Source organism: Phalacrocorax aristotelis, unplaced genomic scaffold (genome assembly GCF_949628215.1).
Source record: "Phalacrocorax aristotelis unplaced genomic scaffold, bGulAri2.1 scaffold_174, whole genome shotgun sequence".
NCBI classification, from domain to species: Eukaryota; Metazoa; Chordata; class Aves; order Suliformes; family Phalacrocoracidae; genus Phalacrocorax; species Phalacrocorax aristotelis.
The window spans coordinates 225-72313 of record NW_027441283.1 but is presented as its reverse complement, the minus strand read 5'-3'; the positions used below and the strand labels follow the sequence as shown (position 1 = coordinate 72313).

General features: G+C 53.1%; 1 long non-coding RNA gene across 1 annotated transcript; it reads left to right on the top strand.

Annotated features, from left to right (window-relative positions):
- Positions 1-52048: 52048 nt before the first annotated feature.
- LOC142051240 (uncharacterized) lies at positions 52049-60927 on the top strand. The gene is made up of 2 exons (XR_012658369.1): positions 52049-52633; positions 57607-60927. It is a non-coding gene; the product is annotated as an uncharacterized LOC142051240 (long non-coding RNA).
- The last annotated feature ends 11162 nt before the right edge of the window (positions 60928-72089 follow it).

Here is a 72089-nt window from a genome sequence, read left to right as displayed (position 1 = left end):
ACACCACTTAGTCCCCTCGCTCAGGCCCTCAAAACGCACGACTCGATCTGTTTCAGGGCCCCGGCGTCAGCCACAGGAGCCTGCTCTCAAGGCCCAGGAACAGAAGAGCTGTGCTCTCCACGCTCAGGGACCAAACCAGCTGAACCTGGCTGCGTCCCGGCCCCCTCCGCAGTCCCCACGGGCAACGCTCAGGGCCGCGGAGAGCGCAGCCACCCCGCAGCCCTGCACCCCCACGGCCCACGCGGGCACTGTCGGGGAGGCCTTGGGAACTGAACTGCGCGGGCCCGGCCCCGCACCCCGGCGGGGCAGCCCAGCACCGGCCCGGCAGCGCTTTCTTCCTGCTCTCGCAGGCCTCGTTTCCCCGGCAGCGCCGGGCCCGCACCCCAACCCCACAGGGGGCCGGGCCCGGCCCGCCTCCAGCAAACCGCGGCGGCAGCAGCCGGGGTCCCTGCCTGCCTCGCGGGCAAGGGGGGACCCGCCCGGCACCGCAGGAGCCCCCGCCGGGGTCGCCGCCGCCGCCGCCCGACCCCGACGAGGAGCAGTCGAGAGCCGGGTGGGGCTGCCCCTACTCCCCGGGGACGGGCACGGGCTCGGCCCCAAAACCCAACCACCGACCCACGACAGCGCTCGGCCCGGGGCCGCTGCTGCCCGCACCCCGCCGCCCCCCCGGGGGCTCCGCGGACCGGGAGACCCCACAGCCCAAACCCGCCGACCCACAGCGCGCCCGGCCATGCGGCTCCTCACCTGCTCTGGCGCGGCTCCGGCTGCCCCACGGCCCGGCACGGAGCCGAACCCGGCCACCGGACCATCCGCCAACCCCCCCAACCCCCGGACGCTCCGGGACGGTTCTCGTCCCTTTTCGCTCTGACGCCTCGAGCCGAGCCGGCCCCGCTCCTCCGAGCTACCGGCGGTGCCCGCTCTGCTGCTCGGGGCCGGGCCCTGTTCTCGCCCGGACGCGAGAAGCCGCTCCGGGGTCTTCTCGGTGCGTCCAGCCCCGTGCCGTGCCGGAGCGGGGAGAGCCGGGTACGAGCGCGGAGCCCTGGGGCAGGGGTTGCCCCAGTGCCGCCGACGGTGTGTGGGGGGGTGTCGTCGTCCCCCGCCCCACGCGGGGGGCGCACACACGGTACACCCGCGGGCAGGGGCATCCCCGGGGAGCCGTGCGGCCGGGCTGCGCCGTAGGAGGGGAAGGTGATGTTGGTTTCCCATTTTCCCCGCAAACTGATCCTCCCCCCCGGCCCCCCTTTCCCGCGCGTTACAGCCCGCGAAAAAGCTTTTAACAACCCGATCGACAACACTCCCTTTATCCCTCTTCCAGCAGCAGCAGCAGCAGCAGCGAGAGATTAAGGCAACTGCAGCAGAGGGGAGGAAGGCAAGGAGAGCCTTTTCAAGCAAGGGCAGGACAAAATGCACGGCGTGGACAGGCACAGGAGAGGCTGCATTATCTGGAAAGCACAACGCCTGCCCAAGGGCAGAAAATAAGGAACGAATTGTTTCCAAGGAGCTGCAGCAGACGAATCACCTTTTTCTTTATTGCACTCCTGCCCTTTGTTATCCAAAGCGATAGGCTTCACCACCGGGCAGAAAATAGCTGCCTAGATTTACACGGACAACCAGAAACAATCAAGCCACCCAGCAAGAAGTTCGCAGCAGAGGTATAACCCATCAGCAGCTAAAACATTTGTTACGCAGGCACAACTAGGCACTAAACAAAGGCTTTCCAACTCTGGAGGTCTAGAACAGGTAGACATTAGCACAGAAGCACAAGGGGCTCCGTCACACTGCACAAATCTCCCCGTGCCTACACACGCACACGTTCAGAAGTTAGTTATCAGAAAACGCCCGACTCAGCCATTTGCCACAGTCACGAGACTCACGACATGACACACGAGGTGGGCTCAGAGTTTTAAGGCAAGAAATACCTCCCCCACCCCCCACCAGAGATCTTTCAGGCTCCAGACCTGCCATCTCCCCGCACCAAACGTAACCGGCCAAAGGATTTCAGGTGACCCAAAACACAGTACACAAAAAATAACCGGGGAGAGCCCTACATTGTGGAAAAGCGAACGATGCCCGACCGGGGCTTCTCTGCGGGGCCCGGCCCCCGCCCCGCCCCCGGCCCGACCCGCACGGAGATACCCCCCGGCCCGCGCCAGGCCTCACCTCACACGGAGACCCACCCGCTGCCCGAACTCACCCACCAGCGCTCTCCGGCCCCCGGACACGGCCGCGCTGCTCTCTCAGGCGGCTGCCGCAGGCGAGGCTCGGGCACCGCCAGGCCTCCAGGCGTCCCGAGGGGCTGCCGGCCACCGCAGGGGATGGCTGCCGGCGGCCGGACCGCCGCGGCGCTCCCCGCCCAGCTCCGAGCAGGCTCCGCCGGCCGCGGGCTTCCCACGCCGGGCCGCAGAGGGGCCCCGGCACCGCACAGGGACGCCTCGCGACCCGGCCGCCACACGCACCGGCCCTTCGGCCTCCACACGCACCGCTCCCGCCCCCGCTCCGACGCGCCGCGCACGCGCCACCGGAAGCCCGAGCCCCGCGGGGCGGCCCTTAAAGGGCGGCCGGAAGGAACGGCCCCCACCGGCCCCGCCACCGCGCCGGACCGCCCCCGCGCCCAGCCGGTGAGCGCCAGCGCCCCCTGCTGGCCGGGCCGCGCTCAGCTCGCGAGGGCGCCGAGGGCCGGGCGGGGCGGGGCGGGACGCGCCGGCTCGGGGCCAGCGCCTTCTCGGGGCGAGCGGGAAACCCCTGCGGGCCCCGGTCACGGCCGGGCACAGCCGCGCGCCCTCCGAGAGCTGCTGAACGGGGCTGCCGCTCGTGACACATACCGAGCCGTCTGCGACGGGAGCGGGCAGAGGAGGAAGGGGCCGGCGGCCGCGGCGCCCTGGCCCCAGGCGGGGGGGGGGGGCTGGGGCCCGGGGGGCCGCCCCCCTCCTCACAGTTCCCTCACAGTTCCCTCACAGTTCCCTCACAGTTCCCTCACAGTTCCCTCCCTGTTCCTTCCCAGTACATAACAGTTACCTCCCAGTACATCCCAGTACATCCCAGTAGATCCTGGTACATCCCAAATCCCTGCCAGTTCCACCCGGTACAACCCAGTACAAGCCTGTACATCCTAGTTCCTCCACGGTACATCCCAGGGCATCCCCGCACATTGTAGTGCCTCCCAGTACATCCCAGGTCCCTCCCAGTACTGGGAGGGACCTGGGATGTACTGGGAGGGACCTGGGATGTACTGGGAGGGAACTGGGATGTACTGGGATGTAATGGGACGGAACTGGGATGTATTGGGAGGCACTGGGAAAGAAGTGGTAGCGAACCGGGAGGGAATTGGGATGTACGGGGATGAACTGGTAGGAAACTGGGATGTACTGGCATGGAACGGGGATGTATTGGGATGTACAGGAACGGAACTGGAATGTACTGCGATGTACTGGGATGTACTGGGAGCAAATTGGAATTTACTGGGATGTACTGGGAGGAAACTGGGATATACTGGGTGGAAACTGGAATATACTGGGAGGCACTGGGAGGGAAGTGGGTGTCAACTGGGACATTCCAGTTTCCTCCCAGTACATCCCAGTTCCCTACCAGTGCAGCCCAGTACATCCCATTTCCCGCCCAGTCCGTCCCAGTTCCCTCCCAGTCCGTCCCAGTTCCCTCCCAGTACATCCCAGTTCCCTCACAGTTCACACACAGTTCACTCCCACTTCCATTCCAGTACATCCCAGTACATGCCAGTTGCCTCCCAGTTTCCTCTAAGTACATCCCAGTACTTCAAAGTTCCATCCCAGTACATCCCAGTTCCCTCCCACTCCGTCCCAGTACATCCCAGTTCCCTCCCAGTACATCCTACTACATACCAGTTCCCTCCCAGTTCACTCCCAGTACACAACAGTTACCTCCCAGTACGTCCCAGTTCCCTCCCAGTACGTCCCAGTACATCCCAGTTCCGTCCCAGTTCCCTACCAGTGCGTCCTAGTTCCCTCCCAGTACGTCCCAGTTCCCTCTTAGTCCATTCCAGTTCCCTCCAGTATATCCCAGTACATCCCAGTTCCCTCCAGTACATCTCAGTTCCCTCACAGTTCACACACAGTTCACTCCCAGTTCCATTCCAGTACATCCCAGTACATGCCAGTTCCCTCCCAGTACATCCCAGTTCCCTCACAGTTCACACACAGTTCACTCCCAGTTCCATTCCAGTACATCCCAGTACATGCCAGTTCCCTCCCAGTACATCACACTACATCCCAGTTCCCTCCCAGTTCCTGCTAAGTACACCCCAGTACTTCACAGTTCCCTCCCAGCACATCCCAGTACGTCCCAGTTCCCCTCAGTACATAACACTTCCCTCCCAGTACATAACAGTACATCCCAGTGTCCTCACAGTACGTCCCAGTTCCCTCCCAGTACATCCCAGTTCCCTCCCAGTCCGTCCCAATCCCCTCCCAGTACATCCCAGTTCCCTCCCAGTATGTCCCAGTACATCCCAGTTCCCTCCCAGTAAATCCCAGTTCCCTCCCAGTTCCCTCCCACTACATCCCAGTTCCCTCCCAGTACATACCAGTTCCCTCCCAGTACATCCCAGTACATCCTGGTACATCCCAGTTCCCACCCAGTACATCCTACTACATACCAGTTCACTCCCAGTACATCCCAGTTCCCTACCAGTACATCCCAGTTCCCTCCCAGTTCACTCCCAGTACACAACAGTTACCTCCCAGTACATCCCAGTACATCCCAGTAGATCCTGGTACATCCCAAATCCCTGCCAGTTCCACCCGGTACAACCCAGTACAAGCCTGTACATCCTAGTTCCTCCACAGTACATCCCAGGGCATCCCCGCACATTGTAGTGCCTCCCAGTACATCCCAGGTCCCTCCCAGTACTGGGAGGGAGCTGGGATGTACTGGGAGGGAACTGGGATGTACTGGGATGTAATGGGACGGAACTGGGATGTATTGGGAGGCACTGGGAAAGAAGTGGTAGTGAACCGGGAGGGAATTGGGATGTACGGGGATGAACTGGTAGGTAACTGGGATGTACTGTCATGGAACGGGGATGTATTGGGATGTACAGGAACGGAACTGGAATGTACTGGGATGTACTGGGAGCGAACTGGGATTTACTGGGATGTACTGGGAGGAAACTGGGATATACTGGGAGGAAACTGGGATATACTGGGAGGCACTGGGAGGGAAGTGGGTGTCAACTGGGACATTCCAGTTTCCTCCCAGTACATCCCAGTTCCCTACCAGTGCATCCCAGTCCGTCCCAGTTCCCTCCCAGTCCGACCCAGTTCCCTCCCAGTCCGTCCCAGTTCCCTCCCAGTCCGTCCCAGTACATCCTACTACATACCAGTTCCCTGCCAGTTCACTACCGGTACACAACAGTTACCTCCCAGTACGTCCCAGTTCCCTCCCAGTACGTCCCAGTACATCCCAGTTCCGTCCCAGTTCCCTACCAGTGCGTCCTAGTTCCCTCCCAGTACGTCCCAGTTCCCTCTTAGTCCATTCCAGTTCCCGCCAGTATATCCCACTACATCCCAGTTCCCTCCAGTACATCTCAGTTCTCTCCCATTTCCCTCCCAGTACATCCCACTTCCCTCACAGTTCACACACAGTTCACTCCCAGTTCACACACAGTTCACTCCCAGTTCCATTCCAGTACATCCCAGTACATGCCAGTTCCCTCCCAGTACATCACACTACATCCCAGTTCCCTCCCAGTTGCTGCTAAGTACATCCCAGGACTTCACAGTTCCCTCCCAGCACATCCCAGTACGTCCCAGTTCCCCTCAGTACATAACACTTCCCTCCCAGTACATACCAGTACATCCCAGTGTCCTCACAGTACGTCCCAGTTCCCTCCCAGTACATAACAGTTCCCTCCCAGTCCGTCCCAATCCCCTCCCAGTACGTCCCAGTTCCCTGCCAGTATGTCCCAGTACATCCCAGTTCCCTCCCAGCACATCCCAGTTCCCTCCCAGTAAATCCCAGTTCCCTCCCAGTTCCCTCCCACTACATCCCAGTTCCCTCCCAGTACATACCAGTTCCCTCCCAGTACATCCCAGTTCCATCCCAGTACATCCCAGTTCCCACCCAGTACATCCTACTACATACCAGTTCCCTCCCAGTTCACTCCCAGTACATCCCAGTACTTCACAGTTCCCTCCCAGTACATCCCAGTACGTCCCAGTTCCCCTCAGTACATAACACTTCCCTCCCAGTACATAACAGTACATCCCAGTGTCCTCACAGTACGTCCCAGTTCCCTCCCAGTACATCCCAGTTCCCTACCAGTACATCCCAGTTCCCTACCAGTTCCTTCCCAGTACATAACAGTTACCTCCCAGTACATCCCAGTACATCCCAGTAGATCCTGGTACATCCCAAATCCCTGCCAGTTCCACCCGGTACAACCCAGTACAAGCCTGTACATCCTAGTGCCTCCACAGTACATCCCAGGGCATCCCCGCACATTGTAGTGCCTCCCAGTACATCCCAGGTCCCTCCCAGTTCACTCCCAGTACACAAGAGTTACCTCCCAGTACATCCCAGTACATCCTAGTAGATCCTGGTACATCCCAAATCCCTGCCAGTTCCACCCGGTACAACCCAGTACAAGCCTGTACATCCTAGTTCCTCCACGGTACATCCCAGGACATCCCCGCACATTGTAGTGCCTCCCAGTACATCCCAGTTCCCTCCCAGTACTGGGAGGGACCTGGGATGTACTGGGAGGGAACTGGGACGTACTGGGAGGGAACTGGGATGTACTGGGAGGGAACTGAGATGTACTGGGATGTAATGGGACGGAACTGGGATGTATTGGGAGGCACTGGGAAAGAACTGGTAGTGAACCGGGAGGGAATTGGGATGTACGGGGATGAACTGGTAGGAAACTGGGATGTACTGGCATGGAACGGGGATGTATTGGGATGTACAGGAACGGAACTGGAATGTACAGCGATGTATTGGCATGTACTGGCAGCGAGCTGGGATTTACTGGGATGTACTGGGAGGAAACTGGGATATACTGGGAGGCACTGGGAGGGAAGTGGGTGTCAACTGGGACATTCCAGTTTCCTCCCAGTACATCCCAGTTCCCTACCAGTGCAGCCCAGTACATCCCAGATCCCTCCCAGTACATCCCAGATCCCTCCCAGTCTGTCCCAGTACATCCCAGTACATCCCAGTTCCCTCACAGTACATCCCAGTTCCCTCACAGTTCACACACAGTTCACTCCCAGTTCCATTCCAGTACATCCCAGTACATGCCACTTTCCTCCAAGTAAATCCCAGTTCCCTCCCACTACATCCAAGTTCCCTCCCACTTCCCTCTAAGTACATCCCAGTACTTCACAGTTCACTCCCAGTACATCCCAGTTCCCCCTCGGTACATAACAGTTCCCTCCCAGTACACCCCAGTACATCCCAGTTCCCTCCCAGTATGTCCCACTACATCCCAGTTCCCTCCCAGTCCATCCCAGTTCCCTCCCAGTAAATCCCAATTCCCAACACTTTCCACCCAGTACATCCCAGTTCCCTCCCAGTACATACCAGTTCCCTCCCAGTACATCCTGGTACATCCCAGTTCCCACCCAGTACATCCTACTACATACCAGTTCCCTCCCAGTTCACTCCCAGCACATCCCCGTACTTCACAGTTCCATCCCAGTACATCCCAGTACGTCCCAGTTCCCCTCAGTACATAACACTTCCCTCCCAGTACATACCAGTACATCCCAGTGTCCTCACAGTACGTCCCAGTTCCCTCCCAGTACATCCCAGTTCCTTACCAGTACATCCCAGTTCCCTACCAGTTCCTTCCCAGTACACAACAGTTACCTCCCAGTACATCCCAGTACATCCCAGTACATCCTGGTACATCCCAAATCCCTGCCAGTTCCACCCAGTACAACCCAGTACAAGCCTGTACATCCTAGTTCCTCCACGGTACATCCCAGGGCATCCCCGCACATTGTAGTGCCTCCCAGTACATCCCAGGTCCCTCCCAGTACTGGGAGGGAACTGGGATGTACTGGGAGGGAACTGGGATGTACTGGGAGGGAACTGGGATGTACTGGGATGTAATGGGACGGAACTGGGATGTATTGGGAGGCACTGGGAAAGAAGTGGTAGTGAACCGGGAGGGAATTGGGATGTACGGGGATGAACTGGTAGGAAACTGGGATGTACTGGAATGGAACGGGGATGTATTGGGATGTACAGGAACGGAACTGGAATGTACGGCGATGTATTGGCATGTACTGGGAGGAAACTGGGATTTACTGGGATGTACTGGGAGGAAACTGGGATATACTGGGAGGAAACTGGGATATACTGGGAGGAAACTGGGAGGGAAGTGGGTGTCAACTGGGACATTCCAGTTTCCTCCCAGTACATCCCAGTTCCCTACCAGTGCAGCCCAGTACATCCCAGATCCCTCCCAGATCCCTCCCAGTACATCCCAGTTCCCTCCAAGTACATCCCAGTTCCCTCCCAGTTCACACACAGTTCACTCCCAGTTCCATTCCAGTACATCCCAGTACATGCCAGTTGCCTCCCAGTTTCCTCTAAGTACATCCCAGTACTTCAAAGTTCCCTCCCAGTACATCCCAGTTCCCTCACAGTACATCCCAGTACTTCACAGTTCACTCCCACTACATCCCAGTACGTCCCAGTTCCCCCTTGGTACATAACACTTCCCTCCCAATACATCCAAGTTCCCTCCCAGTACATCCCAATCCCCTCCCAGTACATCCCAGTTCCCTGCCAGTATGTCCCAGTACATCCCAGTTCCCTCCCAGTACATACCAGTTCCCTCCCAGTACATACCAGTTACCTCCCACTACATCCCAGTTCCCTCCCAGTACATCCCAGTTCCCTCCCAGTACATCCTGGTACATCCTGGTACATCCCAGTTCCCACCCAGTACATCCTACTACATACCAGTTCCCTCCCAGTTCACTCCCAGTACATCCCAGTACTTCACAGTTCCATCCCAGTACATCCCAGTACATCCCAGTACGCACCAGTTCCCCTCAGTACATAACACTTCCCTCCCAGTACATAACAGTACATCCCAGTGTCCTCACACTACGTCCCAGTTCCCTCCCAGTACATCCCAGTTACCTCCCAGTACATCCCAGTAGATCCTGGTACATCCCAAATCCCTGCTAGTTCCACCCGGTACAACCCAGTACAAGCCTGTACATCCTAGTTCCTCCACAGTACATCCCAGGGCATCCCCGCACATTGTAGTGCCTCCCAGTACATCCCAGTTCCCTCCCAGTACTGGGAGGGACCTGGGATGTACTGGGAGGGACCTGGGATGTACTGGGAGGGAACTGGGACGTACTGGGAGGGACCTGGGATGTACTGGGAGGGACCTGGGATGTACTGGGATGTAATGGGACGGAACTGGGATGTATTGGGAGGCACTGGGAAAGAAGTGGTAGTGAACCGGGAGGGAATTGGGATGTACGGGGATGAACTGGTAGGGAACTGGGATGTACTGGCATGGAACGGGGATGTATTGGGATGTACAGGAACGGAACTGGAATGTACTGGGATGTACTGGGAGCGAACTGGGATTTACTGGGATGTACTGGGAGGAAACTGGGATATACTGGGAGGAAACTGGGAGGGAAGTGGGTGTCAACTGGGACATTCCAGTTCCCTACCAGTGCATCCCAGTTCCCTACCAGTGCATCCCAGTCCGTCCCAGTTCCCTCCCAGTCCGTCCCAGATCCCTCCCAGTTCCCTCCCAGTACATCCTACTACATACCAGTTCCCTCCCAGTTCCCTCCCAGTACACAACAGTTACCTCCCAGTACGTCCCAGTACATCCGAGTACGTCCCAGTACATCCCAGTTCCGTACCTGTTTCCGACCAGTGCGTCCTAGTTCCCTCACAGTACGTCCCAGTTCCCTCTTATTCCATTCCAGTTCCCTCCAGGATATCCCAGTACATCCCAGTTCCCTCCAGTACATCTCAGTTCTCTCCCATTTCCCTCCAAGTACATCCCAGTTCCCTCCCAGTTCACTCCCAGTACATAACACTTCCCTCCCAGTACATCCCAGTACATCCCAGTTCCCCTCAGTACATAACACTTCCCTCCCAGTACATAACAGTACATCCCAGTGTCCTCACAGTACGTCCCAGTTCCCTCCCAGTACATCCCAGTTTCCTCCCAGTACATCCCAGTTCCCTCCCTGTTCCTTCCCAGTACATAACAGTTACCTCCCAGTACATCCCAGTACATCCCAGTAGATCCTGGTACATCCCAAATCCCTGCCAGTTCCACCCGGTACAACCCAGTACAAGCCTGTACATCCTAGTGCCTCCACAGTACATCCCAGGGCATCCCCGCACATTGTAGTGCCTCCCAGTACATCCCAGATCCCTCCCAGTACATCCCAGATCCCTCCCAGTCTGTCCCAGTACGTCCCAGTACATCCCAGTTCCCTCACAGTACATCCCAGTTCCCTCACAGTTCACACACAGTTCACTCCCAGTTCCATTCCAGTACATCCCAGTACATGCCACTTTCCTCCAAGTAAATCCCAGTACCCTCCCACTACATTCAAGTTCCCTCCCACTTCCCTCTAAGTACATCCCAGTACTTCACAGTTCACTCCCAGTACATCCCAGTTCCCCCTCGGTACATAACAGTTCCCTCCCAATACACCCCAGTACATCCCAGTTCCCTCCCAGTATGTCCCACTACATCCCAGTTCCCTCCCAGTCCATCCCAGTTCCCTCCCAGTAAATCCCAATTCCCAACACTTTCCACCCAGTACATCCCAGTTCCCTCCCAGTACATCCCAGTTCCCTCTAAGTACATCCCAGTACTTCACAGTTCCCTCCCAGTTCACTCCCAGTACACAACAGTTACCTCCCAGTACATCCCAGTACATCCTAGTAGATGCTAGGACATTTCAAATCCCTGCCAGTTCCACCCGGTACAACCGAGTACAAGCCTGTACATCCTAGTTCCTCCACAGTACATCCCTGTGCATCCCCGCACATTGTAGTGCCTTCCAGTACATCCCAGGTCCCTCCCAGTTCACTCCCAGTACAAAACAGTTACCTCCCAGTACATCCCAGTACAACCCAGTAGATCCTGGTACATCCCAAATCCCTGCCAGTTCCACCCGGTACAACCCAGTACAAGCCTGTACATCCTAGTTCCTCCACGGTACATCCCAGGACATCCCCGCACATTGTAGTGCCTCCCAGTACATCCCAGCTCCCTCCCAGTACTGGGAGGGAACTGGGACGTACTGGGAGGGAACTGGGATGTACTGGGATGTAATGGGACGGAACTGGGATCTATTGGGAGGCACTGGGAAAGAAGTGGTAGTGAACCGGGAGGGAATTGGGATGTACGGGGATGAACTGGTAGGAAACTGGGATGTACTGGCATGGAACGGGGATGTATTGGGATGGACAGGAACAGAACTGGAATGTACAGCGATGTATTGGCATGTACTGGCAGCGAGCTGGGATTTACTGGGATGTACTGGGAGGAAACTGGGATATACTGGGAGGAAACTGGGATATACTGGGAGGCACTGGGAGGGAAGTGGGTGTCAACTGGGACATTCCAGTTTCCTCCCAGTACATCCCAGTTCCCTACCAGTGCAGCCCAGTACATCCCAGTTCCCTCCCATACCGTCCCAATCCCCTCCCAGTACATCCCAGTTCCCTGCCAGTATGTCCCAGTACATCCCAGTTCCCTCCCAGTACATACCAGTTCCCTCCCATTACATCCCAGTTCCCTCCCAGTTCCCTCCCACTACATCCCAGTACATCCCAGTTCCCTCCCAGTACATACCAGTTCCCTCCCAGTACATCCCAGTTCCCTCCCGGTACATCCCAGTTCCCACCCAGTACATCCTACTACATACCAGTTCCCTCCCAGTTCACTCCCAGTACATCCCAGTACTTCACAGTTCCCTCCCAGTACATCCCAGTACGTCCCAGTTCCCCTCAGTACATAACACTTCCCTCCCAGTACATACCAGTACATCCCAGTGTCCTCACAGTAAGTCCCAGTTCCCTCCCAGTACATCCCAGTTCCCTCCCAGTACATCCCAGTTCCCTCCCTGTTCCTTCCCAGTACATAACAGTTACCTCCCAGTACATCCCAGTAGATCCTGGTACATCCCAAATCCCTGCCAGTTCCACCCGGTACAACCCAGTACAAGCCTGTACATCCTAGTTCCTCCACAGTACATCCCAGGGCATCCCCGCACATTGTAGTGCCTCCCAGTACATCCCAGGTCTGGGAGGGACCTGGGATGTACTGGGAGGGACCTGGGATGTACTGGGAGGGAACTGGGATGTGCTGGGATGTAATGGGACGGAACTGGGATGTAATGGGACGGAACTGGGAAAGAAGTGGTAGTGAACCGGGAGGGAATTGGGATGTACGGGGATGAACTGGTAGGGAACTGGGATGTACTGGCATGGAACGGGGATGTATTGGGATGTACAGGAACGGAACTGGAATGTACTGCGATGTACTGGGATGTACTGGGAGCAAACTGGGATTTACTGGGATGTACTGGGAGGAAACTGGGATATACTGGGAGGCACTGGGAGGGAAGTGGGTGTCAACTGGGACATTCCAGTTTCCTCCCAGTACATCCCAGTTCCCTACCAGTGCAGCCCAGTACATCCCAGTTCCCTCCCAGTCCGTCCCAATCCCCTCCCAGTACATCCCAGTTCCCTGCCAGTATGTCCCAGTACATCCCAGTTCCCTCCCAGTACATCCCAGTTCCCTCCCAGTTCCCTCCCACTACATCCCAGTACATCCCAGTTCCCTCCCAGTACATACCAGTTCCCTCCCAGTACATCCCAGTTCCCTCCCGGTACATCCCAGTTCCCACCCAGTACATCCTACTACATACCAGTTCCCTCCCAGTTCACTCCCAGTACATCCCAGTACTTCACAGTTCCCTCCCAGTACATCCCAGTACGTCCCAGTTCCCCTCAGTACATAACACTTCCCTCCCAGTACATACCAGTACATCCCAGTGTCCTCACAGTAAGTCCCAGTTCCCTCCCAGTACATCCCAGTTCCCTACCAGTACATCCCAGTTCCCTCCCTGTTCCTTCCCAGTACATAACAGTTACCTCCCAGTACATCCCAGTAGATCCTGGTACATCCCAAATCCCTGCCAGTTCCACCCGGTACAACCCAGTACAAGCCTGTACATCCTAGTTCCTCCACAGTACATCCCAGGGCATCCCCGCACATTGTAGTGCCTCCCAGTACATCCCAGTTCCCTCCCAATACTGGGAGGGAATTGGGATGTACTGGGAGGGAACTGGGACGTACTGGGAGGGAACTGGGATGTACTGGGATGTAATGGGACGGAACTGGGATGTATTGGGAGGCACTGGGAAAGAAGTGGTAGTGAACCGGGAGGGAACTGGGATGTACGGGGATGAACTGGTAGGAAACTGGGATGTACTGGCATGGAACGGGGATGTATTGGGATGTACAGGAACAGAACTGGAATGTACAGCGATGTATTGGCATGTACTGGCAGCGAGCTGGGATTTACTGGGATGTATTGGGAGGAAACTGGGATATACTGGGAGGAAACTGGGATATACTGGGAGGCATTGGGAGGGAAGTGGGTGTCAACTGGGACATTCCAGTTTCCTCCCAGTACATCCCAGTTCCCTACCAGTGCAGCCCAGTACATCCCAGTTCCCTCCCAGTCCGTCCCAATCCCCTCCCAGTACATCCCAGTTCCCTGCCAGTATGTCCCAGTACATCCCAGTTCCCTCCCAGTACATCCCAGTTCCCTCCCAGTACAACCCAGTTCCCTCCCAGTTCCCTCCCACTACATCCCAGTACATCCCAGTTCCCTCCCAGTACATACCAGTTCCCTCCCAGTTCCCTCCCACTACATCCCAGTACATCCCAGTTCCCTCCCACTACATACCATTTCCCTCCCAGTACATACCGGTGCCCTCCCGGTACATCCCAGTTCCCACCCAGTACATCCTACTACATACCAGTTCCCTCCCAGTTCACTCCCAGTACATCCCAGTACTTCACAGTTCCCTCCCAGTACATCCCAGTACGTCCCAGTTCCCCTCAGTACATAACACTTCCCTCCCAGTACATAACAGTACATCCCAGTGTCCTCACAGTACGTCCCAGTTCCCTCACAGTACATCCCAGTTTCCTCCCAGTACATCCCAGTTCCCTCCCTGTTCCTTCCTAGTACATAACAGTTACCTCCCAGTACATCCCAGTACATCCCAGTAGATCCTGGTACATCCCAAATCCCTGCCAGTTCCACCCGGTACAACCCAGTACAAGCCTGTACATCCTAGTTCCTCCACAGTACATCCCAGGGCATCCCCGCACATTGTAGTGCCTCCCAGTACATCCCAGTTCCCTCCCAGTACTGGGAGGGACCTGGGATGTACTGGGAGGGAACTGGGATGTACTGGGATGTAATGGGACGGAACTGGGATGTATTGGGAGGCACTGGGAAAGAAGTGGTAGTGAACCGGGAGGGAATTGGGATGTACGGGGATGAACTGGTAGGGAACTGGGATGTACTGGCATGGAACGGGGATGTATTGGGATGGACAGGAACGGAACTGGAATGTACGGCGATGTATTGGGATGTACTGGGAGCGAGCTGGGATTTACTGGGATGTACTGGGAGGAAACTGGGATATACTGGGAGGAAACTGGGATATACTGGGAGGAACCTGGGAGGGAAGTGGGTGTCAACTGGGACATTCCAGTTTCCTCCCAGTACATCCCAGTTCCCTACCAGTGCAGCCCAGTACATCCCAGATCCCTCCCAGATCCCTCCCAGTACATCCCAGTACATCCCAGTTCCCTCACAGTACATCCCAGTTCCCTCCCAGTTCACACACAGTTCACTCCCAGTTCCATTCCAGTACATCCCAGTACATGCCAGTTGCCTCCCAGTTTCCTCTAAGTACATCCCAGTACTTTAAAGTTCCCTCCCAGTACATCCCAGTTCCCTCACAGTACATCCCAGTACTTCACAGTTCACTCCCACTACATCCCAGTACGTCCCAGTTCCCCCTTGGTACATAACACTTCCCTCCCAATACATCCAAGTTCCCTCCCAGTACATCCCAATCCCCTCCCAGTACATCCCAGTTCCCTGCCAGTATGTCCCAGTACATCCCAGTTCCCTCCCAGTACATACCAGTTCCCTCCCACTACATCCCAGTTCCCTCCCAGTTCCCTCCCACTACATCCCAGTTCCCTCCCAGTACATACCAGTTCCCTCCCAGTACATCCCAGTACATCCTGGTACATCCCAGTTCCCACCCAGTACATCCTACTACATACCAGTTCCCTCCCAGTTCACTCCCAGTACATCCCAGTACTTCACAGTTCCCTCCCAGTACATCCCAGTACGTCCCAGTTCCCCTCAGTACATAACACTTCCCTCCCAGTACATACCAGTACATCCCAGTGTCCTCACAGTACGTCCCAGTTCCCTCCCAGTACATCCCAGTTCCCTACCAGTACATCCCAGTTCCCTCCCTGTTCCTTCCAGTACATAACAGTTACCTCCCAGTACATCCCAGTAGATCCTGGTACATCCCAAATCCCTGCCAGTTCCACCCAGTACAACCTAGTACAAGCCTGTACATCCTAGTTCCTCCACGGTACATCCCAGGGCATCCCCGCACATTGTAGTGCCTCCCAGTACATCCCAGTTCCCTCCCAGTACTGGGAGGGACCTGGGATGTACTGGGAGGGACCTGGGATGTACTGGGAGGGAACTGGGATGTGCTGGGATGTAATGGGACGGAACTGGGATGTATTGGGAGGCACTGGGAAAGAAGTGGTAGTGAACCGGGAGGGAATTGGGATGTACGGGGATGAACTGGTAGGGAACTGGGATGTACTGGCATGGAACGGGGATGTATTGGGATGTACAGGAACGGAACTGGAATGTACGGCGATGTACTGGGATGTACTGGGAGCGAACTGGGATTTACTGGGATGTACTGGGAGGAAACTGGGATATACTGGGAGGCATTGGGAGGGAAGTGGGTGTCAACTGGGACATTCCAGTTTCCTCCCAGTACATCCCAGTTCCCTACCAGTGCAGCCCAGTACATCCCAGTTCCCTCCCAGTCCGTCCCAATCCCCTCCCAGTACATCCCAGTTCCCTGCCAGTATGTCCCAGTACATCCCAGTTCCCTCCCAGTACATACCAGTTCCCTACCACTACATCCCAGTTCCCTCCCAGTTCCCTCCCACTACATCCCAGTACATCCCAGTTCCCTCCCAGTACATACCAGTTCCCTCCCAGTACATCCCAGTACATCCTGGTACATCCCAGTTCCCACCCAGTACATCCTACTACATACCAGTTCCCTCCCAGTTCACTCCCAGTACATCCCAGTACTTCACAGTTCCCTCCCAGTACATCCCAGTACGTCCCAGTTCCCCTCAGTACATAACACTTCCCTCCTAGTACATACCAGTACATCCCAGTGTCCTCACGGTACATCCCAGTTCCCTCCCAGTACATCCCAGTTCCCTCCCAGTTCACTCCCAGTACATAACAGTTACCTCCCAGTACATCCTAGTGATCCTAGGACATTTCAAATCCCTGCCAGTTCCACCCGGTACAACCCAGTACAAGCCTGTACATCCTAGTTCCTCCACGGTACATCCCAGGGCATCCCCGCACATTGTAGTGCCTCCCAGTACATCCCAGTTCCCTCCCAGTACTGGGAGGGACCTGGGATGTACTGGGAGGGACCTGGGATGTACTGGGAGGGAACTGGGATGTGCTGGGATGTAATGGGACGGAACTGGGATGTAATGGGACGGAACTGGGAAAGAAGTGGTAGTGAAACGGGAGGGAATTGGGATGTACGGGGATGAACTGGTAGGGAACTGGGATGTACTGGCATGGAACGGGGATGTATTGGGATGTACAGGAACGGAACTGGAATGTACAGCGATGTACTGGGATGTACTGGGAGCGAACTGGGATTTACTGGGATGTACTGGGAGGAAACTGGGATATACTGGGAGGAAACTGGGATATACTGGGAGGCATTGGGAGGGAAGTGGGTGTCAACTGGGACATTCCAGTTTCCTCCCAGTACATCCCAGTTCCCTACCAGTGCAGCCCAGTACATCCCAGTTCCCTCCCAGTCCGTCCCAATCCCCTCCCAGTACATCCCAGTTCCCTGCCAGTATGTCCCAGTACATCCCAGTTCCCTCCCAGTACATACCAGTTCGCTCCCAGTACATCCCAGTTCCCTCCCAGTTCCCTCCCACTACATCCCAGTACATCCCAGTTCCCTCCCAGTACATACCAGTTCCCTCCCAGTACATCCCAGTTCCCTCCCGGTACATCCCAGTTCCCACCCAGTACATCCTACTACATACCAGTTCCCTCCCAGTTCACTCCCAGTACATCCCAGTACTTCACAGTTCCCTCCCAGTACATCCCAGTACGTCCCAGTTCCCCTCAGTACATAACACTTCCCTCCCAGTACATACCAGTACATCCCAGTGTCCTCACAGTACGTCCCAGTTCCCTCACAGTACATCCCAGTTCCCTACCAGTACATCCCAGTTACCTCCCTGTTCCTTCCCAGTACATAACAGTTACCTCACAGTACATCCCAGTAGATCCTGGTACATCCCAAATCCCTGCCAGTTCCACCCGGTACAACCCAGTACAAGCCTGTACATCCTAGTTCCTCCACAGTACATCCCAGGGCATCCCCGCACATTGTAGTGCCTCCCAGTACATCCCAGGTCCCTCCCAGTACTGGGAGGGAACTGGGATGTACTGGGAGGGACCTGGGATGTACTGGGATGTAATGGGACGGAACTGGGATGTAATGGGACGGAACTGGGAAAGAAGTGGTAGTGAACCGGGAGGGAATTGGGATGTACGGGGATGAACTGGTAGGGAACTGGGATGTACTGGCATGGAACGGGGATGTATTGGGATGGACAGGAACAGAACTGGAATGTACAGCGATGTATTGGCATGTACTGGCAGCGAGCTGGGATTTACTGGGATGTACTGGGAGGAAACTGGGATATACTGGGAGGAAACTGGGATATACTGGGAGGCATTGGGAGGGAAGTGGGTGTCAACTGGGACATTCCAGTTTCCTCCCAGTACATCCCAGTTCCCTACCAGTGCAGCCGAGTACATCCCAGTTCCCTCCCAGTCCGTCCCAATCCCCTCCCAGTACATCCCAGTTCCCTGCCAGTATGTCCCAGTACATCCCAGTTCCCTCCCAGTACATACCAGTTCCCTCCCAGTACATCCCAGTTCCCTCCCAGTTCCCTCCCACTACATCCCAGTACATCCCAGTTCCCTCCCAGTACATCCCAGTTCCCTCACAGTACATCCCAGTTCCCTCCCGGTACATCCCAGTTCCCACCCAGTACATCCTACTACATACCAGTTCCCTCCCAGTTCACTCCCAGTACATCCCAGTACTTCACAGTTCCCTCCCAGTACATCCCAGTACGTCCCAGTTCCCCTCAGTACATAACACTTCCCTCCCAGTACATACCAGTACATCCCAGTGTCCTCACGGTACGTCCCAGTTCCCTCCCAGTACATCCCAGTTCCCTCCCAGTTCACTCCCAGTACATAACAGTTACCTCCCAGTACATCCCAGTAGATCCTGGTACATCCCAAATCCCTGCCAGTTCCACCCGGTACAACCCAGTACAAGCCTGTACATCCTAGTTCCTCCACAGTACATCCCAGGGCATCCCCGCACATTGTAGTGCCTCCCAGTACATCCCAGTTCCCTCCCAGTACTGGGAGGGACCTGGGATGTACTGGGAGGGAACTGGGATGTACTGGGAGGGAACTGGGATGTACTGGGATGTAATGGGACGGAACTGGGATGTATTGGGAGGCACTGGGAAAGAAGTGGTAGTGAACCGGGAGGGAATTGGGATGTACGGGGATGAACTGGTAGGAAACTGGGATGTACTGGCATGGAACGGGGATGTATTGGGATGTACAGGAACAGAACTGGAATGTACGGCGATGTATTGGGATGTACTGGGAGCGAACTGGGATTTACTGGGATGTACTGGGAGGAAACTGGGATATACTGGGAGGAAACTGGGATATACTGGGAGGCATTGGGAGGGAAGTGGGTGTCAACTGGGACATTCCAGTTTCCTCCCAGTACATCCCAGTTCCCTACCAGTGCAGCCCAGTACATCCCAGTTCCCTCCCAGTCCGTCCCAATCCCCTCCCAGTACATCCCAGTTCCCTGCCAGTATGTCCCAGTACATCCCAGTTCCCTCCCAGTACATACCAGTTTCCTCCCAGTACATCCCAGTTCCCTCCCAGTTCCCTCCCACTACATCCCAGTACATCCCAGTTCCCTCCCAGTACATACCAGTTCCCTCCCAGTACATCCTGGTACATCCCACTACATACCAGTTCCCTCCCAGTTCACTCCCAGTACATCCCAGTACTTCACAGTTCCCTCCCAGTACATCCCAGTTCCCTACCAGTGCAGCCCAGTACATCCCAGATCCCTCCCAGTCCCTCCCAGTACATCCCAGTTCCCTCACAGTACATCCCAGTTCCCTCCCAGTTCACACACAGTTCACTCCCAGTTCCATTCCAGTACATCCCAGTACATGCCAGTTGCCTCCCAGTTTCCTCTAAGTACATCCCAGTACTTTAAAGTTCCCTCCCAGTACATCCCAGTTCCCTCACAGTACATCCCAGTACTTCACAGTTCACTCCCACTACATCCCAGTACGTCCCAGTTCCCCCTTGGTACATAACACTTCCCTCCCAATACATCCAAGTTCCCTCCCAGTACATCCCAATCCCCTCCCAGTACATCCCAGTTCCCTGCCAGTATGTCCCAGTACATCCCAGTTCCCTCCCAGTACATACCAGTTCCCTCCCACTACATCCCAGTTCCCTCCCAGTTCCCTCCCACTACATCCCAGTTCCCTCCCAGTACATACCAGTTCCCTCCCAGTACATCCCAGTACATCCTGGTACATCCCAGTTCCCACCCAGTACATCCTACTACATACCAGTTCCCTCCCAGTTCACTCCCAGTACATCCCAGTACTTCACAGTTCCATCCCAGTACATCCCAGTACGCACCAGTTCCCCTCAGTACATAACACTTCCCTCCCAGTACATAACAGTACATCCCAGTGTCCTCACAGTACGTCCCAGTTCCCTCACAGTACATCCCAGTTCCCTACCAGTACATCCCAGTTCCCTCCCTGTTCCTTCCCAGTACATAACAGTTACCTCCCAGTACATCCCAGTAGATCCTGGTACATCCCAAATACCTGCTAGTTCCACCCGGTACAACCCAGTACAAGCCTGTACATCCTAGTTCCTCCACAGTACATCCCAGGGCATCCCCGCACGTTGTAGTGCCTCCCAGTACATCCCAGGTCCCTCCCAGTACTGGGAGGGACCTGGGATGTACTGGGAGGGAACTGGGACGTACTGGGAGGGAACTGGGATGTACTGGGATGTTTTGGGACGGAACTGGGATGTATTGGGAGGCACTGGGAAAGAAGTGGTAGTGAACCGGGAGGGAATTGGGATGTACGGGGATGAACTGGTAGGAAACTGGGATGTACTGGCATGGAACGGGGATGTATTGGGATGTACAGGAACGGAACTGGAATGTACTGCGATGTACTGGGATGTACTGGGAGCGAACTGGGATATACTGGGAGGAAACTGGGATATACTGGGAGGCATTGGGAGGGAAGTGGGTGTCAACTGGGACATTCCAGTTTCCTCCCAGTACATCCCAGTTCCCTCCCAGTACATCCCAGTACATCCTGGTACATCCCAGTTCCCACCCAGTACATCCTACTACATACCAGTTCCCTCCCAGTTCACTCCCAGTACATCCCAGTACTTCACAGTTCACTCCCACTACATCCCAGTACGTCCCAGTTCCCCTCAGTACATAACACTTCCCTCCCAGTACATACCAGTACATCCCAGTGTCCTCACAGTACGTCCCAGTTCCCTCCCAGTACATCCCAGTTCCCTACCAGTACATCCCAGTTCCCTACCAGTACATCCCAGTTCCCTCCCAGTTCCCTCCCACTACATCCCAGTACATCCCAGTTCCCTCCCAGTACATACCAGTTCCCTCCCAGTACATCCCAGTTCCCTCCCGGTACATCCCAGTTCCCACCCAGTACATCCTACTACATACCAGTTCCCTCCCAGTTCACTCCCACTACATCCCAGTACTTCACAGTTCCCTCCCAGTACATCCCAGTACGTCCCAGTTCCCCTCAGTACATAACACTTCCCTCCCAGTACATACCAGTACATCCCAGTGTCCTCACGGTACGTCCCAGTTCCCTCCCAGTACATCCCAGTTCCCTCCCAGTACATAACAGTTACCTCCCAGTACATCCCAGTAGATCCTGGTACATCCCAAATCCCTGCCAGTTCCACCCGGTACAACCCAGTACAAGCCTGTACATCCTAGTTCCTCCACAGTACATCCCAGGGCATCCCCGCACATTGTAGTGCCTCCCAGTACATCCCAGTTCCCTCCCAGTACTGGGAGGGACCTGGGATGTACTGGGAGGGACCTGGGATGTACTGGGATGTAATGGGACGGAACTGGGATGTATTGGGAGGCACTGGGAAAGAAGTGGTAGTGAACCGGGAGGGAATTGGGATGTACGGGGATGAACTGGTAGGAAACTGGGATGTACTGGAATGGAACGGGGATGTATTGGGATGTACAGGAACAGAACTGGAATGTACAGCGATGTATTGGCATGTACTGGCAGCGAGCTGGGATTTACTGGGATGTACTGGGAGGAAACTGGGATATACTGGGAGGAAACTGGGATATACTGGGAGGCATTGGGAGGGAAGTGGGTGTCAACTGGGACATTCCAGTTTCCTCCCAGTACATCCCAGTTCCCTACCAGTGCAGCCCAGTACATCCCAGTTCCCTCCCAGTCCGTCCCAATCCCCTCCCAGTACATCCCAGTTCCCTGCCAGTATGTCCCAGTACATCCCAGTTCCCTGCCAGTATGTCCCAGTACATACCAGTTCCCTCCCAGTACATCCCAGTTCCCTCCCAGTTCCCTCCCACTACATTCCAGTACATCCCAGTTCCCTCCCAGTACATACCAGTTCCCTCCCAGTACATCCCAGTACATCCTGGTACATCCCAGTTCCCACCCATTACATCCTACTACATACCAGTTCCCTCCCAGTTCACTCCCAGTACATCCCAGTACTTCACAGTTCCCTCCCAGTACATCCCAGTACGTCCCAGTTCCCCTCAGTACATAACACTTCCCTCCCAGTACATACCAGTACATCCCAGTGTCCTCACGGTACGTCCCAGTTCCCTCCCAGTACATCCCAGTTCCCTCCCAGTTCACTCCCAGTACATAACAGTTACCTCCCAGTACATCCCAGTAGATCCTGGTACATCCCAAATCCCTGCCAGTTCCACCCGGTACAACCCAGTACAAGCCTGTACATCCTAGTTCCTCCACAGTACATCCCAGGGCATCCCCGCACATTGTAGTGCCTCCCAGTACATCCCAGTTCCCTCCCAGTACTGGGAGGGACCTGGGATGCACTGGGAGGGACCTGGGACGTACTGGGAGGGAACTGGGATGTACTGGGATGTAATGGGACGGAACTGGGATGTATTGGGAGGCACTGGGAAAGAAGTGGTAGTGAACCGGGAGGGAACTGGGATGTACGGGGATGAACTGGTAGGAAACTGGGATGTACTGGCATGGAACGGGGATGTATTGGGATGTACAGGAACAGAACTGGAATGTACTGCGATGTACTGGCAGCGAGCTGGGATTTACTGGGATGTACTGGGAGGAAACTGGGATATACTGGGAGGAAACTGGGATATACTGGGAGGCATTGGGAGGGAAGTGGGTGTCAACTGGGACATTCCAGTTTCCTCCCAGTACATCCCAGTTCCCTACCAGTGCAGCCCAGTACATCCCAGTTCCCTCCCAGTCCGTCCCAATCCCCTCCCAGTACATCCCAGTTCCCTGCCAGTATGTCCCAGTACATCCCAGTTCCCTCCCAGTACATACCAGTTCCCTCCCAGTACATCCCAGTTCCCTCCCAGTTCCCTCCCACTACATCCCAGTACATCCCAGTTCCCTCCCAGTACATACCAGTTCCCTCCCAGTACATCCTGGTACATCCCACTACATACCAGTTCCCTCCCAGTTCACTCCCAGTACATCCCAGTACTTCACAGTTCCCTCCCAGTACATCCCAGTACGTCCCAGTTCCCCTCAGTACATAACACTTCCCTCCCAGTACATACCAGTACATCCCAGTGTCCTCACGGTACGTCCCAGTTCCCTCCCAGTACATCCCAGTTCCCTCCCAGTTCACTCCCAGTACATAACAGTTACCTCCCAGTACATCCTAGTAGATCCTGGTACATCCCAAATCCCTGCCAGTTCCACCCGGTACAACCCAGTACAAGCCTGTACATCCTAGTTCCTCCACAGTACATCCCAGGGCATCCCCGCACATTGTAGTGCCTCCCAGTACATCCCAGTTCCCTCCCAGTACTGGGAGGGACCTGGGATGTACTGGGAGGGAACTGGGACGTACTGGGAGGGAACTGGGATGGACTGGGATGTAATGGGACGGAACTGGGATGTATTGGGAGGCACTGGGAAAGAAGTGGTAGTGAACCGGGAGGGAATTGGGATGTACGGGGATGAACTGGTAGGAAACGGGGATGTACTGGCATGGAACGGGGATGTATTGGGATGTACAGGAACAGAACTGGAATGTACTGGGATGTACTGGGAGCGAGCTGGGATTTACTGGGATGTACTGGGAGCGAGCTGGGATATACTGGGAGGAAACTGGGATATACTGGGAGGCATTGGGAGGGAAGTGGGTGTCAACTGGGACATTCCAGTTTCCTCCCAGTACATCCCAGTTCCCTACCAGTGCAGCCCAGTACATCCCAGTTCCCTCCCAGTCCGTCCCAATCCCCTCCCAGTACATCCCAGTTCCCTGCCAGTATGTCCCAGTACATCCCAGTTCCCTCCCAGTACATACCAGTTCCCTCCCAGTACATACCAGTTTCCTCCCAGTTCCCTCCCACTACATCCCAGTACATCCCAGTTCCCTACCAGTACATACCAGTTCCCTCCCAGTACATACCAGTTCCCTCCCAGTACATCCCAGTACATCCCAGTTCCCTCCCAGTACATACCAGTTCCCTCCCAGTACATCCCAGTACATCCTGGTACATCCCAGTTCCCACCCAGTACATCCTACTACATACCAGTTCCCTCCCAGTTCACTCCCAGTACATCCCAGTACTTCACAGTTCCCTCCCAGTACATCCCAGTACGTCCCAGTTCCCCTCAGTACATAACACTTCCCTCCCAGTACATACCAGTACATCCCAGTGTCCTCACGGTACGTCCCAGTTCCCTCCCAGTACATCCCAGTTCCCTCCCAGTTCACTCCCAGTACATAACAGTTACCTCCCAGTACATCCTAGTAGATCCTAGGACATTTCAAATCCCTGCCAGTTCCACCCGGTACAACCCAGTACAAGCCTGTACATCCTAGTTCCTCCACGGCACATCCCAGGGCATCCCCGCACATTGTAGTGCCTCCCAGTACATCCCAGTTCCCTCCCAGTACTGGGAGGGACCTGGGATGTACTGGGAGGGAACTGGGACGTACTGGGAGGGAACTGGGATGTACTGGGATGTAATGGGACGGAACAGGGATGTATTGGGAGGCACTGGGAAAGAAGTGGTAGTGAACCGGGAGGGAATTGGGATGTACGGGGATGAACTGGTAGGAAACTGGGATGTACTGGCATGGAACGGGGATGTATTGGGATGTACAGGAACAGAACTGGAACGTACAGCAATGTATTGGCATGTACTGGCAGCGAGCTGGGATTTACTGGGATGTACTGGGAGGAAACTGGGATATACTGGGAGGAAACTGGGATATACTGGGAGGAAACTGGGAGGGAAGTGGGTGTCAACTGGGACATTCCAGTTTCCTCCCAGTACATCCCAGTTCCCTACCAGTGCAGCCCAGTACATCCCAGTTCCATACCAGTGCAGCCCAGTACATCCCAGATCCCTCCCAGTCCCTCCCAGTACATCCCAGTACATCCCAGTTCCCTCACAGTACATCCCAGTTCCCTCCCAGTTCACACACAGTTCACTCCCAGTTCCATTCCAGTACATCCCAGTACATGCCAGTTGCCTCCCAGTTTCCTCTAAGTACATCCCAGTACTTTAAAGTTCCCTCCCAGTACATCCCAGTTCCCTCACAGTACATCCCAGTACTTCACAGTTCACTCCCACTACATCCCAGTACGTCCCAGTTCCCCCTTGGTACATAACACTTCCCTCCCAATACATCCAAGTTCCCTCCCAGTACATCCCAATCCCCTCCCAGTACATCCCAGTTCCCTGCCAGTATGTCCCAGTACATCCCAGTTCCCTCCCAGTACATCCCAGTTCCCTCCCAGTTCACTCCCACTACATCCCAGTACATCCCAGTTCCCTCCCAGTACATACCAGTTCCCTCCCAGTTCACTCCCAGTACACAACAGTTACCTCCCAGTACATCCCAGTACATCCCAGTAGATCCTGGTACATCCCAAATCCCTGCCAGTTCCACCCGGTACAACCCAGTACAAGCCTGTACATCCTAGTTCCTCCACAGTACATCCCAGGGCATCCCCGCACATTGTAGTGCCTCCCAGTACATCCCAGGTCCCTCCCAGTACTGGGAGGGAACTGGGATGTACTGGGAGGGACCTGGGATGTACTGGGAGGGAACTGGGATGTGCTGGGATGTAATGGGACGGAACTGGGATGTAATGGGACGGAACTGGGAAAGAAGTGGTAGTGAACAGGGAGGGAATTGGGATGTACGGGGATGAACTGGTAGGGAACTGGGATGTACTGGCATGGAACGGGGATGTATTGGGATGTACAGGAACGGAACTGGAATGTACTGCGATGTACTGGGATGTACTGGGAGCAAACTGGGATTTACTGGGATGTACTGTGAGGAAACTGGGATATACTGGGAGGCATTGGGAGGGAAGTGGGTGTCAACTGGGACATTCCAGTTTCCTCCCAGTACATCCCAGCTCCCTACCAGTGCAGCCCAGTACATCCCAGTTCCCGCCCAGTCCGTCCCAATCCCCTCCCAGTACATCCCAGTTCCCTGCCAGTATGTCCCAGTACATCCCAGTTCCCTCCCAGTACATACCAGTTCGCTCCCAGTACATCCCAGTTCCCTCCCAGTTCCCTCCCACTACATCCCAGTACATCCCAGTTCCCTCCCAGTACATCCCAGTACATCCTGGTACATCCCAGTTCCCACCCAGTACATCCTACTACATACCAGTTCCCTCCCAGTTCACTCCCACTACATCCCAGTACTTCACAGTTCCCTCCCAGTACATCCCAGTACGTCCCAGTTCCCCTCAGTACATAACACTTCCCTCCCAGTACATACCAGTACATCCCAGTGTCCTCACGGTACGTCCCAGTTCCCTCCCAGTACATCCCAGTTCCCTCCCAGTTCACTCCCAGTACATAACAGTTACCTCCCAGTACATCCTAGTAGATCCTAGGACATTTCAAATCCCTGCCAGTTCCACCCGGTACAACCCAGTACAAGCCTGTACATCCTAGTTCCTCCACAGTACATCCCAGGGCATCCCCGCACATTGTAGTGCCTCCCAGTACATCCCAGCTCCCTCCCAGTACTGGGAGGGAACTGGGACGTACTGGGAGGGAACTGGGATGTACTGGGATGTAATGGGACGGAACTGGGATGTATTGGGAGGCACTGGGAAAGAAGTGGTAGTGAACCGGGAGGGAATTGGGATGTACGGGGATGAACTGGTAGGAAACTGGGATGTACTGGCATGGAACGGGGATGTATTAGGATGTACAGGAACGGAACTGGAATGTACTGCGATGTACTGGGATGTACTGGGAGCGAACTGGGATTTACTGGGATGTACTGGGAGGAAACTGGGATATACTGGGAGGAAACTGGGATATACTGGGAGGCATTGGGAGGGAAGTGGGTGTCAACTGGGACATTCCAGTTTCCTCCCAGTACATCCCAGTTCCCTACCAGTGCAGCCCAGTACATCCCAGTTCCCTCCCAGTCCGTCCCAATCCCCTCCCAGTACATCCCAGTTCCCTGCCAGTATGTCCCAGTACATCCCAGTTCCCTCCCAGTACATACCAGTTCCCTCCCAGTACATCCCAGTTCCCTCCCACTACATCCCAGTACATACCAGTTCCCTCCCAGTACATACCAGTTCCCTCCCAGTACATCCCAGTACATCCTGGTACATCCCAGTTCCCACCCAGTACATCCTACTACATACCAGTTCCCTCCCAGTTCACTCCCAGTACATCCCAGTACTTCACAGTTCCCTCCCAGTACATCCCAGTACGTCCCAGTTCCCCTCAGTACATAACACTTCCCTCCCAGTACATAACAGTACATCCCAGTGTCCTCACAGTACGTCCCAGTTCCCTCCCAGTACATCCCAGTTACCTCCCTCTTCCTTCCCAGTACATAACAGTTACCTCCCAGTACATCCCAGTAGATACTGGTACATCCCAAATCCCTGCCAGTTCCACCCGGTACAACCCAGTACAAGCCTGTACATCCCAGTTCCTCCACAGTACAACCCAGGGCATCCCCGCACATTGTAGTGCCTCCCAGTACATCCCAGTTCCCTCCCAGTACTGGGAGGGACCTGGGACGTACTGGGAGGGAACTGGGATGTACTGGGAGGGAACTGGGATGTACTGGGATGTAATGGGACGGAACTGGGATGTATTGGGAGGCACTGGGAAAGAAGTGGTAGTGAACCGGGAGGGAATTGGGATGTACGGGGATGAACTGGTAGGAAACTGGGATGTACTGGCATGGAACGGGGATGTATTGGGATGTACAGGAACGGAACTGGAATGTACAGCGATGTATTGGCATGTACTGGCAGCGAGCTGGGATTTACTGGGATGTACTGGGAGGAAACTGGGATATACTGGGAGGAAACTGGGATATACTGGGAGGAAACTGGGATATACTGGGAGGCATTGGGAGGGAAGTGGGTGTCAACTGGGACATTCCAGTTTCCTCCCAGTACATCCCAGTTCCCTACCAGTGCAGCCCAGTACATCCCAGTTCCCTCCCAGTCCGTCCCAATCCCCTCCCAGTACATCCCAGTTCCCTGCCAGTATGTCCCAGTACATCCCAGTTCCCTCCCAGTACATCCCAGTTCCCTCCCAGTACATCCCAGTTCCCTCCCAGTTCCCTCCCACTACATCCCAGTACATCCCAGTTCCCTCCCAGTACATACCAGTTCCCTCCCGGTACATCCTGGTACATCCCACTACATACCAGTTCCCTCCCAGTTCACTCCCAGTACATCCCAGTACTTCACAGTTCCCTCCCAGTACATCCCAGTACGTCCCAGTTCCCCTCAGTACATAACACTTCCCTCCCAGTACATACCAGTACATCCCAGTGTCCTCACAGTACGTCCCAGTTCCCTCCCAGTACATCCCAGTTCCCTCCCAGTACATAACAGTTACATCCCAGTACATCCCAGTAGATCCTGGTACATCCCAAATCCATGCCAGTTCCACCCGGTACAACCCAGTACAAGCCTGTACATCCTAGTTCCTCCACAGTACATCCCAGGGCATCCCCGCACATTGTAGTGCCTCCCAGTACATCCCAGTTCCCTCCCAGTACTGGGAGGGACCTGGGATGTACTGGGAGGGAACTGGGATGGACTGGGATGTAATGGGACGGAACTGGGATGTATTGGGAGGCACTGGGAAAGAAGTGGTAGTGAACCGGGAGGGAATTGGGATGTACGGGGATGAACTGGTAGGAAACTGGGATGTACTGGCATGGAACGGGGATGTATTGGGATGTACAGGAACAGAACTGGAATGTACTGGGAGCGAGCTGGGATTTACTGGGATGTACTGGGAGGAAACTGGGATATACTGGGAGGAAACTGGGATATACTGGGAGGAACCTGGGAGGGAAGTGGGTGTCAACTGGGACATTCCAGTTTCCTCCCAGTACATCCCAGTTCCCTACCAGTGCAGCCCAGTACATCCCAGTTCCCTCCCAGTCCGTCCCAATCCCCTCCCAGTACATCCCAGTTCCCTGCCAGTATGTCCCAGTACATCCCAGTTCCCTCCCAGTACATACCAGTTCCCACCCAGTACATCCTACTACATACCAGTTCCCTCCCAGTTCACTCCCAGTACATCCCAGTACTTCACAGTTCCCTCCCAGTACATCCCAGTACGTCCCAGTTCCCCTCAGTACATAACACTTCCCTCCCAGTACATACCAGTACATCCCAGTGTCCTCACAGTACGTCCCAGTTCCCTCCCAGTACATCCCAGTTCCCTCCCAGTACATCCCAGTTCCCTCCCTGTTCCTTCCCAGTACATAACAGTTACCTCCCAGTACATCCCAGTAGATCCTGGTACATCCCAAATCCCTGCCAGTTCCACCCGGTACAACCCAGTACAAGCCTGTACATCCTAGTTCCTCCACAGTACATCCCAGGGCATCCCCGCACATTGTAGTGCCTCCCAGTACATCCCAGGTCCCTCCCAGTACTGGGAGGGACCTGGGATGTACTGGGAGGGAACTGGGATGTACTGGGATGTAATGGGACGGAACTGGGATGTAATGGGACGGAACTGGGATGTAATGGGACGGAACTGGGAAATAAGTGGTAGTGAACCGGGAGGGAATTGGGATGTACGGGGATGAACTGGTAGGGAACTGGGATGTACTGGCATGGAATGGGGATGTATTGGGATGTACAGGAACGGAACTGGAATGTACTGCGATGTACTGGGATGTACTGGGAGCAAACTGGGATTTACTGGGATGTACTGGGAGGAAACTGGGATATACTGGGAGGCACTGGGAGGGAAGTGGGTGTCAACTGGGACATTCCAGTTTCCTCCCAGTACATCCCAGCTCCCTACCAGTGCAGCCCAGTACATCCCAGATCCCTCCCAGTACATCCCAGTTCCCTCCCAGTCCGTCCCAGTACATCCCAGTACATCCAAGTTCCCTCACAGTACATCCCAGTTCCCTCCCAGTAAATCCCAGTTCCCAACACTTTCCACCCAGTACATCCCAGTTCCCTCCCAGTACATCCCAGTTCCCTCCCAGTCCGTCCCAATCCCCTCCCAGTACATCCCAGTTCCCTGCCAGTATGTCCCAGTACATCCCAGTTCCCTCCCAGTACATACCAGTTCCCTCCCAGTTCCCTCCCACTACATCCCAGTACATCCCAGTTCCCTCCCAGTACATACCAGTTCCCTCCCAGTACATACCAGTTCCCTCCCAGTACATACCAGTTCCCTCCCAGTACATACCAGTTCCCTCCCAGTACATACCAGTTCCCTCCCAGTACATACCAGTTCCCTCCCAGTACATCCTACTACATACCAGTTCCCTCCCAGTTCACTCCCAGTACATCCCAGTACTTCACAGTTCCCTCCCAGTACATCCCAGTACGTCCCAGTTCCCCTCAGTACATAACACTTCCCCCCCAGTACATACCAGTACATCCCAGTGTCCTCACAGTACGTCCCAGTTCCCTCCCAGTACATCCCAGTTCCCTCCCAGTACATCCCAGTTCCCTCCCTGTTCACTCCCAGTACATAACAGTTACCTCCCAGTACATCCCAGTAGATCCTGGTACATCCCAAATCCCTGCCAGTTCCACCCGGTACAACCCAGTACAAGCCTGTACATCCTAGTTCCTCCACAGTACATCCCAGGGCATCCCCGCACATTGTAGTGCCTCCCAGTACATCCCAGTTCCCTCCCAGTACTGGGAGGGACCTGGGATGTACTGGGAGGGACCTGGGATGTACTGGGAGGGACCTGGGATGTACTGGGAGGGACCTGGGATGTACTGGGAGGGACCTGGGATGTACTGGGATGTAATGGGACGGAACTGGAAAAGAAGTGGTAGTGAACCGGGAGGAAATTGGGATGTACGGGGATGAACTGGTAGGGAACTGGGATGTACTGGCATGGAATGGGGATGTATTGGGATGTACAGGAACGGAACTGGAATGTACTGCGATGTACTGGGATGTACTGGGAGCAAACTGGGATTTACTGGGATGTACTGGGAGGAAACTGAGATATACTGGGAGGCACTGGGAGGGAAGTGGGTGTCAACTGGGACATTCCAGTTTCCTCCCAGTACATCCCAGTTCCCTACCAGTGCAGCCCAGTACATCCCAGATCCCTCCCAGTACATCCCAGTTCCCTCCCAGTCCGTCCCAGTACATCCAAGTTCCCTCACAGTACATCCCAGTTCCCTCCCAGTACATCCCAGTTCCCAACACTTTCCACCCAGTACATCCCAGTTCCCTCCCAGTACATCCCAGTTCCCTCTAAGTACATCCCAGTACTTCACAGTTCCCTCCCAGTTCACTCCCAGTACACAACAGTTACCTCCCAGTACATCCCAGTACATCTCAGTAGATCCTGGTACATCCCAAATCCCTGCCAGTTCCACCCGGTACAACCCAGTACAAGCCTGTACATCCTAGTTCCTCCACAGTACATCCCAGGGCATCCCCGCACATTGTAGTGCCTCCCAGTACATCCCAGCTCCCTCCCAGTACTGGGAGGGAACTGGGACGTACTGGGAGGGAACTGGGACGTACTGGGATGTAATGGGACGGAACTGGGATGTATTGGGAGGCACTGGGAAAGAAGTGGTAGTGAACCAGGAGGGAATTGGGATGTACGGGGATGAACTGGTAGGAAACTGGGATGTACTGGCATGGAACGGGGATGTATTGGGATGTACAGGAACGGAACTGGAATGTACTGCGATGTACTGGGATGTACTGGGAGCAAACTGGGATTTACTGGGATGTACTGGGAGGAAACTGGGATATACTGGGAGGCACTGGGAGGGAAGTGGGTGTCAACTGGGACATTCCAGTTTCCTCCCAGTACATCCCAGCTCCCTACCAGTGCAGCCCAGTACATCCCAGATCCCTCCCAGTACATCCCAGTTCCCTCCCAGTCCGTCCCAGTACATCCCAGTACATCCCAGTTCCCTCACAGTACATCCCAGTTCCCTCACAGTTCACTCCCAGTTCCATTCCAGTACAGCCCAGTACATGCCACTTTCCTCCAAGTAAACCCCAGTTCCCTCCCACTACATCCAAGTTCCCTCCCACTTCCCTCTAAGTACATCCCAGTACTTCACAGTTCACTCCCAGTACATCCCAGTTCCCCCTCGGTACATAACAGTTCCCTCCCAGTACACCCCAGTACATCCCAGTTCCCTCCCAGTATGTCCCACTACATCCCAGTTCCCTCCCAGTCCATCCCAGTTCCCTCCCAGTAAATCCCAATTCCCAACACTTTCCACCCAGTACATCCCAGTTCCCTCCCAGTACATCCCAGTACTTCACAGTTCCCTCCCAGTTCCCTCCCAGTACATCCCAGTTCCCTCTAAGTACATCCCAATACTTCATAGTTCCCTCCCAGCACGTCCCAGTTCCCCTCAGTACATAACACTTCCCTCCCAGTACATACCAGTACATCCCAGTGTCCTCCCAGTACATCCCAGTTCCCTACCAGTACGTCCCAGTTCCCTCCCAGTTCACTCCCAGTACATAACAGTTACCTCCCAGTACATCCCAGTACATCCCAGTAGATCCTGGTACATCCCAAATCCCTGCCAGTTCCACCCGGTACAACCCAGTACAAGCCTGTACATCCTAGTTCCTCCACAGTACATCCCAGGGCATCCCCGCACATTGTAGTGCCTCCCAGTACATCCCAGCTCCCTCCCAGTACTGGGAGGGACCTGGGATGTACTGGGATGTAATGGGACGGAACTGGGATGTATTTGGAGGCAATGGGAAAGAAGTGGTAGCGAACCGGGAGGGAATTGGGATGTACGGGGATGAACTGGTAGGAAACTGGGATGTACTGGCATGGAACGGGGATGTATTGGGATGTACAGGAACGGAACTGGAATGTACTGCGATGTACTGGGAGCAAACTGGGATTTACTGGGATGTACTGGGAGGTAACTGGGATATACTGGGAGGAAACTGGGAGGAAAGTGGGTGTCAACTGGGACATTCCAGTTTCCTCCCAGTACATTCCAGTTCCCTACCAGTGCATCCCAGTCCGTCCCAATACATCCCAGTTCCCTCCCAGTACATCCTACTACATACCAGTTCCCTCCCAGTTCACTCCCAGTTCCCTCCCAGTACGTCCCAGTTCCCTCCCAGTACGTCCCAGTTCCCTCCCAGTACGTCCCAGTACATCCCAGTTCCGTCCCTGTTTCCGACCAGTGCGTCCTAGTTCCCTCTTATTCCATTCCAGTTCCCTCCAGTACATCCCAGTTCTCTCCCATTTCCCTCCAAGTACATCCCAGTTCCCTCCCAGTTCACTCCCAGTACACAACAGTTACCTCCCAGTACATCCCAGTACATCCCAGTAGATCCTAGGACATTTCAAATCCCTGCTAGTTCCACCCGGTACAACCCAGTACAAGCCTGTACATCCCAGTTCCTCCACAGTACATCCCAGGGCATCCCCGCACATTGTAGTGCCTCCCAGTACATCCCAGCTCCCTCCCAGTACTGGGAGGGACCTGGGATGTACTGGGATGTAATGGGACGGAACTGGGATGTATTTGGAGGCAATGGGAAAGAAGTGGTAGCGAACCGGGAGGGAATTGGGATGTACGGGGATGAACTGGTAGGAAACTGGGATGTACTGGCATGGAACGGGGATGTATTGGGATGTACAGGAACGGAACTGGAATGTACTGCGATGTACTGGGAGCAAACTGGGATTTACTGGGATGTACTGGGAGGTAACTGGGATATACTGGGAGGAAACTGGGAGGAAAGTGGGTGTCAACTGGGACATTCCAGTTTCCTCCCAGTACATTCCAGTTCCCTACCAGTGCATCCCAGTCCGTCCCAATACATCCCAGTTCCCTCCCAGTACATCCTACTACATACCAGTTCCCTCCCAGTTCACTCCCAGTTCCCTCCCAGTACGTCCCAGTTCCCTCCCAGTACGTCCCAGTTCCCTCCCAGTACGTCCCAGTACATCCCAGTTCCGTCCCTGTTTCCGACCAGTGCGTCCTAGTTCCCTCTTATTCCATTCCAGTTCCCTCCAGTACATCCCAGTTCTCTCCCATTTCCCTCCAAGTACATCCCAGTTCCCTCCCAGTTCACTCCCAGTACACAACAGTTACCTCCCAGTACATCCCAGTACATCCCAGTAGATCCTAGGACATTTCAAATCCCTGCTAGTTCCACCCGGTACAACCCAGTACAAGCCTGTACATCCCAGTTCCTCCACAGTACATCCCAGGGCATCCCCGCACATTGTAGTGCCTCCCAGTACATCCCAGTTCCCTCCCAGTACTGGGAGGGATCTGGGATGTACTGGGAGGGAACTGGGATGTACTGGGATGTAATGGGACGGAACTGGGATGTATTGGGAGGCATTGGGAAAGAAGTGGTAGTGAACCGGGAGGGAATTGGGATGTACGGGGATGAACTGGTAGGGAACTGGGATGTACTGGCATGGAACGGGGATGTATTGGGATGCACAGGAACGGAACTGGAATGTACGGCGATGTATTGGGATGTACTGGGAGCGAACTGGGATTTACTGGGATGTACTGGGAGGAAACTGGGATATACTGGGAGGAAACTGGGATATACTGGGAGGAAACTGGGATATACTGGGAGGAAACTGGGATATACTGGGAGGAAACTGGGATATACTGGCAGGAAACTGGGATATACTGGCAGGAAACTGGGATATACTGGCAGGAAACTGGGATATACTGGCAGGAAACCGGGATATACTGGGAGGAAACCGGGATATACTGGGAGGAAACCGGGATTTACTGGGAGGGAACTGGGATTTACTGGGAGGGAACTGGGATTTACTGGGAGGGAACTGGGATTTACTGGGAGGAAACTGGGATTTACTGGGAGGAAACTGGGAGGGAAGTGGGTGTCAACTGGGACATTCCAGTTTCCTCCCAGTACATCCCAGTTCCCTACCAGTGCAGCCCAGTACATCCCAGATCCCTCCCAGTCCCTCCCAGTACATCCCAGTTCCCTCACAGTACATCCCAGTTCCCTCACAGTTCACACACAGTTCACTCCCAGTTCCATTCCAGTACATCCCAGTACATGCCAGTTGCCTCCCAGTTTCCTCTAAGTACATCCCAGTACTTCAAAGTTCCCTCCCAGTACATCCCAGTTCCCTCACAGTACATCCCAGTACTTCACAGTTCACTCCCACTACATCCCAGTACGTCCCAGTTCCCCCTTGGTACATAACACTTCCCTCCCAATACATCCAAGTTCCCTCCCAGTACATCCCAATCCCCTCCCAGTACATCCCAGTTCCCTGCCAGTATGTCCCCAGTACATCCCAGTTCCCTCCCAGTACATACCAGTTCCCTCCCAGTACATCCCAGTACATTCCAGTTCCCTCCCACTACATCCCAGTACATCCTGGTACATCCCAGTTCCCACCCAGTACATCCTACTACATACCAGTTCCCTCCCAGTTCACTCCCAGTACATCCCAGTACTTCACAGTTCCCTCCCAGTACATCCCAGTACGTCTCAGTTCCCCTCAGTACATAACACTTCCCTCCCAGTACATAACAGTACATCCCAGTGTCCTCACAGTACGTCCCAGTTCCCTCACAGTACATCCCAGTTCCCTGCAAGTACATCCCAGTTCCCTACCAGTACATCCCAGTTCCCTCCCTGTTCCTTCCCAGTACATAACAGTTACCTCCCAGTACATCCCAGTACATCCTGGTACATCCCAAATCCCTGCCAGTTCCACCCAGTACAACCCAGTACAAGCCTGTACATCCTAGTTCCTCCACAGTACATCCCAGGGCATCCCCGCACATTGTAGTGCCTCCCAGTACATCCCAGTTCCCTCCCAGTACTGGGAGGGAACTGGGATGTACTGGGAGGGACCTGGGATGTACTGGGAGGGAACTGGGATGTACTGGGATGTAATGGGACGGAACTGGGATGTATTGGGAGGCACTGGGAAAGAAGTGGTAGTGAACCGGGAGGGAATTGGGATGTACGGGGATGAACTGGTAGGGAACTGGGATGTACTGGCATGGAACGGGGATGTATTGGGATGTACAGGCACGGAACTGGAATGTACTACGATGTACTGGGATGTACTGGGAGCAAACTGGGATTTACTGGGATGTACTGGGAGGAGACTGGGATATACTGGGAGGCATTGGGAGGGAAGTGGGTGTCAACTGGGACATTCCATATTCCTCCCAGTACATCCCAGTTCCCTACCAGTGCATCCCAGTACATCCCAGATCCCTCCCAGTCTGTCCCAGTACATCCCAGTACATCCCAGTTCCCTCACAGTACATCCCAGTTCCCTCACAGTACATCCCAGTTCCCTCACAGTACATCCCAGTTCCCTCACAGTTCACACACAGTTCACTCCCAGTTCCATTCCAGTACAGCCCAGTACATGCCACTTTCCTCCAAGTAAATCCCAGTTCTCTCCCACTACATCCAAGTTCCCTCCCACTTCCCTCTAAGTACATCCCAGTACTTCACAGTTCACTCCCAGTACATCCCAGTTCCCCCTCGGTACATAACAGTTCCCTCCCAGTACACCCCAGTACATCCCAGTTCCCTCCCAGTATGTCCCACTACATCCCAGTTCCCTCCCAGTATGTCCCACTACATCCCAGTTCCCTCCCAGTCCGTCCCAGTTCCCTCCCAGTAAATCCCAATTCCCAACACTTTCCACCCAGTACATCCCAGTTCCCTCCCAGTACATCCCAGTTCCCTCCCAGTACATCCCAGTTCCCTCCCAGTACATCCCAGTTCCCTCCCAGTACATCCCAGTTCCCTCCCAGTACTTCACAGTTCCCTCCCAGTACTTCACAGTTCCCTCCCAGTACTTCACAGTTCCCTCCCAGTACTTCACAGTTCCCTCCCAGTACTTCACAGTTCCCTCCCAGTACTTCACAGTTCCCTCCCAGTACTTCACAGTACGTCCCAGTTACCCTCAGTACATAACACTTCCCTCCCAGTACATACCAGTACATCCCAGTTCCCTACCAGTTCCTTCCCAGTACATAACAGTTACCTCCCAGTACATCCCAGTACATCCTGGTACATCCCAAATTCCTGCCAGTTCCACCCGGTACAACCCAGTACAAGCCTGTACATCCTAGTTCCTCCACACTACATCCCAGGACATCCCAGGACATTGTAGAGCCTCCCAGTACGTCCCAGTTCCCTCCCAGTACAACCCAGTAGATCCTGGTACGTCCCCGTTCCCCGCACTGTACGTCCCCGTTCCCCGCACTGTACTGGGAGGACAACCGAGCCTGCGCAGTGACTGACATAGGGAACGAGCAAGTTTGTACCCATCACTAGACAAGACAATAATGACTATGTATGAGTATGTGAAATTTTCATCTATAAATTGTACGGGAAAGGTGCGTGAGGTACGCACGCCAGGAGGAGCGATCCCCCGTGCATCCGGCGCCGCGAATAAAGAATGCCTGCTCTTTAATACTAAATTGGTGTTGAGGAGTCGTTTCCGATTTTAACGCGTTTTTCGGTAACACAGGGAGTCAGATCAAGAGAGCCAGAGAACAACAAAACACCGACAGGCTACAGGACAGAGCAGGAGGAAAAAAAAAAAAAAAAAAAACGGAGCCAGAGCCAGGCAGAGAGAGGCGGAGAAAGAAAAAGGAGCCACAGGCTACAGGACAGAGAGAGGGAGGACTGAAAAGACGGGGAGGCAGGGAGCCACTCAGAGCGAGACGGAGAAAGAAGGTGCGGGGGGGGCGCAAAAAAAAATAATTTTGCAGCAGGTAAGGAAAGAGAGGGGGCCGGGGGAGAGACAGGGAGGGCCCAGGACGTACAAGAGAGGCAACGGGGCCCCAGTGGCCCAGGACTCACCGCGACTCTCGCTCTCAGCGCTGCTGGCACAATTTAGCCGTTCAGATGCTTCTTTCCCCTCCTCTCCTCCCTGCCTCTTCTGCAGCTCCAGACTCTAGGCCGTCCTCCACCTGAAGAGGATACGTGGGTGTCTTACAGCCCTTACCAGATGAGGCTTCCTAGGCACGTAGCCTAGCTCGCTCGTGCACTACACGCCCGTACCCAACTCCGGGTTACGCGTACAGACCCTACGGTGCACGTTGGTGGCCTGGCCCGCTGCGGGCTATGAAGGGGGATCCTTCCTCCCCCACCTGCATGGACAGGCTCTCTCTTGCCTGCGGCAGGAAGGCAGCTGGCAGCCAGAGCACCTTCAGTTTCTTCTTCTTTACCTTTCGTTGGCGTCTCCAGCTTCAGCCGAGGCAGCTCCTGTCCGCAGCCGGGAAGGGCTTTGTCTATCCCTTTTCGGCCCTGCGCTGCGAGGACGGCGAGGACGGGCAGAGAGAAGCCACGCGAGCCTGAGACGGCCGCAGGCAACGGCATCCCCGGGGGAAGGACAGACAACCACGTCCTCAGCACGGTCTCTGGGAGAGGGAAAGAAGAAACAGTGACCGTCATTACCGTCGATCGACCCTGGCCAAAGCCTCTCCTTCCGCAGGGGCTTCTGGACACACCGCTCCCTCCCCACGCTACTGCTAAGGGCCCCTGCGCCAAGGGGGAATCCAGTGCGCTTGAGGGACGGCTTGCTGCCTTCACGACAGGGCCTGGGGGCGGCCTAAGGCTATGCAGCACGCTTATGGGGAGGTGCCGGAGCTGGGGGCAGGCGCACGGGGCAAGGGGGGCCCGGGGAGGCTGAGCGGGACCTCCGGTGGGCCGGGGAGGCGGCCATCATCTGCGCCCTGGGCACGGGGAAAAGGTCATCGTCCTCCTCCTTTCCCTCTTCCCTTCTGTCAGCTCCCGGGGAACTCACCGCTTCTCGGGAAGCGGCCGCACCCGCAAGCCCCCAGTAATCAACACGAATCCAACCCCAAAAATACACCTCGCGTACCGTACGCGCCACGGCCGCCCGGCACCCGAGCGCCGGAAGACCGCGCCTCCCGCCATGCCCGGCGAACCACGTGACAGGGCCGGCAGCCACTGCGCCAGGAATACAGCTCCCGGCATGCTCTGCGGCACAACCCGGCCGCCCGGCAGCCGCAAGGACTACAGCTCCCGGCATGCTCTGCGGCACAACCCGGCCGCCCGGCGGCCGGTTTGATGCGGAGCCACCCAGCATCCCTGCGAGCACAGCTGCAGGCGCAACAGCAGTTACGCAGCCACAACTAGGCACTAAACAAAGGCTTTCCAACACTGGAGGTCTAGAACAGGTAGACATTAGCACAGAAGCACAAGGGGCTCCGTCACCCTGCACAAATCTCCCCGTGCCTACACACGCACACGTTCAGAAGTTAGTTATCAGAAAACGCCCGACTCAGCCATTTGCCACAGTCACGAGACTCACGACATGATAACACGACATGACACACGAGGTGGGCTCAGAGTTTTAAGGCAAGAAATACCTCCCACGCCCCCCACCCGAGATCTTTCAGGGTCCACACCTGCCATCGCCCCGCACCAAACCTACCCGGCCAAAGGCTTTCAGGTGGCCCGAAACACTGTACACAGAAAATAACCAGGGACAGACCTGCATTGTTCGGAAGCGAACGATGCCCGACCGGGGCTCCTCTGCGGGGCACGGAGCCCCCCGGCCCCGCCCGGAGACACACACCCGCCCCCCGCTGCCCGAACTCACCCACCAGCGCTCTCCGGCCCCCGGACACGGCCGCGCTGCTCTCTCAGGCGGCTGCCGCAGGCGAGGCTCGGGCACCGCCAGGCCTCCAGGCGTCCCGAGGGGCTGCCGGCCACCGCAGGGGATGGCTGCCGGCGGCCGGACCGCCGCGGCGCTCCCCGCCCAGCTCCGAGCAGGCTCCGCCGGCCGCGGGCTTCCCACGCCGGGCCGCAGAGGGGCCCCGGCACCGCACAGGGACGCCTCGCGACCCGGCCGCCACACGCACCGGCCCTTCGGCCTCCACACGCACCGCTCCCGCCCCCGCTCCGACGCGCCGCGCACGCGCCACCGGAAGCCCGAGCCCCGCGGGGCGGCCCTTAAAGGGCGGCCGGAAGGAACGGCCCCCACCGGCCCCGCCACCGCGCCCAGCCGGTGAGCGCCAGCGCCCCCTGCTGGCCGGGCCGCGCTCAGCTCGCGAGGGCGCCGAGGGCCGGGCGGGGCGGGACGCGCCGGCTCGGGGCCAGCGCCTTCTCGGAGCGAGCGGGAAACCCCTGCGGGCCCCGGTCACGGCCGGGCACAGCCGCGCGCCCTCCGAGAGCTGCTGAACGCGGCTGCCGCTCGTGACACATACCGAGCCGTCTGCGACGGGAGCGGGCAGAGGAGGAAGGGGCCGGCGGCCGCGGGGCCTGGCCCCAGGCGGGGGGGAGGGGCTGGGGCCCGGGGGGCCGCCCCCCTACTCACAGTTCCCTCACAGTTCCCTCACAGTTCCCTCACAGTTCCCTCACAGTTCCCTCACAGTTCCCTCACAGTTCCCTCACAGTTCCCTCACAGTTCCCTCACAGTTCCCTCACAGTTCCCTCACAGTTCCCTCACAGTTCCCTCACAGTTCCCTCACAGTTCCCTCACAGTTCCCTCACAGTTCCCTCACAGTTCCCTCACAGTTCCCTCACAGTTCCCTCACAGTTCCCTCACAGTTCCCTCACAGTTCCCTCACAGTTCCCTCACAGTTCCCTCACAGTTCCCTCACAGTTCCCTCACAGTTCCCTCACAGTTCCCTCACAGTTCCCTCACAGTTCCCTCACAGTTCCCTCACAGTTCCCTCACAGTTCCCTCACAGTTCCCTCACAGTTCCCTCACAGTTCCCTCACAGTTCCCTCACAGTTCCCTCACAGTTCCCTCACAGTTCCCTCACAGTTCCCTCACAGTTCCCTCACAGTTCCCTCACAGTTCCCTCACAGTTCCCTCACAGTTCCCTCACAGTTCCCTCACAGTTCCCTCACAGTTCCCTCACAGTTCCCTCACAGTTCCCTCACAGTTCCCTCACAGTTCCCTCACAGTTCCCTCACAGTTCCCTCACAGTTCCCTCACAGTTCCCTCACAGTTCCCTCACAGTTCCCTCACAGTTCCCTCACAGTTCCCTCACAGTTCCCTCACAGTTCCCTCACAGTTCCCTCACAGTTCCCTCACAGTTCCCTCACAGTTCCCTCACAGTTCCCTCACAGTTCCCTCACAGTTCCCTCACAGACGGAACCGGGACCTACTGTGAGGCACTGGGAAAGAAGTGGGAGGAAGCCGGGACAGACCAATATAGCCCAGTATGGACTAGACCAATATAGCCCAGTATGGACTGGAGGGAACTGCGAGGGAACCGCGAGAGAACCCCACAGAACAAACCATGGGGCACGAGAAGGCAGAGAATTAAGAATTAGGGACAGGGAGCCAGAAAAAAAAAAGAAAAAAACCAAAGGGAGACAGAGAGCAAAAGGAATCGCAATGCGTACGGAGAGAAGAGAGAAACAATTCTAGCATAGGGTCACGGGGGAGCCAGGGACAGCAAGATGGAGAAAGGACAGAAGCTACAGGCTACAGGGCAGAGAGGGAAGAATTAATGAATAGACACAGAGAGATGGGCAGAAAGACATGGAGAAAGGCTAAAGATCACACGGCCTACAGGGAAGAGAGAAGAGAGGGAGGAATTTTAAAAACAGGGGCAAGAAGCCAGAGAGAGGGAGAGAGAAGCAACAATAAAATGGGGACAAGCCACAGGGCAGCGAGGAGGGAATCGATGAATAAGAACACGAGACCAAAGAGAACACAATGTAGAATGGAAAAAAGGAACAGCGGCCTACAGGGAAGGAGGAATTAAAGATCAGGGACTGGGAGGCAGACAGAGACACATGAAGAAACAAGTGGAAAAAAAAAAAAAAAAACAAACCAACAGCAATGGGCTACAAAGACAGAGAGGGAGGAAATGAGGAAATAAAACATCGCAGCAAGGAGCTGGACAGAGAGAGATGAGGACAAACAAATAGCACGGGTCCACGTGACAGAGAACGTGGAATTAGAACACAGAGAGAGGGAGCCGGACAGAGAGAGAGGCCGAGAGAAACATCTAGACAGGCTACAGCGGGCAGAGGCAGGAATTAAAACCTAGGGACAGGGAGCTGGACAGAGAGAGATGGAGGTCACAGGGAACAGCGGTGGCTGCAGGAAGAACAGGAATTCATGAATAGGGCAAGGGAGCTGGACAGAGAAGAACTCAGAAAGGCAAGAACAGTAGCAGGGTACAGAGCAGAGAAGACAAATTAAAAAGCACGGGGGGAGCGTTGAGGCAGACAGAGAGAGATTAAGAAAAAAGTCACGGGCTACGTGGCAAAGCAGGAGGAATTCAGAAACGAGGATGGGAACCAAGGGAGAGTGTGCTGGTGAAGGATAACGGGCATTAAAAGTGAGGGATGGGGAGCTGGGAAAAGCGAGGCAGAGAAAAACAGAATCACAGAGAGAATCACACAAAGCCAAAAAAGAAGAAACTGAACAACAGGAACAGGTGTAACCAAAGCGATGAAATCAACCAACCAGAGACGGTGTTCCATTACGGGAACATGGAGCGTACCAATCAGCGCACCTGTCGATCTGCATTTTAGTGCCTAGGCGATCGTTAATGTCAGCAGAACAACAGACAACATGCTTCTGTCAGAAAAGGATGACAAAACGCGGTTTCGCTTAGCGGACTGAGAAAACTAGCCAAGACTGCCAAGAGTAAGAGCCGAGAAGCTAAAAGGTAATTCCGGCAGGGGGAGATCGCGACCACCGACTCACAGACCACCACCGACCCAAGTAACACCACCTACTCAGAAGAGAACAACGGAAGAGGACAACCGAGCCTGCGCAGTGATTGACATACGGAACGAGCAAGTTTGTACCCATCGCTAGACAAGACAATAATGACTATGTATGAGTATGTAAAATTTTCATCTACAAATTGTACAGGAAAGGTGCGTGAGGTACGCACGCCAGGAGGAGCGATCCCCCGTGCATCCGGCGCCGTGAATATAGAATGCCTGCTCTTTAATACTAAATTGGTGTTGAGGAGTCGTTTCCGATTTTAACGCGTTTTTCGGTAACAGTTTTGGCACCCCAGGTGGGAACCTGCTTTTGAATCTCGACGGATCCGTGGGATCGTGGGACCTGCAGCCGGCCCCGAGGAATTCTCCGGGAGAGCTTCCGATCCCCGGGCCAGAGAATTCTGAGCAAGATCCCCTGGATTGAGGTAAACAAGGCATTCTTTGAAGAAGAAACTTAGGTAGAATAACACGTGGGGTTAGTTTCCCACATAGGATAGGATAGCGGGTTTGAGTCCCACAGGCCTGCCCGTAAGGCGCGGCGAAAGCCACGCAGGGTCGGGGCCAAGAGGTGCCGCGGTTGGTAAGTCTCTGCTAGGCGAAAGCCTGTGGAGCGGGACCCGAGGGTAGGGGAGTCTTCAACAGGGGGTTGAAGTCTCCAGGGATATCTAGCAGGGGGCTACAGATCCCAGTGGCAGATTTCCAGTGAGACCTCTAACGGGGGTTGGAGTCCCTCTGACTAGTATTTGTGATAGTGCACTATCACAACTACTAGTCGACTGGGAGACGGGAGCATTACTGAGTAGGAAACCTATCCCACAGAGAACACCTTTGCGATGTATTTTGAAGCACTGGAAAGACGTCGGGGGCGGTGACCCACTAACTCGGAAACCATTAATTGAATATTGCAATCATTGGTGGCCAACGTATCAATTGGAAGGTGGGCACAAATGGCCAGAACATGAGACATTGCAATATCGTACCATCTTGCAATTAATGTTGTTTTGTAAAAAGGGAAGGCAAACGGGAAGAAGTGGCATATGTTCATTTGTTCTTTACACCGTGGAATCATCCCGAGCAGCAGAAACAGCGTGAGGTATGTCCACAAGATTCTACGGCAATGTTTCTGAAAAGAGGAAAACGTGGTGAGAACTTGAAAGAGTGTTGCTCTACTTGTGATACTGGATACTTCACTTGATGAAACTGACAAGAAAATAGTATGGAATACAGCCAGAAGGCAGGTGCAGGGAGCACATGCTAACAGGAATTTACAGAGAACAATGAATAAGAATTTTCCATCTACAAATCCCGAGTGGGACCCTAATCAGCCAGGACCCAGGGGAATGTTGACTAGATGTCAGAGAGAGATTTTATTTGGAGTAAGACAAGCAATGCCAAAAGCAATAAATTGGTCAAAATTTATGAAGTGAGACAAGAATTAAGTGAGTCCCCTTCAGCCTTTATGGAAAGACTGAAGGTGACCACCAGAAAATATACTCATTTGAACCCAGAAAAACCAGAAAAAGCAATTCAGCTGGTCTCTATATTCATAAGACAATCAGCCCCAGATGGGGGCGGGGGGAGAGAAAACAACCTTCAGAAACTAGAACAACCTGAATCCAGAGATCTGGGTTAAATGCTTGAAGTAGCTCGGCATGAAGGAGACCAGGGGAATCAACCCTAGCTGAACACCTGGTTACACTGAAGCTACGGAATGAAGAAATAGAATTTTTGGTAGATACGGGAGCCACTTATTTGGTATTGAATACACGTGAAGAGAAATTTGATCATAAATCAGTAGATGTTGCTAGCGCAACAGGGCAAAGAAAAATTAGCCCCTCTCAGAGCCATTAAAGTTTAAATTGGAGAAGCAATGGGCAACTCACCAGTTTCTGCATATGCCTGAATGTCCACTGCCTCTGTTATGACGAGATCTATTAGGTCAATTAGATGCTCAAGTAACTTTTAAAGATGGAGAGATTAAATCACTAATACCAGAATCAAAAGCCACAGAGGCGAGAGCGTTTATGTTACAGGATTCCTCCAGGGAGGAACAGGTTCCCGAGGAAGTGGAAAACGTAGTAATTCCTTTGGTTTGAGCGAGCGGAGCTCCGGAGCGATCTAAGTGGGCAGAGCCGGTAAAAGTAACCTTAAAGCCTGGAGCCAAGCCCGTAAGACAAAAACAATACGCTATTAAGCGAGAGGCTCGAAAAGGATTACAGAAGTTAATTATAAAATTTTTCAGAATATGAGCTTTTAGTGGAATGTGAATCAGAATATAGTACTCCTGTGTCGCCAGTAAAGAAATCTAGAGGCAAAGAGTATTAGCTAGTTCACGATTTAAGGGCTATAAATCAGGTGGTCCAAGATATACATCCGGTAGTAGCTAATCCATACACTTTAATGACCTCTTTTAAAGGAGGAGCATAAATGGTTTACTGTACTAGATTTGAAGGACGCCTTCTTTTGCATACCTCCAGGCATAAAAAGTCAAAGCCTATTTGCTTTGGAATGGGAAAGCCCCACCACAGAATGAAAGACACAGCTACCATGGACCGTACTTCCACAAGGATTTAAAAATAGTCCTACGATACTTGAGACTCAGCTGGCAAAAAAAAATTAGAGATATAGAAAAAACAGAACCCAGGGAGAGGCATCTTGTTACAGAATGCGGATGACATTCTGATAGCGGCACAAAGTAAAGAAAAATGTTTTGAAATTTTTAAATTTTCTGGGCCAAGGAAGATGCGGAGTTTCCAGAAACAAAACCCAAATAGGAAAAGAAGCAGCCATTTATTTAGGATTTGAAATATCTCAAAGACAAAGACAATTAGAAAGTGAAAAGAAAGAAACTATTTGTCAAATTCCCGAACCTAGCAGCCCGAAGGAACTGAGAGCTTTTCTGAAAACAATGAAATAGCATCAGCTCTGGATTCTGAACTATAGACTGTATGTAAAACCATTATTTGAGGCATTGAAAGACTCAAAAGGATAAATATTTAACCTGGACGCCCGGATGCCAAACGGCATTCAAAGAACTGAAAAGAGCCTCGATGATGGCCCCTGCATTAGGCCTACCTGATTTCGCTAAACCTTTTCAGTTGTTTGTCCACGAAAGACAACATTTAGCCCTTGGAGTGCTGACACAGCGACTGGGAACCTGGAAGAGACCTGTGGGCTACTTCTCCAAACAACCTGACCACGCGAGTAAAAGATGGCCTAGGTGTTTACGGGCAGTAGCAACAACAGCGCTGCCGATCCGGGAAGCCCCAAAGTTAACAATGGGACAGAAGATGACAGTATATGTCCCGCACATAGCGGTGACTGTTTTAGAACAAAAGGGGGGTCGTTGGCTATCCCTTAGCAGAATGTTGAAATATCAAGTTGTTCTGTTAGAACAAGACGATGTGGAATCGAAGACTACTGCTATACTGAATCCTGCTATGTTTTTAACAACAGAAAACCTTACGGACAATTTAGAACACGATCGCTTGCTAACTATTGAACAAGTCTATTCCAGCAGACCAGACCTGAGACACAAACCTCTGGGAAAATCCTGATCTGGAGTTGTTTACAGATGGAAGAAGCTCTGGGCGAGAAGAGAAGCGAATGGCCGGATATGCTGTCGTTATCGCCGCCGAGGGAACGGAGTCAGGGGTGCTGCCTGCAAACACCTCAGCACAGAAAGCAGTATTGGTAGCATTGAAGCGAGCTCTGCGAATGGCAGAAGGACAAAGGATAAATATCTAGACTGATTCCAAACGTGCATTTGGTGTGATCCACGATCATGGAGCTATTGGGAAGGAGAAAGGACTGCCATCAGCCCAAGAATCATCAATACAGCATAAAGAAGAAATTCTCCAACTTCCGGAAGACGTGCAGAAACCAAAAGAAGTGGCGGTAAAGCGTTGCAAAGCTCATCAATTTGGCCAGACGGCTGTAAACATAAGCAAACGACTGACCGATAAAGCTGCAAAGAGGACTGCAGAGCAAGGTATCCTTGCACTAGTACCAGTAAAACAGATCAGAATTCCAAAGTTGAAACCGAGATATAATAAATTGGATGAGCAATTAGCAGAACAATTGGAAGCATCACAAAACACAGAGAGATGGTAGGTAACACCAGAAAAACAAGTAATAACAACAACCACCCCACAAGTTATGACAGAACTTGCAAAAGAAAACCATGAGCAAACACATTAGGCTGTAGACGCTACGGTTTTGAGTTTAAAAACATCTGTAGCGTGTGTAGGCATGACAAGAATAGTTAAACCCATAGTAGCTAAGTGTCCAATCTGTCCTAGAAATAATCCCCTGAACCAAAGGAAACAACCTTTAGGAGTAACAAAACAAAAAATTCTCCCGGAAATTATTAGCAAATTAAGTTCTCTGAGTTACCCAGACAAAATAGATATAGCAGTATTTGTCAGTGCTGATTGACAAATTTTCTAGATGGCCAGCAGCTTTCTCGTGCTGCACCGACAAAGCTAGAGTAGTAGTTAAAACGTTGCTGAAGGAAATAATACCAAGATTTAGAGTGCCAACGGGAATGCCCTCTGATAGAGCACCACATTTTTTTGCAGAGGTACTTCAACAAATTAATAAAATTTTGGGTAGAAAATGGGACCTGCATACACCCTGGAGACCACAATCAAGTGAAAAATTTCAGAACATGAAGCAAACACTAAACTGACATAGTGGAATATTATTGATCTAGGATGGAAGTATTGAGAAAATTATTATTTCAGAACTTCCAAACAGGGGAAATGTAACCAAAGTGATGAAATCAACCAGAGACGGTGTTCCATCACGGGAACATGGAGCGTACCAATCAGCGTATCTGTCAATCTGCATTTTAGTCCCTAGGCGATCGTTAATGCGAACAGAACAACAGACAACGTGCTTCTGTCAGAAAAGGATGACAAAACGCGGTTTCGCTTAGCGGACTGAGAAAACTAGCCAAGACTGCCAAGAGTAAGAGCCGAGAAGCTAAAAGGTAATTCCGGCAGGGGGAGATCGCGACCACCGACTCACAGACCACCACCGACCCAAGTAACAGAAGAGAACAACGGAAGAGGACAACCGAGCCTGCGCAGCGATTTACATACGGAACGAGCAAGTTTGTACCAATCAGCAGACAGGACAATAATGAATATGTATGAATACGTAAAACATTGATCTACAAATTGTACGGGAAAGGTGCGTGAGGTACGCACGCCAGGAGGAGCGATCCCCCGTGCATCCGGCGCCGCGAATAAAGAATGCCTGCTCTTTAATACTAAATTGGTGTTGAGGAGTCGTTTCCGATTTTAACGCGTTTTTCGGTAACACAGGGAGTCAGATCAAGAGAGCCAGAGAACAACAAAACACCGACAGGCTACAGGACAGAGCAGGAGGAATAAAAAAAAAAAACGGAGCCAGAGCCAGGCAGAGAGAGGCGGAGAAAGAAAAAGGAGCCACAGGCTACAGGACAGAGAGAGGGAGGACTGAAAAGACGGGGAGGCAGGGAGACACTCAGAGCGAGATGGAGAAAGAAGGTGCGGGGGGGGCGCAAAAAAAAAAAATTTTGCAGCAGGTAAGGAAAGAGAGGGGGCCGGGGGAGAGACAGGGAGGGCCCAGGACGCACAAGAGAGGCAACGGGGCCCCAGTGGCCCAGGACTCACCGCGACTCTCGCTCTCAGCGCTGCTGGCACAATTTAGCCGTTCAGATGCTTCTTTCCCCTCCTCTCCTCCCTGCCTCTTCTGCAGCTCCAGACTCTAGGCCGTCCTCCACCTGAAGAGGATACGTGGGTGTCTTACAGCTCTTACCAGATGAGGCTTCCTAGGCACGTAGCCTAGCTCGCTCGTGCACTACACGCCCGTACCCAACTCCGGGTTACGCGTACAGACCCTACGGTGCACGTTGGTGGCCTGGCCCGCTGCGGGCTATGAAGGGGGATCCTTCCTCCCCCACCTGCATGGACAGGCTCTCTCTTGCCTGCGGCAGGAAGGCAGCTGGCAGCCAGAGCACCTTCAGTTTCTTCTTCTTTACCTTTCGTTGGCGTCTCCAGCTTCAGCCGAGGCAGCTCCTGTCCGCAGCCGGGAAGGGCTTTGTCTATCCCTTTTCGGCCCTGCGCTGCGAGGACGGCGAGGACGGGCAGAGAGAAGCCACGCGAGCCTGAGACGGCCGCAGGCAACGGCATCCCCGGGGGAAGGACAGACAACCACGTCCTCAGCACGGTCTCTGGGAGAGGGAAAGAAGAAACAGCGACCGTCATTACCGTCGATCGACCCTGGCCAAAGCCTCTCCTTCCGCAGGGGCTTCTGGACACACCGCTCCCTCCCCACGCTACTGCTAAGGGCCCCTGCGCCGAGGGGGAATCCAGTGCGCTTGAGGGCCGGCTCGCTGCCTTCACGACAGGGCCTGGGGGCGGCCTAAGGCTATGCAGCACGCTTATGGGGAGGTGCCGGAGCTGGGGGCAGGCGCACGGGGCAAGGGGGGCCAGGGGAGGCTGAGCGGGACCTCCGGTGGGCCGGGGACGCGGCCATCATCTGCGCCCTGGGCACGGGGAAAAGGTCATCGTCCTCCTCCTTTCCCTCTTCCCTTCTGTCAGCTCCCGGGGAACTCACCGCTTCTCGGGAAGCGGCCGCACCCGCAAGCCCCCAGTAATCAACACGAATCCAACCCCAAAAATACACCTCGCGTACCGTACGCGCCACGGCCGTCCGGCACCCGAGCGCCGGAAGACCGCGCCTCCCGCCATGCCCGGCGAACCACGTGACAGGGCCGGCAGCCACTGCGCCAGGAATACAGCTCCCGGCATGCTCTGCGCCACAACCCGGCCGCCCGGCAGCCGCAAGGACTACAGCTCCCGGCATGCTCTGCGGCACAACCCGGCCGCCCGGCGGCCGGTTTGATGCGGAGCCACCCAGCATCCCTGCGAGCACAGCTGCAGGCGCAACAGCAGTTACGCAGCCACAACTAGGCACTAAACAAAGGCTTTCCAACACTGGAGGTCTAGAACAGGTAGACATTAGCACAGAAGCACAAGGGGCTCCGTCACCCTGCACAAATCTCCCCGTGCCTACACACGCACACGTTCAGAAGTTAGTTATCAGAAAACGCCCGACTCAGCCATTTGCCACAGTCACGAGACTCACGACATGATAACACGACATGACACACGAGGTGGGCTCAGAGTTTTAAGGCAAGAAATACCTCCCACGCCCCCCACCCGAGATCTTTCAGGGTCCACACCTGCCATCGCCCCGCACCAAACCTACCCGGCCAAAGGCTTTCAGGTGGCCCGAAACACTGTACACAGAAAATAACCAGGGACAGACCTGCATTGTTCGGAAGCGAACGATGCCCGACCGGGGCTCCTCTGCGGGGCACGGAGCCCCCCGGCCCCGCCCGGAGACACACACCCGCCCCCCGCTGCCCGAACTCACCCACCAGCGCTCTCCGGCCCCCGGACACGGCCGCGCTGCTCTCTCAGGCGGCTGCCGCAGGCGAGGCTCGGGCACCGCCAGGCCTCCAGGCGTCCCGAGGGGCTGCCGGCCACCGCAGGGGATGGCTGCCGGCGGCCGGACCGCCGCGGCGCTCCCCGCCCAGCTCCGAGCAGGCTCCGCCGGCCGCGGGCTTCCCACGCCGGGCCGCAGAGGGGCCCCGGCACCGCACAGGGACGCCTCGCGACCCGGCCGCCACACGCACCGGCCCTTCGGCCGCCACACGCACCGCTCCCGCCCCCGCTCCGACGCGCCGCGCACGCGCCACCGGAAGCCCGAGCCCCGCGGGGCGGCCCTTAAAGGGCGGCCGGAAGGAGCGGCCCCCACCGGCCCCGCCCCCGCGCCGGACCGCCCCCGCGCCCAGCCGGTGAGCGCCAGCGCCCCCTGCTGGCCGGGCCGCGCTCAGCTCGCGAGGGCGCCGAGGGCCGGGCGGGGCGGGACGCGCCGGCTCGGGGCCAGCGCCTTCTCGGGGCGAGCGGGAAACCCCTGCGGGCCCCGGTCACGGCCGGGCACAGCCGCGCGCCCTCCGAGAGCTGCTGAACGGGGCTGCCGCTCGTGACACATACCGAGCCGTCTGCGACGGGAGCGGGCAGAGGAGGAAGGGGCCGGCGGCCGCGGGGCCTGGCCCCAGGCGGGGGGGGGGGGGGGCTGAGGCCCGTGGGGCCGCCCTGCTGGGTCACTGCCCTGCGCCGCACCGCGCTGGGGGCTGGGGCCCGACCGGCGCCGGGGGACCGGGGGCCGCCACGAGCAGGGGGCCTGAGCTTAGCCACGGCCTGCAAAACACCCCGAAGCGTGAGACGCTGCAAGGCCAAGGTGGTCCTTGGCAATGGGGGCGCCTGGGCTCGGCCTCCGCCTTACCTGTCCTGGGTCTGCGTGGCGTTCCAGGGGAATGGTGTTTTCCTTGTGCGGAAGGTGGGCTGGCCGTTCGGCCGTGCCCCGGCCGTTACCGATCCTGCCAAAGGCGCTCGCACGCTCTGGCCCATTACTGCTGCGGTACCGCGCCGTAGCAGAAAGGTGTTGTGTTTTCTCACAAAAAGCCTCCTATGGTCAGTTGAAGAAATAACCTCCTTCCGTGGCACTGACTCTTTTTGTACAGTCCATAGCCGGCTTTCGGCTTTTGTCTTTACAGCATTCAGTTTGCTTTCTGCCTAGCTTTCTACCTGCTGTGAAACATTTGGATGGTTTTTTCTTGTTGGTTTTTTTTCCCCCTACTTGCTCCACAACTCCCACACCAACCACCCAGCGTGGCTCGCCTTTCAGCCCCCAGACCGAGGAGCCTTGCCCTGGGACGGCCCTTACATGTCAGCAGAGTTGTTCCAGCTCTCACCCTGTCCCTACCCAGCTGAGGACGTCTGTGTCCGTGGGAGACACCCAGACACTCCCCCTGCAGCGTGGCAGCCCCCTGCCCCGTCAGTGAAAACTGCGGCAATATCGGCTAAGTTTAAAAGCGTCAGCAGGAGGTGCAGAATACGTAAATAAAGCGGCGGTTGGCTGCCGGGTATGGGTGCGATATAAATATATTTTGTTTACAGGCCTTCGTGCCTATTGTGAGAGACTGAACTAAGGTATTGTTTATTAAGACTTATGTTAAAGTTCAATGTAAAGCATGCGAAGAATACCTCCCAGGCGTGTTTATGCAAGATAACCACCAGATGTCCAAACTTATCGACAGAGATAAGACAAACAACCCCATATATCACCAGGAAGCAAGAAACGACCCCCTAACAACAACTGAAGCATGCGAAAAGTACCTCCACTATCTCATTGAACATGGAAGTAAAGATGTATAAAGAGAGACTGTTTGAACTGCTCAGTACGGCAGTTGGCGGAGCGCAGACTCCCCTGCCGTCCAGCGCTGTATTTGCTCATATTCTACTTGCTACAATTAATAAAATTCTAATTGGATTATGATCCATTGTGGTCTCAATTTATAACAATTTGGTGCCGTGACTCGGATAAGGAACGGTGAGCTTCTGTCCTCCGGGGAGGCGCCCCGCGGCAATCCGCGGCCCCGCGACCGACAGCTTACCTCAACCTTACCGACGAACCTAAATTCTAGAATGATGAGCAAAGGAGAAACCGGTAAAATCCCATAAAAATTCTGTGCACGGGAGTCCGGACGAAGACGCAGGGCGCGTAAGTACATGGCGAATTTGTTCGCGGGTTTACCGTTCGGGCGGGATTGGGTTTCCTGGAATATAACGAGTGAGAGGTTCGCTATATTGAACCAGGCGAGTGCGGACCCTTAAGTACTGCGTTTCCCATCTCCCGCGAGGGACTGGGCCAGGAACAAGGGGAACGAGTGAGTGCGCGCTTGTGGATATTCCAGAAGATGGGGGCGAAGGGCAGCAAGCCTTCGACTCCCATGGGAAAGGTACCCACTGTACCTAAGAATACCCCTCTGGCATATATCCTAGACAATTGGAGATATTTCCCTGGAACCCTAGGGAAAGATAAACAAAAAATGATAAAATATTGTACTAGGATATGGGGAGGGAAGAAGATTTCTAAAGATGACGTTTGGCCAGTCTATGGGTCAGAAGAGGATTGGGTCAGACAACAATTAAACCTCTGGGTTAACAATAAAAAACCCCTTAACCCAGAAGAGAGTCAGTATGCGGAAGTGTGGCTAGAAAGACCGAGAGCTAGACTTTATCCACTGAATAAAGTAAAAACTGAACAAAAGAAAAAGAAGGAAGAGTTAGACGAAACCCTTCTAAGCCCCCCTCCCTATATTTCTCCTCCTGCTCCCGCAGCCCCTTCAGAGGTCCCCAGAGCACCCACTCCCCCACCAGAATCGGAACAAGGGTCTCCCCCTCCTCCTAGACGCGTAACTAGGAGTAAAAAAGGGGCAGCTCAGATGTATCCTTTAAGGGAAATGCCCATGGGGGGACCCCAACCTGTGATTGGATATATTTTTGTGCCCCTAAGTTCGGCTGACCTACGAGATTTTAAAAGAACCGAGATGGGAAACCTAATTGAAGACCCACTCGGAGTGGCAGAAAGATTCGATCAATTTTTGGGACCAAATCTTTATACTTGGGATGAGATGCAATCTATCCTTGGTCAATTATTTACTACCGAGGAAAGAGATATGATCAGGCGAGCAGGAATGAGACTGTGGGATGCTCAGCATGCCCAGGGACCCCAAGCAGATATTAAATGGCCACTTCAAAGACCTAATTGGGATAATCAGGATCCGGTGCATAGAACTCATATGCAGGACCTGAGAACTATAGTAATTCAAGGGATTAGAGAAGCAGTACCCCGTGGCCAGAATATCAATAAAGCATTTAATGAAATACAAAAGAAAGATGAGAGCCCTACTGAGTGGCTGGAACGACTGAGGAAAGCCCTTCAGCTGTATTCTGGGGTAAATCCAGACAACCCTTTAGGGCAAGCGCTCCTCAAAACTCAGTTTGTGGCAAAATCATGGGAAGATATTAGAAAGAAGATTGAAAAGTTAGAGGACTGGCAGAATAGAGGGTTGGATGAATTATTGAGGGAAGCTCAGAAAGTCTACGTAAGGCGGGAAGAAGAGAGCAGCAAGCGACAAGTAAAAATGATGGTAGCAGCAGTCAGAGAGGATCGCAAAGGGCGGACTGGTGAACACAGATCTGCTGGAACGAAACAAGGGAACGTGGTAGTAAAGAAGGAACAGAGATGTTGTTTTTACTGTAGAAAGAAGGGACATATAAAGACGAATTGCAGAGAAAGGATCAGGGATGAGGAAATATTAAAAACGGAATAGGAGAGTCAGGGGCTCTATATCTTAGGGGACCGGAGTCATCATGAGCCCTTGATAAAATTAAAAATAGGTCCCCATAAACAAGAGTTCACCTTTTTAGTAGACACTGGGGCTGAGAAATCGACTATTAGGCAAATACCTGAGGGATGTAAAGTTTCCCCTGAAAAGGTACAAGTAATTGGGGCAAAAGGAGAACCCTTTAAAGTAAGCAAAATCACAAATGTGGTATTCGAAACTGAAAATAAATTTGGAATGGGTGAACTCTTGCTCGTCCCTGAAGCAGAATTTAATCTGTTAGGACGAGATTTAATTGTTGAATTGCAATTAGAAATTAAAATAAAAAATCAAGAGCTAACGGTGTCTGCCTATCCTTTGACCGTAGATGATCAAAAACAAATTAACCCCGATGTCTGGTACTCTCCGGATACAATAAGTAAACTGGAAATCCCACCGATTAAAATTCAAATTTCCGAACCCCACATACCTGTGAGGATAAGGCAATATCCCATATCCCTAGAAGGACGGAGAAGATTGAAACCAGAAATTGATCGATTATTAGCACAAGGAATCTTAGAGCCTTGTATGTCACCCTTTAACACTCCCATTTTGCCTGTAAGGAAGCCAAATGGGAAATATCGGCTCGTACATGATTTAAGGGAAATAAACAAAAGAACTATCACCCGGTTCCCTGTAGTAGCAAATCCATACACACTGCTAAGCAAGCTAGGACCCCATAACTCCTGGTATAGTGTGGTTGATTTAAAGGATGCCTTTTGGGCCTGTCCACTGGCAGAAGAATGCCGTGATTATTTTGCCTTTGAATGGGAAGACATAGAGACAGGCCGCAGACAGCAATTGAGATGGACCGTGCTCCCCCAAGGGTTCACTGAGTCCCCTAACCTGTTTGGACAGGCCCTGGAAGAGATCTTAAAAGAATACCAGGTACAAACGGGAAATGTGCTGTTACAGTATGTAGATGATCTACTCATAGCAGGGAATAATAAGAAGGATGTAAGAAAAGAAACCATTCGACTTCTAAACTTTCTTGCACAACAGGGACTACGGGTATCACAAGAAAAGTTACAATTTGTGGAGGAAAAAGTGAAATATTTGGGGCATTATTTGTTTAACGGCAAGAAGATATTGGATCCGGAGCGCATTAAGGGAATTCTGGAATTACCTATGCCTGTCACTAAGAGGCAAATTCGACAAGCATTAGGGCTATTTGGGTATTGTAGACAATGGATAGAGAATTACAGCTTTAAAGTTAAATTCTTGTATGAACAACTGTCTAAAGACAAAATACCCAAGTGGACCCCTCAGGATCAAGATCAGTTTATCAGCCTCAAAAGGGAGTTAAGTCAAGCACCGGTTTTAAGCCTCCCAGATCTAAAGCGGCCATTCCATTTATTCGTTAACATACATGAAGGAACAGCATTCGGAGTATTAACTCAGGAATGGGCGGGACAAAAGAAACCAGTAGCATACTTATCAAAGCTGTTGGATCCTGTGAGCAGGGGTTGGCCAAGTTGTTTACAAATCGTTGTTGCTGCTGCCTTATTACTTGAAGAAACGAATCGTATTACCTTCAATGGGGAAGTTGTCCTATATGCGCCTCATAACATAAGGGGGGTGCTTCAACAAAAAGTAGAAAAATGGCTTACAGATAGCCGACTACTAAAGTATGAGGGAATACTCATAGAATCTCCAAAACTGTCCCTAAGGACTGTCGGAGCGGTTAACCCTGCAGAATTTTTATACCCAGGGGAAAGTACTGAGTTAATACACGATTGTCTTCAAACGATTGAACAACAAACACGAATTCGACCAGATCTAGAAGAAGAGGAATTACAACATGGAGAAATAATTTTTATAGATGGGTCATCTCGAATAGTGGAAGGTAAACGATTGTCAGGGTATGCCATCATTAAGTTGGATAAAGGAGAATTTAGGACAATAGAATCGGGCCCCCTGAGTGCCAGCTGGTCGGCTCAAGCCTGTGAGCTGTACGCATTGTGGAAAGCCTTAGTGTCACTGAAGGGAAAGGATGGAACTATATATACAGACTCACGCTATGCGTTCGGAGTAGTACATACCTTTGGGAAAATATGGGAGGAGAGAGGATTTGTTAACTCACAGGGAAAAGAACTGATACACCCAGAATTAATTCGGCGAGTTCTGGGGGCATTGAAAATACCAAATAAAATAGCAGTTGTACATATAAAGGGACACCAGCGAAGCACGAGTTATCAAGTTAGAGGAAATAATGCAGCTGATACAGAAGCAAAACGAGTAGCAGGCAATTATAGTACGATTTTGACTATGCAGCAAGTACCTGTTAGTAATAATTTGAGTTTTGAGTCTGCAGAAAAGGAAAAACTAGAACAAATGGGAGCTAAGGAACAAGATGGTAAGTACATATTGCCAGATGGGAGAGAAGTCTTGCCGAAGGGCATAGCACTCGAAATTTTTTCAAAAATACACAGTAAAACACACTGGGGAACCCAAGCGTTAGTTGATCATTTCAATCAACAGTTTGCCTGTATAAGCGTATATAACATAGCAAAGGCAGTCACTGCAGCCTGCGAGACCTGTCAAAAGGTTAATCGAAACAACATGAGACGAAAACCTCTTGGAGGACGTTCCCCAGCATACAGACCTTTCTCACACATACAAGTGGATTTTACTGAACTACCCAGGGTAGGGCGTTACAAATATTTATTAGTGATGGTGGATCATTTAACACATTATGTTGAGGCTTTTCCTACCTCTAAAGCAACTGCTAACCAAGTTACTAAGGTATTACTTGAACATATTATATCTCGATATGGAGTACCCGATGTAATCGATTCAGACAGAGGAACACACTTTGTGTCAAAAATTGTTAGAAATCTAACAGGAAATTTAGGTATTAAGTGGGAATATCATACGCCATGGCATCCACAAAGTTCGGGAAAAGTTGAAAGGATGAACGGAGAAATCAAAACTATTTTGACTAAATTAATGATAGAAACCAAATTATCATGGGTTAAGTGCCTACCCATGGCACTATTAATTCTCAGAACCAGGCCCCGAGCAGATGTAAGGATATCAGCGTTTGAACTGGTGTATGGAATGCCCTATAGAATCGAAAGTCCACAAACAAATGTTTTAATTCGAGATCATGTGATTAATGAATATGTTTCACAATTAGCAGAACATCGTAACAAGCTTTGGGAACATGGACTAATTGTGCAACGACCCCCATTGGACTTAAAAATTCACAATTTTAAACCTGGGGACTGGATATTAGTTAAAACGTGGAAAGAAGAAACCCTAAAACCCAATTGGGAGGGACCTTATCTTGTTTTGCTTACAACAGAAACAGCTGTCCGGACTGCTGAGCGTGGATGGACTCATGCCAGTCGCATTAAAGGCCCAGTGACGAGACCCCACTGGAAAGTAATCAGTACTCCAGGTGACACCAAGATAACTCTGAAAAGATAACGTAATGATAAGAACTTTAGTTGATTATTTTGCCGCATTACCTTTTGGTATAAAGTGTATATTGCTGTTTATATTTGCTATAATTATCTTTTTTAATCTATTATATATGGAAGCGTACGAAGTGTGTTGAAGGAAATTGCTAAACTTATGTAGTAACACAATATTGAATATAGAGGAAAAGCTAATAAGCCTTTTAGATACACAAATTAGATGCAATCATTTGAACTGCGATTGTTATCCATTTGCTCGTTGCAAGTGTAAGGTATGCCAGGATAAATGGTGGACACACTGTGAATATGGATACCCTCCGATAGGAGTTTGCACACAGTGTTGGAAAATCCAAAGAACTCTCACTGAGTGGAAATTAAAAAAAAAAAAAAAAAAAAAAAAAAAAAAATTTAGAGTCGGAACAAGAAATTATTCGAGGATCCCATGAATGGTGGAAAGTTTTGCCAAAGGAATAAACCCTTAGTATTATTGTTACCATTCCAACGAATCAATCCCCTTTGTGGTTGAAATTTTGGCTACAAAGTGCAGAAGGGAAGTACTAGCTGTGTCTTGCTTAGTCTCATTAGTTAAAGCTGCAAAGTGGGAGGCCTATATAAACAGGCAGAAAGCCTGAAACAGCTGTTCTCCTGAAGATTTCCCTTGCTGCCAAGAAGATGGTACACCCCGTGGCTCGAAGCAACCGAGTCGACGGGCGAGGCAGAGGAGGAACAAACTGTGGAGAAAAGAACCAGAACAATGAGGCGCAAGAGCAGCTATGGTCGAACTTCCCCAAGACTGGTAAAAGTGTACTTAAATTGGAAAAATTGACAGACACCCTTTTTCCTGGTATATCGTTAGTTTTATTATCGATAATAGCCCAAACAAATGGAAAAGGAAACCCTCATGAACCCATGAATTGGACAATAATAAACATACAATATCCAAATAAGCCAATCCAAGCACAAATTATGGAGGGGGGAACAGTTAGTTTCAATATAAGTTTGCGTTACTTAATCGATGGAGAAATGGATAAGAATTGCAAGCCAATTTATATATGCCCGGCATCGAACCCTGGTAAATCATACTGTAATCGTCCAGACCATTATTATTGTGCATACTGGGGATGCGAAACATGGGCCTCTGAATGGTCTGCATCTGGAGATCAAAATCTAGAAATCAAATGGTCACCACAAATATGTCAAAAGAGAAATTGGAGCTACACAGATAGTTACTATAATGGTATATGTAATCATAAAGATATTGGATGTACAGGCATTAATATAACCATAAAAGATCCTAGTCAGGACTTCTGGCTTGTAGGAAAATTTTGGGGAATTAGATATTATGAACAAGGTGTAGATAGAGGGGGTATTTTTCAAATTATGAAGAAACCGATGCCCCACGATCCTTTGCCAATAGGACCAAATCTGGTCCTGAATCCGCTCACTTCCTCTGAAGAAAAGATGGCCCCCGTAATTGTCATAACCCCTTCCTCAGGCTCTCCTTCGAAAACAACTAATGATGCTGTGACTGAATTCTCTTTATCCAGAGATCTAGAGTTGTCAGAACCCAAGGACCCCTTATGGAATCTAATGCAAGCCTCTTATCGTGCCCTTAATGAAAGCAAACCAAATTTAACTGAAGAATGCTGGTTATGTTATAATATTAGACCACCATATTTTGAGGCAGTTGGAAAACCAGGTATGATTCGATAGTCTAATGGTTTAAACCCACAAGAATGTCAATGGGATGACCAGAAGAATCATACGCAAGGAATTACTATTCAATTAGTAACGGGTCAGGGAAAATGTATAGGCACAGTGCCCGAAAAGTATCAGCCTTTGTGCAGCCGAACAGTCACTAACACCAATATAGAGAAACACAAAAATAAAAAGGACAAATGGGCTATCCCGAAATCAGGAGCTAAATGGGTTTGTTCAAACATCGGAATAACGCCTTGCCTATCCTTGAACGTGTTTAATGAATCTCAGTTTTGCATACAGGTGATTATTGTTCCTCGCCTAATCTATCACACCTCTGAGGAGGTGCTACGCCACTTTGAAGGAAACCTGAATAGACAAAAACGAGAGCCAATTACGGCAGTAACCCTAGCTACACTGCTGATAGCGGGTGGAGTTGGAGCAAGTACAGGCATAGCCTCCCTGGTAAAAGGTCAGGAGTTGCAAAATTTGCAGATGGCTGTAGATGAGGATTTAGCAAAAATAGAGCAATCTATTTAAAATTTAGCCACTTCAGTAAAATCTTTATCAGAAGTGGTGCTGCAAAATAGGAGAGGATTAGACCTATTGTTCTTAAAGGAAGGAGGGTTATGCGTAGCTCTCAATGAAGAATGTTGTTCGTTTGCTGACCATACGGGAGTAGTCCAAGACACCATGTCTGAACTCCGGAAAAGGTTAGAACAACGTAAAAAAGATCGTGAAGCGGGCAAGTTATGGTATGAAAGCTGGTTTAATGTTTCACCTTGGCTAACCACTTTGTTGTCTGCTTTAGCAGGACCGTTTATTATGTTGATTCTGGGACTTATATTTGGACCTTATATACTACGCTATATTTTACATTTTATTAAAGAACGGTTTGACCCAGCTAAATTGCTTATTTTGACTACAAGGTCTGAAGCAAAATATAAGAGTGTATCTATTAATGAAGATGACGATTGTTGTGAATGCATAATGCCACACAAGAACTATGATTGTAATTGTGAGATATTACCTTGTGAGTGTTATGATAAATGTCGGAATTGTAGAAGAAGATTTGTCTGCAGTGTCGAAAATGAAAGTAGTGTCTAATAAACAATAATAGGATAAAAAAGAAAAAGGGGGGATTGTGAGAGACTGAACTAAGGTATTGTTTATTAAGACTTATGTTAAAGTTCAATGTAAAGCATGCGAAGAATACCTCCCAGGCGTGTTTATGCAAGATAACCACCAGATGTCCAAACTTATCGACAGAGATAAGACAAACAACCCCATATATCACCAGGAAGCAAGAAACGACCCCCTAACAACAACTGAAGCATGCGAAAAGTACCTCCACTATCTCATTGAACATGGAAGTAAAGATGTATAAAGAGAGACTGTTTGAACTGCTCAGTACGGCAGTTGGCGGAGCGCAGACTCCCCTGCCGTCCAGCGCTGTATTTGCTCATATTCTACTTGCTACAATTAATAAAATTCTAATTGGATTATGATCCATTGTGGTCTCAATTTATAACACTATTCAGCGTTGAACGGCACCGCAGCCCACCCACCCCGGGGCTCACGGGGCTCGGAGAAGGGTCTCTCCAAGGGCACAACCTAAGGCAGCGCAGGAAGCCCAGCTGCCACGCTCCCAGTCGCTACGGGACGCTTGCTTACAGCTACACCGACGAGGGTACGGATGAGGCTGGAACTAGCAGAAATGCTGACTCTTCTGGCCTTTTATTTGTGGAAGGTACAGCGCGCGAGCCTCGGCGGCTCACAGGAGAAGCGCGCAGTGCTGCCTAACTCTCATTCTCAGCTCACGTACTACTGCCAAAGCTCCTGCCCTGTGCTGTGCCAGATGCCGGCTGGCGTGAGCGCCTGGGCTCCTGAGGGACCCCCTTGTCCTGAGAGCCAGAGGTACTCACTTCCCTTTGCATGAGGCCTGTAGGAGATATACCCTGCAATTTAAAAAATCCGTATCAAATGTGGCAGACTCAAAAGAGGGCATTTTTAAAAAGGCAGGTTTGTTTTCTTTGTTAACTTTACGATCTACAGCCTAGCAAAGAGCTCCTTTTCAGTGTCAGTCGCTTGGCTTTCTCCCCTACTGACGAGGTCCCAGCCTCCCGGTGAGATCTCGCTGGAGATATTCTGAGTTTCCCTCGAGTACGTGGCTGCCCTGGCCCGAGGCCAGCGAAGAAGCTGACTTTGCCCGTGCCTGAATCAGCAACAGGTCCAGCAGGCGACTTGCAGAGCCCAGGGAACCCTCGTAAAGAGGTTTGGGGGTGGGGCGCGCCACATCTGCGGCATCGGCCGTGGGAAAGGACCGGCGCAGTAAAACAGGTGGGTGAAACCGCGGTCCGCGCCAATACGTGCTGCTGCCTGGGGCATCGCTTTGCTGCGGGTCAAGTCAGATGCTCTCTGTAAGAGTCAGTCAGGGTAAAGGCAGCAGCAGATTTCTTTTCTGCTCATTTTAACAAAGGCTGGACGGAGCCCATAGAGGAAGGCACTACGCGTCTTGCTGGGTTGGTTTCCCTGCCTTCTCGTAAGCTGTCGCAGAAACTTGCACGAGCAAAGCCTGTGCAAGCTGATGACAGCCACACACGGTTGAAGAGGGAGCAGACGGTGAGAGCAGAGGTGTGCGCTCAGGCTGTGCGCTGGAAGCTAATGCTAATGCTGCAAAATAAAGAGTGGATTTTCTTTTTTGGGTTTAGGTGAGCGCTAAACATGACATGTGCGTATGTGCGTGTGTCTCTCGCAGGTTTTTGTCATACACCCCACCCTCCCACCCCAAAAAAACAACCCACACATGCCACGCGTTAAACAGTGGTTTTCCGTTGTACTTAGAAGTGCTTACATAGGTGTGTTGGTTTTTTTCTTTTTTATTTTTTAATGCAGAAACAGCAATACGATAGATTTAATACAGCTAGCAATTAGATGGGTGTAGCTTTAGAGCGTCGGCTGTTTACAAAGCAACCGCACACCTTCTTTAACTCACAGTTTAAACAAGTAAACTTGCAGTGCATCACACGTGCTTTGTACAGTCACGTTCCACACGGCAGGCCAGATGCTTCACCCTGCCTTGTCCTTGTTGCCCCGACTCCAACGGGACCGCCGAGGCCATCCTGGGGACAGCGCCGCTTTCTAGCAGCTGGGTTGCTTGCCTGGACGCCCCACAGACAAAGAGTCATTTCCCCACTGAACCTCTTCTCAAATAATTTCCTAGCCCTGCAGGCCCCACGTCCTTTGGTTCATATTTCCTTTTTTCCGGGCTTGATGCACAGGACCGACAATTTCCAGAAATAGAAACAGAGGCTGATTCAGTCCAGGCTCAACATTCTCTGACCTAAACCAAACTGTCTTCGAAGAGATAGCTGTACCGTAGGCACCACCTCGGGAACAGAAGTTGCCCTGTCATAAAAAAAAAAAAAAAGATTGAAAACAAGGCATTTCAGGCTGAGGAGGCTGAGCGGTGTGCTGGGGGCGGTGGGGGTTGGAAAGAAACAGTTCAGACGATTAGAGCGAGCTTAGCGTTGCAAAGCGTGCCATTATTTTTAATTTGGCAGTCAGAAGACAATAGATTCTGACACTGATTTCCTGTGTGCTGCGGGAGTTCTCTCCTCAGCATTCCTGTGCACCATTTTACTTTTGTGTCCCGTCCGCTTCGCTTTTGCGCTGTAGCTCTCCGGTTCTAGCTACGCTTCCCACCACCCCCATTACTCTTTGACAAGCCCAGCTCTCACTGTGCTTCCCTTCCCTTCCCTTCCCTTCCCGTATGCGCGTGCAGGGAAAAGCCCGCGCGTCTGCCACTACAGGACACGCTCTGGGAGGCAGGAGAGATGACGACGCTCCCTGACAGAGGACACAGCTGAGGGGCGGTCCGCCGGGGCTGGGGAGATGGCAGCACCTTCCCTCAGCTGCCCCATCCGAGCACAGGTGCAGGTGAGCACTGAGGAGAGACAAGCAGGCAGGAGCCGCAGAGCGAGAGAGAAAATAAAATTCACGGGTGGGTGCTACTTGCGTCTCATTTTTAGCGCAAGGGATGAATTCTCAGCACATTCTTGGAGCTGCCCCTTTGGGACTCACGGAGAAGAGGGAGGTTGGCCACGCGGTGCAGCCCAGCTCTGCTTCCCCTAAATGGTTTTACTGTTCAGGTGTTGCCCTAATCTGGCCGGTACCCCTGCAAAGAGTTTGGGATTTCTGCTGCCTCTCCGGGCCAGCCGCAGACCCTGACTTCATCGCAGCGAATGACCCTGCGCTCGTCAGAGCGGTTGCCGAGTCACATCCCGCTGCCTTCCCTGCAGAACCGGTGACCCTTTTTCAGCCCTTGCCCCCTCTTCTCTCCGCTCGTTGCCCATCCCTTTATCAGTGCCGGCACCGATCCTGCCTCCAGCTCGCCCTGTCTCCACCTGCGAGCGCCCAACAGGAGCTAAATGTCTCCTCAAGGACGCACGGAAGAGACGCGCAGGTAACCCAGCACAGACCCCCTGCAAACATCTTCTTTCCATTTTCTTTCCTCTCCTGACACGAAGAGATGACTTAGGAAAAAGCGTACTGCTCGCACTTCACCTGCACTGCTTCTACTTTCACTTTCGCTCTCCTTGGCAGTAATTAATAGCGGTGGCTGGGGGGGCTGGGGCATTCCCCCAAAGCGGCTGCAGTTACATCCGGGCGGTTGTGGCACTCCATTAGCTCTGTAGTTTTTAAATCTAAATCTTCTGGAATTGTTAGTTCTGCTCAGGAATCACCCGTACCTGCAAATTTTCTTAATAGCTACGCTTGACCCCAGCCACTGTTTAACAGCTCACCTTTATTTCTCTTCATTTAAGAACCTAAAGCTTCGTTTACTGCTTGGGTTGGAAGCAGGAGCTGTCGCTGCCTCTGAACTTTCTAACAGCCCTGTTACAATTTCAGTACTACCCGCTCCCAATTTAGCTTTCCGGGTCGATTTTCATTCTAGATTCGAAAATTTCCTTATTTTGTTTCTGATCAGGAGTCATTAATGCCTGCAGTTGATTTAGTAACGGCTGTATTTAGATTGAGCTATTAATGACTCGCAACTCTATTTATGGCATAAAAAAGGACTGCCTTTGTTTTTTTTAACTACAGATTAGGAATAATGACTGCCTGGTTTGTTCAGTAATAGGTGTGATTAAATTTAGTCACGACTCCTCCCTAAATAATATGTATTTATTTGCACTCTAACAATTTAACCTTCCCTTTACCGGCCAGGGGCACCGACAAGTGCCCGTGCGTACCTCCGCTCCCCCTGCGCCGGCTCCCCAGGGAACAGCCTCTTACCCTGACCAGAGTCTGCAGCGGCCCGTTGTCATCCCAGCTCCTCGCCCTCGAGAAAGCGGCCGCCTGAAGCGGCGGCAGCTCCGCTGCTGCCCAGAGGGGACGGAAATGGCGCGGGGTAAAGCTCTCCGGGCCGCCTGCGTCCCGCGCGGAGGCGGTGACCTCAGCAGCCTGTACGCTGTTGGGGCCGAGCCAACAACCTGAGGAGGAGTCGCAGGGCGTAGCTGTTTCTGCAACAACCACGCTTTCCCGCCTGGCTGGACAAGAAAGCGGGGCCTGCGGGGGCCTGGAGAGGCAGCATCGCTGCAGGTTGTGCCACGGCTGTTGAGAGGCCAAGGCAACACCTGAAACAGTGAACGGCACAACTAGTGAAAACCCCCAAGGTTCCGGGTTCAGTAAAGACAGGAATTGCAGCAGCACAATAAAATGATCTCACGAGGGGAAAAAAAACAGCAAAGCAAAAACCAAACCCCAAACAGAACACCATACCACTAACCCGTCTCACCGCCCCCTCAGCGCCCAAAACAGCATCCTGGGAGAAAAAAAGCAAAGCAGGCCACAAGGGACCTTTCTAGTACAGATGCCGCCAAAGAGTGCCAAGCTCTGGAATCCTTACCTCAGGCAACGCCTCCGCTTCTCTAAACGCCAGAGCACGCCTGCCCGGGGGGCTGAGACAGCCCCAAAGCTGCGACCGCCCGAGGGAACACGGGAGCACCGACGCCAGAGAAGGCCAGGGCCAGAGCCGGGGCTCTTCCACCCCCGGGCCCCGCCCCCGCCCTTCCCACAGCGCCCCGCGAAAGGGGCGGGCCGAGCCCCCCGGGGGGTGAAGGCCCCGGGAGCCGTACGAGAGCCGCCTGGAGTTCCCGGCACGGGAGGGAGGGGGGAGAGAAAACACCCAAACCGAGCCCCCCGAGCGGAGCAAACACAGGCTCGGGCTGTTGCCGGGGGGCGGGGCCTGTCACTAAGGGGGTGTGTCCAAAGGGACGCTGGCAATGCCCCTGGAGCCATCACCAAGGGCAGGGCCTGTTGCTATGGAGGGTGGGGCCAGGCAGCACCAGCAACACCCCCAGGCTGTCACCAGGGGGTGGGACCTGTTGCTAACTGGGGATGCTGGGGAGCACACGAGCACGGCCCCACCCCACCAGGCCCTCGCCAGGGGGCGGGGCCTGTCGCAAAGGTGGGTGGGGCCAGAGGGGTCAGATATCAGCCCGCGCGTATAGACCAGTGCGTCCCAGTAATGACCAACATGCCACACAGTATGGATCCCAGTACATCCCAGCTCCCTCCCAGCGACGCCCAGTACATCCCAGTTCCCTCCCAGTACATCCCAGTTCCCTACCAGTGCAGCCCAGTACATCCCAGATCCCTCCCAGTCCGTCCCAGTTCCTTCCCAGTCCGTCACAGTACATCCCAGTTCCCTCACAGTACATCCCAGTTCCCTCCCAGTTCACACACAGTTCACTCCCAGTTCCATTCCAGTACATCCCAGTACATGCCAGTTGCCTCCCAGTTTCCTCTAAGTACATCCCAGTACTTCAAAGTTCCCTCCCAGTACATCCCAGTTCCCTCACAGTACATCCCAGTACTTCACAGTTCACTCCCACTACATCCCAGTACGTCCCAGTTCCCCCTTGGTACATAACACTTCCCTCCCAATACATCCCAGTTCCCTCCCATTACATCCCGATTCCCTCCCAGTACATCCCAGTTCCCTGCCAGTATGTCCCAGTACATCCCAGTTCCCTCACAGTACATCCCAGTTCCCTCCCAGTACATCCCAGTACATCCCAGTTCCCTCCCAGTACATACCAGTTCCCTCCCAGTACATCCCAGTACATCCTGGTACATCCCAGTTCCCACCCAGTACATCCTACTACATACCAGTTCCCTCCCACTTCCATCCCAGTTCCATCCCAGTTCCATCCCAGTACATCCCAGTACTTCACAGTTCCCTCCCAGTACATCCCAGATCCCTCTAAGTACATCCCAGTACTTCACAGTTCCCTCCCAGCACATCCCAGTACGTCCCAGTTCCCCTCAGTACATAACACTTCCCTCCCAGTACATAACAGTACATCCCAGTGTCCTCACAGTACGTCCCAGTTCCCTCCCAGTACATCCCAGTTCCCTACCAGTACATCCCAGTTCCCTACAAGTTCACTCCCAGTACATCCCAGTACATCCCAGTAGATCCTGGTACATCCCAAATCCCTGCCAGTTCCACCCGGTACAACCCAGTACAAGCCTGTACATCCTAGTTCCTCCACGGTACATCCCAGGGCATCCCCGCACATTGTAGTGCCTCCCAGTACATCCCAGGTCCCTCCCAGTACTGGGAGGGACCTGGGATGTACTGGGAGGGAACTGGGACGTACTGGGAGGGAACTGGGATGTACTGGGAGGGACCTGGGATGTACTGGGAGGGACCTGGGATGTACTGGGATGTAATGGGACGGAACTGGGATGTATTGGGAGGCACTGGGAAAGAAGTGGTAGTGAACCGGGAGGGAATTGGGATGTACGGGGATGAACTGGCAGGGAACTGGGATGTACTGGCATGGAACGGGGATGTATTGGGATGTACAGGCACGGAACTGGAATGTACTGCGATGTACTGGGATGTACTGGGAGCAAACTGGGATTTACTGGGATGTACTGGGAGGAAACTGGGATATACTGGGAGGCACTGGGAGGGAAGTGGGTGTCAACTGGGACATTCCAGTTTCCTCCCAGTACATCCCAGTACCCTACCAGTGCAGCCCAGTACAACCCAGATCCCTCCCAGTACATCCCAGATCCCTCCCAGTCTGTCCCAGTACATCCCAGTACATCCCAGTTCCCTCACAGTACATCCCAGTTGTGCTGGTTTTGGCTGAGAAGGGGTTAATTCTCCTCACTGTGGGGGTCAGCTACCTTTCCAGCTTCCCGCGCTCTGCCGCGTGGCGTGGCAGGGGGGGCTGGGAGGGGCAGGGCCATGGTGGGGGCGGCTGACCCCGACTGGCCAATGGCAGGTTCATTCCATACCATGTGACACCATGACCAGTATATTGAGGGGGGGCAGTGGCAGCGCGCGGGCGGCGCGGCGTCGGGTCGGCGGGCGGCGAGCGGCTGCGGCGCGTGCGGTTTGTTCCGGCGGTTCGTTCCCCCTCTCCCCTCCCCTCCCTTCCCCCCTCCCCCGGGGCTTTGCGCCTCTCGTTGTTCTCCTTCACATTGCATTTCTACTGTTGTTTCTTTTAATTTTCATTATTAAACTGTTCTTATCCCAACCCACGAGCGTTACCCTTCTGATTCTCTCCCCCATCTACCGGTGGGGGAGTGAGCGAGCGACTGTGTGGGGCTGAGCTGCCGCTAAACCACGACAGTCTTTTTGGCGCCCAACGTGGGGCACGAGGGTTGGAGATAACAACAGCTGCTGGTCACAGCACCATGTTGTCCTTTTTGCAGTGGGTGTTAAAAATCGGTGTTGGTTGTTTGAGTCTGCTGTGTTCTGCTGTGATTAGTAATGTTTTGCCTACGAGATTTGTTATACAAACACTCGTTTTCAGCTTTACCTGGTATTTGGGGTTTTTGCTGAAACCGTTACTGTACTTCGGATACCACCTTGTTGAGGCAATTAGCAATTATACCTCCTCCTCTGAGAGATTTTATATGGAGGAAATACAGAATAATACCTTTGCAACTTTGTTCTATGATGTCTGTGCCTTTGTTACAACAACGTTTTTGTATCTTGAACATCCTTGGGTGGTTAAGGTGCAGTCATTGTTAGTTTTTGGGCATGTTGTTTTGGTTTTGACTAAGCAACTTAAGAATATCACCCAGAAATCTGCCCCGAGGCTTGATAGTTACGAGTGGCAGGGCATGTGGGATAGCATGGGCAAATACCTAGGGCAGTGGGCACCCCCAGTGTTTTGGAGTTTCACCCCCGAGCAAGTGCAGAATCCTAAAAAACTAGTAGAATATTTGGAGAAAGTATGTTGTTACGCTGGGAACTCCAGAGAGACACAGATAACTGCAACGTGCTGGGGTCTGGCCCATGCATACCGAGCCCTGCTCAACAGTATTCAGTGCCCCCAGGGGGAAGAGAATGTCTCTGGATTGAAATGCAAAGCGACTGGCACTGTAGACAATCCAGCCCTGACAACAGGCACTGCAGCCACTCAAACCCCCACAACAAGTACCGGAGCTAGCTCAGAAAATAAACCCGTACCAGTATCAGTTGCCCCCATACATAAGACGAAATATTGGAAGCGGACATCAACCCGTTTAGAACGGGATGATGAAGAACCAGGGCCATCGCGGGGAGAGGAGGGAGAAGTAATAAATGAAATAGAGACCACCCGATCTCTGTCCTTAAGCGAGTTGCGAGATATGCGAAAAGATTATAGCCGTCGTTCAGGTGAGCACATTGTCACCTGGCTGCTCCGATGCTGGGATAATGGGGCCAGTAGCCTGGAACTAGAGGGAAAAGAAGCCAAACAATTGGGATCCCTTTCTGGGGAAGGGGGCGTTGACAAAGCAATTGGAAAAAAACCACAAGCCCTCAGCCTCTGGAGGCGACTCCTGTCTGGAGTGAAGGAAAGGTATCCCTTTAAAGAAGATGTTACATATCGCCCAGGAAAATGGACAACTATGGAGAAAGGCATCCAGTATCTCAGGGAATTAGCTGTGTTTGAGGTGATTTATGGTGACCTGGATGATCAACGGTCATCCAAAGATCCAGATGAAGCCGAGTGCACACGACCCATGTGGCGGAAGTTTGTACGGAGCGCACCATCTTCGCATGCAAACTCATTGGCAGTGATGTCCTGGAAAGATGACGAGACACCAACGGTGGCAGAGGTGATAGATAGGCTCCGGGATTATGACACAAATATCTCTTCCTCGCTTGTCTCTGCTGTGGAGAAACTATCCCAAGAGGTCCAGCAACTCAAAGAAGATCTGTCCTACTCCCCACCTCGACAGAGCAGTGTCTCAGCTGTTAGGAATAAGCGTCCTTTGGCTCAAAGAAGGGGATACACACCACGGGCCACCCTATGGTTCTACCTGCGTGACCACGGAGAGGACATGATGAGGTGGGATGGCAAGCCTACTTCGACCCTACAGGCACGAGTACATGAACTGCAAGGAAGAACAGTCACTCAGGGAGGCTCTTCCAGGAAAGCTGCTGCTCCAGTTTCCAGCGAGCAAGTCCCCAGACAGAGGAGTAGAAGCGCAGATTTTATTTCTAAGTGTAATAGAGGGACTCCTGATTCACATTTACAGGAAGTGAGTTGTGACTGCCATGATCAGGACTAGAGGGGCCCTGCCTCCAGCCGGGTGGAGGAAAGGGATAACCGGGCTTACTGGACTGTGTGGATCCGATGGCCTGGCACGTCCGACCCACAGGAGTATAAAGCTTTAGTGGACACCGGCGCACAGTGCACCTTAATGCCATCAAACTATATAGGGGCAGAACCCATCAGCATTGCTGGAGTGACAGGGGGATCCCAAGAGCTAACTGTATTGGAGGCCGAAGTGAGCCTAACTGGCAATGAGTGGCAGAAGCACCCCATTGTGACTGGCCCAGAGGCTCCGTGCATCCTTGGTATAGACTACCTCAGGAGAGGGTATTTCAAGGACCCAAAAGGTTACAAGTGGGCTTTTGGTGTAGCTGCCTTGGAGACGGAGGAAACTGAACAGCTGTCTACCTTGCCCGGTCTCTCAAAGGACCCTTCTGTGGTGGGGTTGCTGAAGGTCAAAGAACAACAGGTGCCAATCGCCACCACAACAGTGCACCGGCGGCAATATCGCACCAACAGAGATTCTCTGATCCCCATCCATAAACTCATTCACCAACTGAGGAGCCAAGGAGTCATCAGTAAGACCCACTCACCCTTTAACAGTCCCATATGGCCAGTCCGGAAGTCTAATGGAGAGTGGAGACTAACAGTAGACTATCGTGGCCTGAATGAAGTCACTCCACCGTTGAGTGCTGCTGTGCCAGACATGCTAGAACTTCAATACGAACTGGAGTCAAAGGCGGCCAAGTGGTATGCCACAATTGATATTGCTAATGCATTCTTCTCAATCCCTCTGGCAGCAGAGTGCAGGCCACAGTTTGCTTTCACATGGAGGGGCGTCCAGTACACCTGGAATCGACTGCCCCAGGGGTGGAAACACAGTCCTACCATTTGCCATGGACTGATTCAGACTGTACTGGAACAGGGAGAAGCTCCAGAACACCTTCAATACATTGATGACATCATTGTGTGGGGCAGCACAGCAGAAGAAGTTTTTGAGAAAGGTGAGAAAATAGTCCAAATCCTTCTGAAAGCTGGTTTTGCCATAAAACAAAGTAAGGTGAAGGGACCTGCACGAGAAATCCAGTTCTTAGGAATTAAATGGCAAGACGGTCGTCGTCAGATTCCAATGGATGTGATCAACAAAATAGCAGCCATGTCTCCACCAACTAGCAAAAAGGAAACACAAGCTTTCTTGGGCGTTGTGGGTTTTTGGAGAATGCATATTCCAAATTACAGTCTGATCGTGAGCCCTCTCTATCAAGTGACCCGGAAAAAGAATGATTTCAAATGGGGCCCTGAGCAACGACAAGCCTTTGAACAGATTAAACGAGAAATAGTCCATGCAGTAGCTCTTGGGCCAGTCCGGGCAGGACAAGATGTAAAAAATGTGCTCTACACTGCAGCCGGGGAGAATGGCCCTACCTGGAGTCTCTGGCAGAAAGCACCTGGGGAGACCCGGGGTCGACCCCTAGGGTTTTGGAGTCGGGGATACAGAGGGTCTGAAGCCCGCTATACTCCAACTGAAAAAGAGATATTGGCAGCATATGAAGGGGTTCGAGCTGCTTCAGAAGTGGTTGGTACTGAAGCACAGTTGCTCCTGGCACCCCGACTGCCAGTGCTGGGCTGGATGTTCAAAGGAAACATCCCCTCTACACACCATGCAACTGATGCTACGTGGAGTAAATGGGTTGCACTGATCACCCAGCGGGCTCGAGTAGGAAACCCCAGTCGCCCAGGAATCTTGGAAGTGATTATGGACTGGCCAGAAGGCAAAGATTTTGGATTATCACCAGAGGAGGAGGTGACACGTGCTGAAGAAGCCCCACTGTATAACAAACTGCCAGAAGATGAGAAGCAATATGCCCTGTTCACTGATGGGTCCTGTCGCCTTGTGGGAAAGCACCGGAGATGGAAGGCTGCTGTATGGAGTCCTACACGACAAGTAGCAGAAACTGCTGAAGGAGAAGGTGAATCGAGCCAGTTTGCAGAGGTAAAGGCCATCCAGCTGGCCTTAGACATCGCTGAACGGGAAAAGTGGCCAGTGCTCTATCTCTATACTGACTCCTGGATGGTGGCAAATGCCCTGTGGGGCT